Source organism: Lithobates pipiens, unplaced genomic scaffold (assembly GCF_037356315.1).
Source record: "Lithobates pipiens isolate NorthernLeopardFrog02 unplaced genomic scaffold, aLitPip1_a1.2 Scaffold_8, whole genome shotgun sequence".
Taxonomy (NCBI): Eukaryota; Metazoa; Chordata; class Amphibia; order Anura; family Ranidae; genus Lithobates; species Lithobates pipiens.
In genome coordinates, this window is record NW_027507903.1 from 632210524 (window position 1) to 632279023 (window position 68500).

Genomic DNA, 68500 nt, shown 5'->3' on the forward strand with positions numbered 1-68500 from the left:
ATGGATACATTTTAGCACATCTGTGGCTACCTCACCAGTAGTCCTGCTCGCAAATAGTAACGTGGGTTTGGCAATCTCTTGCGACTGTCTCCTTCATCTCTTAGAGAAACCGAGTAGCTCTGGGTTTGTTGTTCAACTTTAAGAACCAGAACTTCGTCCTTATAGGTGGCCCTCCCAAGCTTCCACTCTCTGTGTATGTCCTTAAACCGGACACAGACCTCATTTTCTGGCATCCGCTGAGGTTTTGGGACATGAAGATAGTCCCAGACCAAGTCATTCTTCCACTGCTCCCGGGAGTTCTCCACTATCTCCATGACATGATCCGGAACATATGGGTAGTTCAGGACCCACTCTTGCACAACTCTCCTTTGTACATCTTTCTGAAAATGGGGAAAGTCTTGCCAGTTCTTTGGTCCTTCCCCGCCCATGCAGAACACACGAGTTGGTGGCTTTTTGATAACCCATTGCGAATAAGTAGCTGCTCTGGTAGGAAGAATGTTAGATGAATTAACTGAAAGTCTAATGGGGGTATTGGGGGATTGTATGACTTTAAAGATCCCTCCGATGCTTCTGTAGATGCTCAAGTTGAGATAGGGCCCTCTAAAATCTATGCCTCCTCATCACTGGATGAAGCCTCTTCGGGGGGATGACCACTCAAAGAGATTTTCAAGGGACCAGTACTTCTCCAATAATTCAGGTGACCCCCAGTCCACAGCCCGGGCCTTGCTCACCCTATCTGGCTCACCCGAGGGATCCCCCTCCCATGACTGCAGCTCCTTCCAGACAGGCACAGCAAAGGATTTACTCTCGGCTGGCTCCTCAGGGGTTTCCTCCAGAGATGGCCCACTAACACTGACAACCTCTGGGTCCCTGGCCAGGCTACAGACTTCCCCAATAGTTCCTACCTGGTCCTCCGGTATCTCCGATTCAGCCGAATCAGACGGGTGCTCCTTCACTGCTGAAGAAGGTGACACATGACCCTCTCTGGCCCTCTGGGTCACCTGAACTTGTAGCAGACAAAGTCCAGTTGTAAGACTGGCAGAGTAGTATTGGACCTCCTGCTGTACCGGTCCCAGATGGGTTAACTGAGTGCCACAAAATCCTAACCGCTAACACCGACCGTTGGCTTTCCGACATCCAGGACACAGAATGCACAATCTCTCCACACCTCCGATCACTCCCAGTGCCAGTCCTCCGGTGAGCTCTAGCCGAATACCCGTGTCAATTAGGACCCAATCCTGCATTTCAGGTAACAGCTGCATGGCGGGTGTGCTCTGAACACCCTCCGCCATCTTCCTCCACCTTGGGTGTGGAGCGTGGCACGCTGAACGCTGGTGATCTTCTCCTCCGGGGCGTGGCTCCACCCCCCACTTGTTGGTTCAGCACGCGAAGAACTGTAGCTGTACATTTTCAAAGTGCCCCCCAGCGACACCTGGTGGCTGGCACTGTTGAACTGCAGGCTAACTTGGTAGCAGTCACAGATTACACAGGAAAATGCCTCCATGTGATGTCCCACTGTGTTCCTCGGTCATCTTCCATGGCTCAAAGAACTCAAAGAAGGTCTGTTGCATCCTGATGCACTCCTCAGAGATGAGGATTTGCAACTTAACTCCATTTCCACGGATTCTTCCATCCCTACTCTGCGCACACGGCACACCCCCGCATGGGGATGACAGGCACAGCATCTCAGCACTCCATGCTGTTTTTCCTGTGCTCCATGACTCCTCCCTGGAAGCATGTCACCCCAGCTTATATGGGAGGCCTGCCCCCTGCCAATGCAAATTAATGATCGTCAGAACCCCCCACATGAGCTGCCTGACACTCAGGTCTCAAGTCCAGCCTCCCTTCCAGAACAATTCTACTGAGAGCAGGAGAGGATCTCTGAGCCAGAGCGTAGGTGGCCACACCCCCCACTATACTGACACTCCCATTCCCAGATCAAAACAACCAGGCCTGGAATAGAAGCACAGGCCTGGCTAAATTTACCTGTCACTAGTCCTGCAACTAGAAATAAATACGAATCTAGCACCTACCTAAAAGTAGAGGGTGCTACATATGTTTATGGTTTATTGTTAATAAAATGGCTGGTGCGGCCAAGTTTTTCCCCCAAAAGGGTGTCCTCTGGTTATATAAGATGGTAAACATATCAGTAGAGTATGTGCAAAGGTATCAGGCCAACTTGCATCTGGCTTACCATAGTCATGGCTCTACCCACTATCCTGAAATGAGGAATACTCCTCTAATTTTTGGATTTGTGATAGAATGAGCCATGTGACTACCTTCTGCGTTAAGAAGGCTTTACTATGGTGTGCACTGAATAGAGTGAGGGCTTTTGGCCTTAGCCCCTTCTCATCATGACCTGTATGGGTATACAGTCCCTCCACCAACATCCAGCTATACAAAGAATTGGGTTCAAACTTTAAAGCTAAAATCCAATGTAGCACTTATCCCCGAAGGAGCTTCTGGTAATTCAATAGGCCTGTACTATGCTCTTCCACCCTCAATGACTTGGCTCAACCCTCTTGACACAGCTGTGTAACAGTGTTATTGCGAAACTCAATAACAAAAAAAAAACAATTCAACAATGACGGGTTACATACACCATACCTTGGTCGTTATGACCTGGGCATCCATTGCTCCACCTATTAGAAGAATGAATAGCCTCACGCCCATTGTAAATTAACCAGAATGCAAGTTTACTGAAATTGGTCCAAATAGTGGTTACAATAACTGCATTAACACAGGAACTTAACACAATAATGCAATGAATGACTGTAAAATGTTAGCAGTACAAAGATTCCTTAAATGACCCCTGCAGGAGCGTCTCCAAGTGGGACTAGTGCTCAAGGTGATAAAGCCTTTACCCTGGTCACCTTCCCACTTCCAGTACGTCCGCACTAAGCACACCAACACAAGGTTATCAAACGCAGTACAGTACAATTACTCAAAGGCTCCCCCCTGAGGTATGATGCAGTCCGTTGGTACTGGAACTGAAACACAAAGTCACCAAATGAGAAGTGTAGTCTCTGTTCTTCTAGCTAGCTATTATACTGCAGCATTTGTAATCCAAGGGTTTAACAAGTACAGAAGTTGTATAACGTGAAGAGTGGTAATAATTCCTGCTCTATACAATCCTGCTCTACAATACAATTACTCAAGGGCTCCCCCTGAGGTATGATACAGTCCGTTGATACTGGGTCTGAACACACAAAATCACCAATGAGAAGTGTAGTCTCTGTTCTTCTTTCTTCTGCTAGCTAGTATACTGCAGTGTTTGTAATCCAAGGGTTTAGCAAGTACTGAAGGGATATAAAGTGAAGAGTGGTAACAATTCCTGCTCTATAATACAATTACTCAAGGACTCCCCCTGAGGTATGATACAGTCCGTTGATAATGGGTCTGAAACACAAAATCACCAAATGAGAAGTGTGGTCTCTGTTCTTCTTTCTTTTGCTAGCTATTATACTGCAGTGTTTATAATCCAAGGGTTTAACAAGTACAGAAGTGGTATAAAGAGAAGAGTGGTAATAATTCCTGCTCTATACAATTCCTGCTCTACAATACAATTACTCAAGGGCTCCCCCGAGGTGTGATGCAGTCCGTTGATACTGGAACTGAAACATAAAGTCATCAAATGAGAAGTGTAGTCTGTGTTCTTCTTTCTTCTGCTAGCTATTATACTGCAGTGTTTGCAATCCAAGGGTTTAGCAAGTACTGAAGTGGTATAAAGTGAAGAGTGGTAACAATTCCTGCTCTGTAACACCCTTGTAAATGTCTGCGGTGTAGATATCACTTAACCGTCAGTCACCTATCAATGAAGTATATGCATTAAGGCAGGGCTCGACAAAACCCGGGTGCCAGGTCGCATTTGCGACTAGAATTAGTGACCTGGTGCCTGGGGTAGCACAGCTGGGGGTATTCTGTCTCTGTGAACCCCCCCCAACCAAATGACAATTTTTCAAATTGTCATTTGAAAAAAAAATTAAAAAAAATAAAATGTCCCTCTAAGAGCTATGGGCAATGACTTGGAGACAGGTGGGGGGGGGCGCTATCTTCCCCTCACTCGTCTCCATGTCAGGCCAGGGACAGGTCCGGATCGCCTTCACGGACCTGGCTCCTAACTTTTTTAGCTGGCTCCTAGATTCCAAGCAAATTTGTCAAGCCCAGCATTAAGGCCTGATTGAACTTAGTCTATATGAATGAGACTTCTCTGTGTGGAACTGCAGGTCTCAGCAACTCTGTAGTATGAGTCTAAGTGTGTTAGGTTGCATTAAATAACTTCTGGGTGTCAGCCCTCTCACCACACCAGGCCTGGGAAACTGGAAGCCTCCACTTCGGTTATCTTAGTCCTGCTGCCAGCCAGCACCGTCACGCCGCTCCGCTCCGCAAGATGACAGGGACCCTCGCTTGGCTTCGTCGGAGGTTCCGGATCCTCAACTCGATCACACAGCTTCTCCAGCAAAACTGTAGTAAAGCACAGTCAATGGTTGCTGTTCCACTCCGCACAATATAGGCCGGGCCCTCTGGAACACTCCTGCACAGATCCTTGCAGGCAGGCCACGTGTCCAGAAGAGAGAGAAAATGGCCACACCGGGCCTTTTCTTACCTACCCAGCATGCAGTTCAGCCACTCAGTGTTCATAGGTAGGTGAGTGGGCATTGTGAGTATGTGAGTACTTTCACAAAGTAAACAATTACGTCACTTCCTGCTTAGCTATTATGTGAAAGTTAAACAAGTATTTTCCATTGCATACCAGTAGAGGGAGCCAAATACCAATCTAGTAGTATTGTCTATTATTTAGCATTACATGGTAAAAATTCCAGCGCTACACCAAAATACCCAAATATTTTCTATATACAAGAGCCATGTGAATTTTGGTCTCCTGCTGCACCCCCCCCCCCCCTTCACTCCCACTCCAAAAAAAGATCCTAGCAAAATTCCATTACAATAAACTATACCATCCATTAAGAGGCTCTTCACAATGTAAACAAAAATTTAAAAGTACAAATACTGTAGCTGCTGACTTTTAAAAAAAATACACATTTACCCCTCCCCGGTCACATCGAAGTCCTCACCCGCTCTTTGCTGGTCTTCCGGTCCAGGTGTCAGCATCTTAAATGTGGGCAGACGACTGCAATTCCTTGTGGCTTTACAGCTGGCTGCCCAGTGTGTGATTGTGAGAGCTGTACATTGTGAATCGTCCCGTGGTCTCTTGGGGCACATCACAGATCCCAGGAAGCAGAGGGGGAGGGGCGAACTTCCGCTCTGATCAAAGAGACGATCAGTGGGAGCGGGTATCTGTCAAAATACCTCTAACCAATCAACCCCGGTTCCACTTATTACAATGGAGCTAATCTATATTTTCCTTAAAGTCCTTCTTAAACCCAGGAGGTTACTACACATTCGCTCACCATTTTTTCAAACCATTATTTTTTTTTTTTATACTTTAACCCAAAATCCATTTCTAGTGGGAAATGTGTAATGCATAGAATGCAGGAGTCTGGAGTATATAATGTACAGAGTGTAGAGGTCAGGACTATGGAATGTACAATGTGTAGGGGTCAGGAGTATGCAATGTGGAGAGTGTAGGAGTCAGGACTATGGAAGGTACAGAGTGTTGGAGGTCAGGACTTTTTAATGTACAGAGTGTTGAGGTCAGGAGTATAAAATGCACAGAATACAGGGGTCAGGGTTATGTAATGTACAGAGTGTTGAGGTCAGGACTATAGAATGTAGAGAGTGTTGGGGTTGTGAGTATGAAATGCACAGAATGCAGGGGTCAGAGTATGTAATATACAGAGTGTAGGAATCAGGACTATGGAATATACAGAATGTTGGGGTTAGGAGTATGTAATGTACAGAGTGTTGGAGTCAGGAGTATGAAATGCACAGAATGCAAGGGTCAGAGTATAGGAGTCAGGACTATGGAATGTACAGAGAGTAGGAGTCAGGACTATGGAATGCACAGAGCATAGGAGTCAGGACTATGGAATGTACAGTGTGTAGGAGTCAGGACTATAGAATGTACAGAGTGTAAGAGTCAGGACTATGGAATTTATGTATGTATGTATGTATATATGTATGTATATATGTGTCATCTTTAGAAGAGGCTTCCTTCTGGGACGACATCCATGCAGACCAATTTGATGCAGTATACGGCGTATGGTCTGAGCACTGACAGGCTGACTCCGTACCGCTTCAACCTCTGCAGCACTGCTGGCAGCACTCATACGTCTATTTCCCAAAGACAACCTCTGGATATGATGCTGAGCACGTGCACTCAACTTCTATGGTCGACAATGCCAAGGCCTGTTCTGAGTGGTCCTGTTAAACCACTGCAAAGTCCATCCGTCTGTCGGAAGTCTGTCAGACCTAGTCTGCCGGAAAGTCAGTTTGTGTGTATGCAAATCAGCTCATTCTGAAAGTCCATCTGGCCTCCGCCGAAAAGTCAGTGGGGAAGACCGTTGGACCTAGTCCGTCGAAAAAGTCCAGTCGTGTGTACGCGGCATTAGAAGGGAAGACAGAGATCCTGTGTTTCTGCTAAGCAGGAACACAGATCTCTGTGTTCTCACAGTTAAAGAACCCCCCCCCCCCCCACCCACAATTAGCAAGCACTCCCTAGGAGCATGTTTAACCCTTTGATCGCCCCTGATGTTAACCCCTTCCCAGCCAGTGTCATTAGTATAGTCACAGTGCATATTTCTTATTTCCCCAAAAAAGTATCAAAAGTGTCACTTAGGGGTTTATTTACTAAAGCTAGAGAGGGCAAAATTAGTCACAATTGCAGCCTCAATGGGCCTGTGCCCATTTGCAGCCTCACTGTCCCCATCTGCAGCCTCACTATGGCCACCTGTATCATCAGTGCCCAACTGCAGCCTCACTGTGCCCATCTGCAGCCTCCCTGTGCCCATCTGCAGCCTCCCTGTGTCATGTCCCGCTGTATTGTCCGTAACTGCAGTCTGTTTGGCGGCCATCCACTGTAACAAAGCCCCGCCTCCTCCGCTTCTGTGATAGACGGAACACTGATTCAGTTTCCCAGCATTGTATCAGTGTTCAGTGTTCCGTCTATCACGGATGAGGAGGAGGCGGGGCTTTGTTACAGTGGACAGCCGCCAAACAGATTACAGTTATGAATGATACAGCAGGACATGACACAACGGGAGACCCTCACTTGAGTATAAGCCAAGGGGGGCTTTTTCAGCATAAAAAATTTGCTGAAAAAGTCGGCTTATACTCTAGTATATACAGTAAGTAAAAAATATTGTTTATTTTTTCAAAATGGTTGGTCTTTTTTTGTTTAACGCAAAAAATCTGAACTGCAAAAGTGATCAAATACCACTAAAATAAAGCTCTATTTGTGGGGGAAAAAAAGGACAGCTTTACACGACCGCACAATTGTCAGGTAAAGTAACGCAGTGCCGTATCGCAAAACAAGTCCTGGTCATGAAGGGGGGGTAAACCTTCCAGAGGACAAGTGGTTAAAGTAATTCTAGTAGTAGTATATTTACCTAAGGCAGATCTCAAACTAGCAATGTGCGTGAGAGCAGCGGCTCTCTCCCTCCTCATAGGCTCAGTGACAGCCACTATCAATCACAACCAGTGAGAAGGAAGCAGGGGGTGAGGCTGTGTATGTGAGCCCGCATGAGTGCCCCCATAGCAAGAAGCTTGCTATAGGGGCACTCGGAAGGAAGGAGGAGCCAGAGGAACCATGAAGAGAATATTGGGTAAGTATAACATGTTTGTTATTTAAAAGAAAAAAAGGTATAATAAGCATTTACAATCATTTTAACAGGAAACTTTATGATTTTGGGTCAGTTTTATTAGTTTTTTTCTAAGTTTTATTTAACTTTTTAAACCAGATGTTTTGCATCTGTTTTTTAACGATTTATATATTTTCAAATAAACGTGCAGGTTTACTAAAAAGTGTAACCATGAAACTATGGGGGTTGATTTACTAAAACTGGAGAGTGCAAAATCTGATGCAGCTCTGCATAGAAACCAATCAGCTTCCAGGTTTTATTGCCAAAGCTTAATTGAACCAGCTGAAGTTAGAAGCTGATTGGCTACCATGCACAGCTGCACCTGATTCTGAGTGCTCCATTTTTAGTGAATCTACCCCAATATTCACAAATTAATATGGGATTTGTAAAGAGAAAGTAGAGCAGAGTATGTTTCCTTTCAGACCCTCTCTCTCTGATTGAAATGCCTTACAGAGGAGCCAGGAGCACCAGCGGAGGGGGGGGGGACCCCAGAAGAGAAGGATTTGGGCCGCTCTGTGCAATGGTTTTGTAGCACTCTGCACACCGATAAACGTTGGCACAATGGCAGCAGTGGGCAAATGGGTGTATCTGTATGTCCCCTTTAATTGGCAAGGGTTTTCAGGTGCATGCCCACTGTGTACAGTGTGACTGTGCCCACGGGACCGGCAGACTCCATGTCTGGCAATCATGTCACAGAGCCGCAGAACGGGGAAGTGACTAGTAATCAGTGCATTTTAATAGCACTGATCACTGTATACATGACAATGGTTCCAAAAATGTGTCAAAGCTGTCCAATGTGTCCGCCATAATGTCGCAGTCACAATAAAAAAAAATCGCAGATCACTACCATTACTAATAAAAAAATAAAAATAAAAATGCCATAAAACTATCCCTTATTTTGTAGACGATATAAGTGTTGCGCAAACCGATCAATATACGCTTATTGCGATTTTTTTACCAAAAATATGTAGAAGAATAAATATCGGCCTAAACTGAGGGGAAAAAAATGTTTTTTCATACATTTTTTGGGGATATTTATTATAGCAAAAAGTAAAAAATAATCCTTTTTTTTTTCAAAATTGACGCTATTTTTTTGTTTATAGCACAAAAAATAAAAAACGCAGGGGTAATAAAATACCACGAAAAGAAAGCTTGTCAATTTTTTTTGGGTGCAATATCGCACGACCGCGCAATTGTCAGTTAAAAGGACGCAGTGCCGAATCGCAAAAAGTGCACTGGTCAGGTAGGGGGTAAAATCTGGTTAGGAAGGGAGCTGGAGCGGTTAATAAAAAAAAAAATAATAATAATTTAAGATCACCTTAACTTTAACAGGAAAGTTTATGATTTTCGGTCAATTTTATTAGTTTTTTTTACTAAGTTTTATTTTTTTATTTAGCCTTTTAAACCAGATGTTTTTCCATCTTTTTTTTTTTTTTTTTACCAATTTATATATTTCATTGTTTTCAAACAAACATGCAGATTTGCTAAAGAGTGTAACTATGACACAAAATTCACAGAACGCTGTGAGATTTGTAAAGAGAAAGTAGACTAGAGTATGTTTCCTTTCAGACCCTCTCTCTCTGATTGAAGTATTGAAATGCCCTATAGCAGTGATGGCGAACCTTGGCACTCCAGATGTTTTGAAACTACATTTCCCATGATGCTCAACCACACTGAAGAGTGCATGAGCATCATGGGAAATGTAGTTCCAAAACATCTGGGGTGCCAAGGTTCGCCATCACTGCCCTATAGTGTCATCTTCAGAGAGGGTAAGTTGCTGCGAGTTTGGTCTCACTGCTCCAAAACATTAGCTTGCACATGTAAATTTAACCTTGAGCTACTGTGCTCAGTTAAAAAAAAGTAAAGTCCTTATTTTTTCCTGAAAATATTTTTTATTTTCTACGTAACGTCTCATAATAAATAAGGAAACTATATATAAAACTATGATATGTTCTCTTTAGTCCTTTGAAACATTTTAACAATAATAAGTTCCGATCATCACACTTTTTGAGCTTAACATAGAAGAAAAAGGATAGGAAAAGACTAATTGGTATGCTCACCTATATGGTTACAGCATCGGTCTGTTGCTGCAGTTGTCCCCAGCCAGCTCTTAATCCGTGAACTGAGCAATCACATGACAACTGATTGCTCAGTTCTCTGTCTTCACTGAGCAGAGAGTGGTGACTGTGAGTCCCCGCTCTCTGCTCTGCTTTGGAGGAGGCGGGAGCGACTGGCTTAGGTTCTCAGCGGCATGCTAAGAGGCTGGGCCAGCTGCCAGTCAGGCATCTAGGTGGATCCCAAACTTAAAGTCAAAATCCTTCCAGAGCCTGGACCTGCTCTCTGACATCAGCTGGTAGTGGGCTTTAGCCTGCTGTTGGCTGAATCTGGGCCACAGGAGTGCAGAAATAAGTGTCCTCCTGTGACCCAGAAGAGAAGTATGGCCAAAAAAGCTTTGACAATACTTCCCTTTTAAATGTGCATGAAAATCTGTTCTAGGCATTGACTATTAATACATTCTAAGGTTAGATTTGAACTTCCTGTCTGCTTGTTTGAGGTCATGCCTCTATGTTCCTGATCTCAACTTGATATTAAAAATGCTGCTCTCCTAAACCTTGTTCACACCCCCCCATACATTTAACATTTTTGGTCATGCCCCCCGAGGTCCTTCTTCCAGTCCTTCATGCAGGAACTTAATTTGTACAGCCTCAAGAAAAGATGGAAAATGATGGACATGGCTGATTCCTTTGAAATACATTAAGGTTGTGAATAAGTTTACCCTGTTATCCAATTGTATTACAAAAAAACAAAAAACAAAAAAACAAACATTAGCAGTGTCCCAGATGCAGACGCACAGACCCTTGCGCATGTATTTTAAGGTACTGATAAAATTCATCGGGCAATGAGTAAAATTCAGGTTTGGGGCGTTCATTGTCAAAGTAGTGATGGGGAATCCAGATTCCATCCAGGTCCTCGGAATAGGGCCAGAATCCGTAGAGAGTCACTTTTTCACAAATCTCAGCTGCCACGCTCACCATCACCAAGCCAGAAGACAGTCGCCGAAACCTAAGTCCCGCAAGTCTCCAGTAGGCATTAAGTTTCCGTAAGTAGTCTGGGTTGAAAAAGACAACTTTGCTCTTCAGGTCAAGGTCTTCCATGGTGTAGAGCGTCCGAAATGAGACCTCTGTGAACCCAGAAAATGAGAAAGCTGGTAGGAGGATGAAAGAAGAGGGGTACTCCTTCACCATGTTGATAAATGATATCCTACTCTCCCTAAGACTGTTGAACCTAATAAAGGAGACATAAACATAAATTCAATAAAAAAGGAATATCCATTTTTACCTCACCCACTTCATGATTTCATATGTTTGGTTTAGATGTTCTTCAAATGGAAAAACACTGTAACGTAGAATTATGTTTTAATACAAATCATAAAATAAAAGAGAACAAAAAAATAGTTTTTTATTGGTGGTGGAAAAGTGTATAAGCTGGGGTCCTGGGTTCAAATACCAACAGTGCACTAGCTACCAAGAGTGTAATTTAGGTAGCCCAAAGTAGGAACATTGAAAATGTCTCAGTCACTGCCCACCATGCAAAGCTGTATGTCATAAGAATGATAGCAGCCTCAGCAGTCTCTATCCAACTCATGCCCCCCAAAGCCTCCCAGGGGGCTTAATCATGGAGATCCCCCATGTTGAAGGACCCGGGCGGACGAAACATGTTGGGGTACATGACATACGGCTTTGCATGGTGTACAGTGACTGAGACATTTCCAACGCTGTTACATTATGTATGAAGTCAGGACAGACTCCCATCTAGCCTGCAGCCACAGCGGGATCCATTGAAAAGGGCTGTTAAAGCCTGAGCGCAGACCCAAAGTTTATTCCAAGTATACATTAGGTAGCATAAACATTTGTATGTACAATGGCTGCACCGAAAGTAATGCAAAAGTGAGCATAACTTTAATAGCTTCAGTAACAAATATTATTACCCCCTTCCTGCCCAGGCCAATTTCCACCTTTCAGCTCTGTTGCACTTTGAATGACAATTGCCCGGTCATGCAACGCTGTACCAAAACTAAATTTTTATCATTTTTTTCACACAAATAGTTAGTTAAATGTTAGTATTTAATCCCCACTGGCTTTTTAATTTTTAGGACATTTTTTTTTAAAAAAACTGGACATTTTGAAAAAGCACGCTTTCCTTTGTTTCTGTTATAAAATAATATTTCTTCATAAATTTAGGCCAAAATTTATTCTGCTCCAGTTCACCAATTATGGGATATAAGGGTACTGTATACTGTACATCTGAAAATCTATCAGTCTGGGTGTACTGATGGCCTCTCATTTCTTGAGGCTTAAAAACACCAGGACAGTACAGATGACCCCTTTTTTTGGAAAGTAGACAGTCCAAGGTATTTAGTAATAGGCATGGGAAGTTTTTTTGAAGTTGTGTTTTTAGTCATCATTTTTTTTTTTTTTTTAATTAAGACATTTAATTAAAAAAACATTTTTTGCCACAATTTTTTAAAATGTTTTACATACTGTCACCAGTGGTGTAGTACAAGTACAGTGTCATTATATAACTGGTGTGGCCCTGATCAGGGAAACGGACTGGGGACAGTATGTAAAAAAATGAAATAATAATAATATATTTTTTTAATTTTTTAATATTTTTTTATTGCATTTTTACTTTTTTTTTTTTACATACAGTGACCAGCACAATACAGTGTTACCTTGGTTATGATTTCTTACTGGGAATTTTACAGTTATAAGCAACCATTTTTTCTGAATGAAAACTATTTTTGAAAAAGAAAGAAGAGAAAACTATTTATTTAGTGTTTACTATTGTGATTAGCTGTGATTGGTCACAGCTAATCATATGGCGCAGATGGGCGGTAATTGGCTCTGTCTGTACCATGTGATCATTGTGACCAATCACAGAGCCCATCAAAATAATACACAATAAAATGTATGAATTAAAGCCATTCATTGTGTCATGTGATCTGCTGTGATTGGCGATAGCAATAACATGGTACCGGCAGCGGACCGGTACAGTGATATGTCATTGGCCATGTCTAGTGGATACAGAGGTTGATAGTTCATGCTGGAGTGCATGCAATCGCGATCCTGGGCGGACATCATATGACATCCTACCAGGATAATTGGGGCTCCCACTCAGCCATTATATTATGATAGGACACACGGGAAGGGGTTAATAACTTACATAGGTTGTTAAAATTTCACATTGGTAGAGTAACTCTACCTATATCTTAACTCTTCTTTTTTATAGTAAGTAGATCATGGATTCCCAAGCAGAAGCAATGTGCTATCATTGAGTTCTTGAGAAAGGAGGGGGTGCGGATTGTCCAACATCCACAAAAAGCTACAGAATGTTTATGGAGATGACACGAAGCATATTCACGGATGGATACAAATGTTTAAAGAAGGAAATACTAGCACTGAAGACAAACCACACATTGAGACCATCAATAGTGACCACTGACACAAATTGTCAACAAGTAGATGAATTGATTTGCGTGGACAGACGAGTCACAATCCGTGAGCTTGCTGCACAACTTGACTGTGGTTACAATAACAGAAGATGGTGGAAGACTTATGCCCCGTACACACGATCGGGACTTTCCGACAACAAAACGGTGGAATATTGTTCAATGGTTGTTGGCTCCAACTTGTCTTGCATACACACGGTCAAACAAATGTTGGCCAACAATTACAAACTTAGTGATGTACCAGACGTACAGTAAGCCGAAAAAAAGGAAGTTCAATAGTCATGAGCCCCCCTTTGGGCTCCTTCTGCTTATGTTGTGTTTGGTTAGCATTGATTCTGAGCATACGTGTTTGTACTTTGGACTTTTGTCCCATGGACTTGTGTACACACGATCAGAAAGTCAGACAACACACATTTGTTGGTGGAAAATTTGAGAACATGCTAGCCTACATTAGTTGGTGGAAAGTCCTCCAACTAATGTCCGATGGAGCGTACACAAGGTCGGACTTTCCACCAACAAGCTCACATCCAACATTTGTTTTTGGAAAAGCCGATCGTGTGTATGGGGCATTAGACTATTGGAAAGTGTGTGCAAAGTGAGTACCTGGGTAGTTTACCACCAAGTTTGAAGAAGAGAAGGGTGGAAATCTACTCTGATCCACTGGAAGTGTTTGAAGCCAATGGAGACACTTTTTTTGCCAGCCTGGTGACAGGTGATAAAATGTGGATGTATCTTTATGATTGATAAATAAAGAATCAGTCCATAGAATGGAGTCGTACCTTTTACCTAAGAAGCTTGAGAGTCAGCGATCAGCCCCGAAAGTCGTGGTGACTGTTTTATGTGATGACAAAGGCATCATTCTCCTTGATTTGTGGCCCATCACCAGCCAGTGGTACATTAGGACACTTACAAAGCTTAGAGAAGCCATTAAGAGGAAGAGACCTACCGGTAATTTTAAAACATTCCAAATTGACCACGACAATGTACGATCACACGCATCTCTGTTAACAAAGTGGGCTGGTCATTGGTCCGCCATCCACCGTGCAGCCCATATTTAGTGCCCTCTGGCTTACATTTCTTAGGTCTAATGAAGGACAGTCTTCGGGGACAATGATTTCATGTCTGAGATGAGGTGAAAGTGGCTGCGAAAAAATGGGTACAACAGTTCCCACACCTGACTTTCTTCAAAGAGGATTCAAAAGTTGTGTTCCACGATGGCACAAATGCATCACTTGTGATGGAGACTATATTGACTAGTACCTTTGTATGGAACAGGGGTCTCCAAACTTTCCAAACAAAGGGTCAGTTTACTCTTATTCAGATTTTTGGAGGGCCAGACTGTGGTCAGTAGGAGTAGAAAACGTGCCATGTCATGTCAAAACAATCTCTGTGGTTAGTAGGAAGAGGAATAGTTCCCCATCTTTGGTGTCAGTGGCAGGAATAGTGCCCTATTGTTGTTGGTATCCACCAGAAGAATACCACCCCATTGTTGGTGTCAGTGGGAGTAATAGTGCCCCATCTTTGGTGTCAGTGGGAGAAATAGTGTTCCAATATTTATATTAGTGAGTGGAATGTTGAACCATTATTTATGTCAGTGAGAGGAATAGTACCCTATTGTTGGTGTAAGTGGCAGGAACAGTGCCCCATTATTGACTTCAGTGGGAGGAATAGTGTCCTATTATTGGTGTCAATGGATGGAATGATGCCTTATCTGTTTTGTCAGTGAGACAAATAATACCCTATATCAGTGGGAGGAATAGTTCCCCCTATCAGTGGGAGGAATAGTGCCCCATATCAGTGGGAGGAATAGTGCCCCATATCAGTGGGAGGAATAATGCCCCATATCAGTGGGAGGAATAGTGCCCCATATCAGTGGGAAGAATAGTGCCCCGTGTCAGTGGGAGGAATAATGCCCCATATCAGTGGGAAGAATAGTGCTCCATATCAGTGGGAGGAATAGTGCCCCAAGTGCCGGTTAAAGGTAAGAAAACGGTCACATCTAGCCAGCGGGCCACACTTTGGGGACTACTGGTGTAGAAGAAGAGTTATGCCACATACACATGACCAAACTTTCCGTCAGAAAAGGTCAGATGGAATAATTCCATCGGATATTACGATTGTGTGTGGGCTTCATCTGACTTTTTTTAAAAAAAATCTGTCTGACGAAATCAATTTCTATCAGGAAAACCGTTCGTCTGTATGCTGGTCCGACAGACCAAATACGACGCAAGGGCAGCTACTGGCTATTGAACTTCCTTTTCTAGTCCTGTCATACGTCATCACGTTCAAAACAAACAGACTTTGGTCCGTTTGTGTGTGGGCAAGTCCGTTCGGTCGGAAGTCCATCGTAACTCCATCGAAAGTCCTTCAGAACTCCGTCGGGAAGACCGTCTGACCTTTTCAGTCGTGTGTACGCGGCATTACTCTACCAACATGTGAAAATTTAAAGGTCTATGTAATTTAATGAAATAGTTATGCCCACTCTTGCATTACCTTCGGTACAGCCCCTGTATATAAAAATATGATGGGGTTCCAGGGTTTATGCTTTATGATATTGAGAAAACACATTTTTATTGTGCTTCCTCTGAATCTTATTAAGTTCTGTTTTGGTTCCTGGAGCCAGAAGACTTTGTAGAGCTGTGGATGGTCTAAAGCCTTCCTCCTCCCTAGGCCCATACCTTACCTGGTGGTCTCAGCTGTGTATGGACCTTTATACATGTGAGCTAACTGATGCTCTGGGCTCTTTCTTGCTCTCTCTGCTGTAGGAGCCTGCTGCTGGGTGAAAAATCTGAGTGGTGACAAAACACCAAAAAGGTACAAGTACTGCCTGTTTGTGATAGAAACCCCATTAGGAGGCATCCTGTTGGTTAGGGCCTGACATGAGTTTATTTAGTGGCTTGAAAGAGCACATGCTTGTTTTATGAAATGGACTGGTTGTTTGAAGCCCTCCTGCTTTGAAACTGTGTTCGTTTGCTGTCTTGCATCAAAAATAAATGTTTACTGTAGCGGTTGCCCCCGCAGGAGCCACTGGGATATTGGTTTGCCCGAGTCTCCCACTGATTAAGCCACAGACAGTCACAGGGTATTTTCATGTGGCCAAGTGCACACACACTCTTCCGTTCGTTATTTCCAATGCCCAGTCTAGGGGATTGGTTTTTGTATTTTATTTGGAGAATTTGGATATGATAAGGGAATTAGACATGTGCACTGACAAAAAAATTGTTTGTTTTAGTTTCATTCTCTTTTTATATTTTTTTCGTAAATTTGTAAATTAGAAAATTCGGATTTTCAAATTTCTGAATTTCCAAATTTTTGAATTTCCGAATTTTTGGATTTCCAAATTTTTGGATTTCCGAATTTTTCAGATTTCCGAATTTCGGAATCCAGACAAAGGGTCGGGGGTCATGCAGTCTCATAGGGCAGACAGAGGAGAGTGAAAACACTTCCTACAAGCTTTAACCAAACACTGTTAGAAGTCACAAGACTGCTATAGAATGCTGATGAGAAAAGGTATTTAGCAGTTTGTATTTACTAAAATAATTGCATTTCCATGTTCTGTGTACTGTGGGAGACCAGATATAGTGAATGCAGGGTCCTGGGTTTAGTAATACTTTAAGCAAGCCATACATTATACAACTTTCTTTCCTTCGGCCTTCAGTTTGAATGAGGAATGGTATGCATCTACAGTAAAGGATGCTGGAATCCTTCTAGATGTAACTAGTTTACTTGAACATTGTTTTACACAATGGCATCCCATCGATAGGGGGTGCCACCCCCCCCCCCCCCCCCCCCCCATCCATGGTCCAGCTCCCTGATCTACATGCGGGGCACCAGATGCATGGATTTCAATGTTTTTTTTTTCTTGAAGCACATGATTAGAGCCCGAGGCTCTAATTGGCTTCAAAAAAGGGTGGGCTCGGGGAGCAGTGAGCCCACCCACTTGTGAGACAATAGCAAATTAATATTCTCTTTTGTCTTGCTGATTCTCCTCCCAGCCAATCAGGCAAGCAGTTCCTGAGACCCAATTGGCAGGGAGTCTTATGACCGTGGATTTGTTCAAAGGACGTTGGCTCAAACTTGCCTTGCATACACACGGTCACACAAATGTTGGCCAACAATTCCGAACGTGGGAATGTGCTGACGTGCAAAAGACGTACGATGAGCTGAGAAAAAGGAAGTTCAATAGCCAGTGCGGCTCCTTCTGCTTGATTCAGAGCATGCGTGGACTTTTGTGAGATGGACTTGTGTACACACGATCGGAATTTGAGAACCTACTATCAAACATTCCAACAGAAAATGTTCGATGAAGCATACACATGGTCGGACTTTCAGACAACAAGCTCACATCCAACATTTCCCGTCGGAAAGTCCGACCATGTGTACACGCCATTAGGACTCCCGGCCAATCAGATCTCAATCAGGGCCCACTTCCTGTTCAGCCTGGAGGAGAAGCAATGGCCCTGGACCATGGAGCTGCAGCCTGGATCCATGCCTGCCTGATCTGCCTCTTTCCTTAGGTAAGGAGGCCCCTGATCGCTGGCGCATTCCTGTTTATCTCCCATGGGGGAGGGGGGGTAGCGGCGAATTCCAATCCGTTTCCCGTTAATCAACCATTTATATTTCATTTTATATTTTAATTCATTCTGAATTCCTTATTTAGGATAGACACCACGCTTACTGAGTAAGTAGGATGCTTGGGTTTGCGTAAACAAGATCAGTCTTTGTCCCCACGTCCTCCGACCTGTTCATTGGAGGAAAGTTTAACCTAGAAGATAAAAAATTGGAAGCTTTAAAGTCTGAGGTTGGGATAAATGGTAAGTAACACATTTCACGAGCTGTTTCCTCAGTATCTTTATTCTTACCTAAACACAAAGTCAGCTCGATCAATCTCTGATCCGCAAAAGCTGCTGTCTAAAATTCCACCATTACCTACCACCACGCAATGTTTTAATGGTTTCTTGAAAGGAGACTTCTGCAATGAGATAAAGAGATGAGATGTTATGGTTACATTTACTATACTACTGTGAAAGACCTGGAGCTTTTATGGAAATACAGATTTAGTGCACACATAGGCAGCCAAGTGCATGACAACAAAATCTGACGGATGTTGGCTCAAGCTTGTCTTGCATACACACGGTCACACAAATCTTGATCGGAAATTCCCAATGTCAAGAACGCGGTGACATACAACACGTACGACAAGTCGAGAAAAATGAAGTTCAATAGCCAGTGCGGCTCTTCTGCTTGATTTCGAACATGCGTGGAACTATGTGTGTCGGAATTGTCTAGACACAATCAGAATTTATGAGAACAGATTTTGTTGTCGGAAAATTTGAGATCCAGATCTCAAATTTTGTATTTTGGAAATTTTGCTGGAAAATGTCCGATGGAGCCTACCCACGGTTGGAATTTCTGACAACAAGCTCCCATAGAACATTTTCCATCAGAAAATCCTATCGTGTTTACAGGGCATAACATTGGCTGAGAGCCAACAAGTTAGCTTCCAAATACCTGGTGATAAATGGCTCTATCTTTAGGCTAGATCTGGTCTATAAACCAGAGGCTCTAGATGTACAGTTGGATAAATGACTCTATATTTAGGATATATGTGCTCTAAAAATCAAAGGCTGTGGGTGGACAGTAGGATAAATAGTTCTATATTTAGGATGTATCTGGTCTATAAACCAGAGGTTCTGGATGGACAGTTGAATCATTGGTTCTTTATTTAGGATGCATTGGGTATATAAACCAGAGGCTCTGCATGAGCAGTTGGATGGTTCTATATTGAGGATGTACTGTATCTGGTCTATAACCAGAGGCTCTGGATGGAGAGTTGGATAAATGATTCTATATTTAGGATGTAGCCAGTCTATAAACCAGAGGCTCTGGATGGAGAGTTGGATAAATGATTCTATATTTAGGATGTAGCCAGTCTATAAACCAGAGGCTCTGGAAGGACAGTTGGATAAATAGTTCTACATTTAGGATGTGTCCGATCTATAAACCAGAGGCTCTGGATGGACAGTTGGATAAATAGTTCTACATTTAGGATGTGTTCGATCTATAAACCAGAGGCTCTGGAAGGACAGTTGGATAAATAGTTCTACATTTAGGATGTGTCCGATCTATAAACCAGAGGCTCTGGAAGGACAGTTGGATAAATAGTTCTACATTTAGGATGTGTCCGATCTATAAACCAGAGGCTCTGGATGGACAGTTGGATAAATGGCTCTATATTTAGTATGTATCTGGTCTATAAACCAGAGGCTCTGGATGGACAGTTGGATACATAGCTCTATATTCTAGACGTATCTGATCTATAAACCTGAGGCTCTGGATGGACAGTTGGATAAATGGCTAAATATTTAGGATGTGTCTAGTCTATAAACTGGGTGTAAAATTTAATAAATGGCTCTATATGTAGGATATATCTGGACTATAAACCAGAGGCTCTGGTGGACAGTTGGATAAATGGCTCTATATTTAGGATGTATCTGCTCTATAAACCAGAGGCTTTGGGTGGACAGTTGGATAAATGGTTCTATATTTAGGATGTATCTGGTCTATAAACCAGAGGCTGTGGGTGGACAGTTGGATAAATGGTTCTATATTTAGGATGTATCTGGTCTATAAACCACAGGTTCTGGATGGACAGTTGAATCTTTGGTTCTTTATTTAGGATGCATTGGGTATATAAACCAGAGGCTCTGCATGAGCAGTTGGATGGTTCTATATTGAGGATGTACTGTATCTGGTCTATAACCAGAGGCTCTGGATGGAGAGTTGGATAAATGATTCTATATTTAGGATGTAGCCAGTCTATAAACCAGAGGCTCTGGATGGAGAGTTGGATAAATGATTCTATATTTAGGATGTAGCCAGTCTATAAACCAGAGGCTCTGGATGGAGAGTTGGATAAATGATTCTATATTTAGGATGTAGCCAGTCTATAAACCAGAGGCTCTGGAAGGACAGTTGGATAAATAGTTCTACATTTAGGATGTGTCCGATCTATAAACCAGAGGCTCTGGATGGACAGTTGGATAAATAGTTCTACATTTAGGATGTGTTCAATCTATAAACCAGAGGCTCTGGAAGGACAGTTGGATAAATAGTTCTACATTTAGGATGTGTCCGATCTATAAACCAGAGGCTCTGGATGGACAGTTGGATAAATAGTTCTACATTTAGGATGTGTCCGATCTATAAACCAGAGGCTCTGGATGGACAGTTGGATAAATGGCTCTATATTTAGTATGTATCTGGTCTATAAACCAGAGGCTCTGGATGAACAGTTGGATACATAGCTCTATATTCAAGACGTATCTGATCTATAAACCTGAGGCTCTGGATGGACAGTTGGATAAATGGCTAAATATTTAGGATGTGTCTAGTCTATAAACTGGGTGTAAAATTTAATAAATGGCTCTATATGTAGGATATATCTGGACTATAAACCAGAGGCTCTGGTGGACAGTTGGATAAATGGCTCTATATTTAGGATGTATCTGCTCTATAAACCAGAGGCTCTAGGTGGACAATTGGATAAATGGTTCTATATTTAGGATGTATCTGCTCTATAAACCAGAGGCTGTGGGTGGACAGTTGGATAAATGGTTCTATATTTAGGATGTATCTGGTCTATAAACCACAGGTTCTGGATGGACAGTTGAATCATTGGTTCTTTATTTAGGATGCATTGGGTATTTAAACCAGAGGCTCTGTATGAGCAGTTGGATGGTTCTATATTGAGGATGTACTGTATCTGGTCTATAACCAGAGGCTCTGGATGGAGAGTTGGATAAATGATTCTATATTTAGGATGTAGCCAGTCTATAAACCAGAGGCTCTGGAAAGACAGTTGGATAAATAGTTCTACATTTAGGATGTGTCCGATCTATAAACCAGAGGCTCTGGAAGGACAGTTGGATAAATAGTTCTACATTTAGGATGTGTCCGATCTATAAACCAGAGGCTCTGGATGGACAGTTGGATAAATGGCTCTATATTTAGTATGTATCTGGTCTATAAACCAGAGGCTCTGGGTGGACAGTTGGATACATAGCTCTATATTCAAGACGTATCTGATCTATAAACCTGAGGCTCTGGATGGACAGTTGGATAAATGGCTAAATATTTAGGATGTGTCTAGTCTATAAACTGGGTGTAAAATTTAATAAATGGCTCTATATGTAGGATATATCTGGACTATAAACCAGAGGCTCTGGATGGACAGTTTGATAAATGATTTTATATTTAGGATGTAGCCAGTCTATAAACCAGAGGCTCTGGATGGAGAGTTGGATAAATGATTCTATATTTAGGATGTAGCCAGTCTATAAACCAGAGGCTCTGGAAGGACAGTTGGATAAATAGTTCTACATTTAGGATGTGTCCGATCTATAAACCAGAGGCTCTGGATGGACAGTTGGATAAATAGTTCTACATTTAGGATGTGTTCGATCTATAAACCAGAGGCTCTGGAAGGACAATTGGATAAATAGTTCTACATTTAGGATGTGTCCGATCTATAAATCAGAGGCTCTGCATGGACAGTTGGATAAATAGTTCTACATTTAGGATCTGTCCGATCTATAAACCAGAGTCTCTGGATGGACAGTTGGATAAATGGCTCTATATTTAGTATGTATCTGGTCTATAAACCAGAGGCTCTGGATGGACAGTTGGATACATAGCTCTATATTCAAGACGTATCTGATCTATAAACCTGAGGCTCTGGATGGACAGTTGGATAAATGGCTAAATATTTAGGATGTGTCTAGTCTATAAACTGGGTGTAAAATTTAATAAATGGCTCTATATGTAGGATATATCTGGACTATAAACCAGAGGCTCTGGTGGACAGTTGGATAAATGGCTCTATATTTAGGATGTATCTGCTCTATAAACCAGAGGCTCTAGGTGGACAATTGGATAAATGGTTCTATATTTAGGATGTATCTGCTCTATAAACCAGAGGCTGTGGGTGGACAGTTGGATAAATGGTTCTACATTTAGGATGTATCTGGTCTATAAACCACAGGTTCTGGATGGACAGTTGAATCATTGGTTCTTTATTTAGGATGCATTGGGTATTTAAACCAGAGGCTCTGTATGAGCAGTTGGATGGTTCTATATTGAGGATGTACTGTATCTGGTCTATAACCAGAGGCTCTGGATGGAGAGTTGGATAAATGATTCTATATTTAGGATGTGTCCGATCTATAAACCAGAGGCTCTGGAAGGACAGTTGGATAAATAGTTCTACATTTAGGATGTGTCCGATCTATAAACCAGAGGCTCTGGATGGACAGTTGGATAAATGGCTCTATATTTAGTATGTATCTGGTCTATAAACCAGAGGCTCTGGGTGGACAGTTGGATACATAGCTCTATATTCAAGACGTATCTGATCTATAAACCTGAGGCTCTGGATGGACAGTTGGATAAATGGCTAAATATTTAGGATGTGTCTAGTCTATAAACTGGGTGTAAAATTTAATAAATGGCTCTATATGTAGGATATATCTGGACTATAAACCAGAGGCTCTGGATGGACAGTTGGATAAATGGCTCTATATTTAGGATGTATCTGCTCTATAAACCAGAGGCTCTGGGTGGACAATTGGATAAATGGCTCTATATTTAGGATGTATCTGCTCTATAAACCAGAGGCTCTGGATGGACAGTTGGATAAATGGCTCTATATTTAGGATGTATCTGCTCTATAAACCAACAGCTCTGGATAGACACCACAAAGTCACTAAGGAGTTAAACCTAATCATATAATTAATGAGCGTTTAAATCATTACAATAAAAGTAATTTGTGATAAAAGAAATAGGATATCCAACAAGGTAATACTATACAATCAATAAAGATTAGACAGCCACAGTCCACAGCCAGATATGAATGACAGCAACATTGAGTTTGCTTTATGTCTTTATCTTTGTTAGAATTGGATTAAAACAATGTCCCTTTAGATGATTGTACTGTTCACTTTGCTGCCGACATTATCTGACTCACAGAAATCCACAGGTTGTCCAAAATGTACAAACACATGGACTACCATTGATACAATCACAAGTCATTTATTTCCATGCAGTCAGTTCAGTGGTCGCTGGTGCTCAATATTTGGGGGGGCGGCAACCTTGAGATGGAGATGGATGGGAAGGGTCGGCCTTACCTTAGGAGATATCGAGGACAAGGGGTAGGGCTGCTGCTCCTCGCTTTAGCTGTGGGAAGAGCTGGGGATTCTCCTCCTGGGCGGGGCCGTTGCTCCACCTCCCGGCCGAACAGTAAGTGAGTCCTAAGACTCCCTGGCCAATCGGGTCTCAGGACCCACTTCCTAATTGGCCTGGAGGTGAATCAGGAACAATAATTTGTTATTGTCACAACTGGGTGGGCTTGGGGCTCAGTGCTTTGTGGCCCTAGCTCACCCTTTTTTAAGCCAATTAGAGCTTCAGGCTCTAATCATGTGCTTCCAAAAAAAAAACCCTGTTGGACGTCCTGCATGGAGATTAGGGCCCAGAGGCATGGATTGGGGGGGGGGGGGGGCAGCTTCCCTTTGCGCCTAATGGATGGACTGACACTATCTCAGTTAAAGATTCCTGCCTATGACAGTGTTTTATATTGCCATCCAATATAACTTTTTCCCAAAGGTAAAGGATCATTTTAAAGGGGTAGTAACGTCAGAAGGTTTTTTGCATATGTATTAAGATAAAAAGCCTTCTGTGTGGAGCAGCCCCCCTCAGCCCTTCTAATACTTACCTGAGCCCCATCTCTGTCCAGCGATGTCCACGAGTGACTCTCTCTTCTGATTGGCTGAGACACAGTAGCGGTGCCATTGGCTCCAGCTGCTGTCAATCAAATTCAGTTAGCCACCAAAGCAACTCTCTGACTGTGCAAGAAGTCATTAATTAGTGGCAGCATTACTACCACTACCAGTAAATTACAGCCTCACTCTCCATACTGTGGTTGCTGGGATGCTGCCTGCTCAGCAGTCATTTATAGAATGGCTCTGTGCCGGTATAAAGTGACTCCCTCAGGTTGTGACATCATCACAACCTGGCCAACCAAGCAGCCAAAGAGTCGGAACCCAGAAGAAAGACCATCAAAAGATGGCAGCTCCCTTGACTGACAGGAGCACTGGCAGTGCAGTGCTGGAAGGGATCACTAGCCAGGTAAGTCTGTCATAACATGCTAAGAACATTATGGCTAAAACCTCCTGGGGCCTATTTAAAAAAAAAATTGGGCGATGATTTGATTCCACTTTAACAATCCCCTGTCCAGCAGTGAATTGGTCTGTAAATATGTCATTGATGTCAGGGCTGAGCTCAGCCCTTCCTTCTCTGGGCTGGCCGCTCAGCTCTTGGCTAATTGCCAGCTCCTCTCTTTACACACTTACTCAACTGTTGATGATATCCTGCTTGTCAGTCCTGCCTACTTAAGCCATCCAGTCCAGAGGAGCTCTGCCTTTGCCTTGTTCACATCACAGAAACTATCTGTGTTCCTGTTCAAGACTTGCTTTACTGATATCCCTTCTGACTCCAGATCCTGTTTGCTGTTCCACTACATTGATCCCTGACTTCTGGCTCGGCTGACTATCCGTTCCGGTTACTGAACTTTGGCTATGTTTTGACTATGTTTGTTCTTTTTACTTTTATTATTAAACAAGTGTGATTTAACTGTACTTCTGTTTAGGCCTGGTTTCATGGTTTCTGACAATTGGTTTCTAGGTTGCCAGAGACTTCTAGCGTCCTAGCAACCACCATCTTGCTGTAAATGATAGCATTGAAGCTTTGCTGTCACTTGTAGCAAGAGAACCCGATAGAACACCTTTGGGATGAATTAGAGCGGAGACTTGAGACAGGCCTTCTCATCTAATATAAGTGTCTGACCTCACAAATGCGCTTCTGGAAGAATGGTCAAACATTCCCATAGAAACACTCCTAAATCTTGTGGACGGCCGTCCCTGAACAGTTGAAGCTGTTATAGCTGCAAAGGGTGGGCCAACTCAATATTGAACCCTACGGACTAAGACAACATTAACTTTCATGTGCGTTTAAAGGCAGGCGTCCCAATACTTTTTACAATACTGGTGTCCCAATACTAAATTACAATATAGTATAATTTTATTGCAAAAAAAATTGGATTTTTACATGTAGGGGAGGAATGCCAGAATTGGCGTGGGCTTGAAGTGATTAAACATTTTTTATTTATATTGATACATATCCCCCCATCAAAAAGTACATGTGTGGAAGCTGTAGTAAGCACTTTAATGTTCTCCTTTTTTCCTGATGCCCAATCTTTCTCACACACTTTAAATAGCAGCTGTGAAAACTGTGTGTAAAAACGGACTTTACCTTTAGGAAATTGCACTTCTGCACTCACCTCTGGTAAGAGACTGTGAAGGCTTTCCGTAACATTTCTGAGCTTTTTGTTCTGTGGTTCATACTGAATGACTTGTCCCAGCAGAGTGTTCTCCTGTGTCATAACCAACGAGTAGGAAGCATTGCAACATGTCTGGAAATTTGTCCTATGCAAGATGTGAAAATAGATATTAAATCCTGAGCGTTACAATCATTGAATGTACAAGTTGAGCTGCCTATATTTGAAAGTGAACCCTATGAGAACTGTCACATGTGCTGACATGTGTTTTAAGACAGCAAGCTTTAGGATTGTACTCCTAATTGACTACTAATGCCCATACACACGATTGGACTATCCGGCGGACTTTGCAGTGGCGGTCCACTGGACTTTCTGAACGAGCGGACTTGCACACACACGACCATACACGAACTGACTTTCTGGTGGTCAAGGTCCGGCAGACAATCCGCTCGTCTGTGTGCTAGTCCACTAGTCAGGTACGACGGGACTAGAGAAGCTAGTCAATGTGGCCGCCTCCATCAGTGAGATTTACACCTTGCGAGCCCCGTCGACTGGTATGTATTTTAAGGGTAACCCCTACGCCGAAAAACAGTGTGGGGGTCCCCCCAAAGTCCATACCAGACCCTTATCCGGGCACACAGCCCGGCTGGTCAGGAAAGGGGTGGGGATGAGCGAGCGCCCCCTCCTGAAACGTACCAGGCCGCATGTCCTCAATATGGAGGGTGTGTGCTTTGGGGAACAGTAAGTGCAATCTGCCCAGCTCAGACTGGCAAACACCATTGGAGGTGCTCCGCTGAATCAATAAACGCTTATTGAAGTTCCATTGGCATTGGAAGCAGGAATCCATACTTAAGAAAGATTGCGGTGATGACACTGTCAAAGATTTTGAGCCAGAATCTTACCAGTGGTTTTAGGTGGTACAACTGACTTTTGATGGCACTGAAGGCTCTGCATGCCTTGTCTTTTACTCTATGGAGGAGGTAAGTTCAGGGACATTGTAAGGTTATAGGGGGTCAGTTCAGCTAGAGGATAGATAAGTCCACCGTTTCATACATTCCTCTTAATCTATGACATACTATATATGGTGAACTATCAGGGTCCAAAGAAACCCCTGCAAATTGGCTGAGTCAACCTATTTACTCTTAGTCTGGATTCCCTACTCCCTTATCATTCCACTGCCACAGGCAACAATACCACCTGGTGACAGAAGAGAGAGGTACATCAAATCCAAAGTTAGGGAAAAAGCCAGTGAATCCTCTACCAATCATATGGGATTCACCTATCAATCATAGGGGATCGTTACCACCTAGAAAGCTAAATTTGTTATATGTTAATTTTTTTGTTTTTGTAGCTTGTGGTGAATTATAATTAGAGCCAAGCAAAATGTAGTTGGTGATATGCCGGACAAAGTGGAACAGCGAGCCATGATTAACCACTTCCCGCCCGGCCTATAGCAGAATGACGGCCGGTCGGTGGTTTCGTTATCCTGACTGGGCCTCATATGATATCCTTCAGGATAACATGCCGCCGCGCGCCCGTGGGGGCGTGCATCGTGACGATCGGTGGAGCATATCAGTCTGACACACCGCTACACTGATCCCGGCAAAGAACATCCAGCGGAGGCTCTTTACCATGTGATCAGCCGTGTCCAATCACAGCTGGTCACAATGTCAACAGGAAAAGCCGGTGATCGTTTGTCAGACGCGAATAGAGGAGAGCTGATCAGCAGCTCTCCTGACAGGGGGGGTCTGTGCTGATTGTTTATCAGTGCAGCCCCCCCTCAGATGCCCACACTGGACCACCAGGGACTCCACTAGGACCACCAGGGATGTGGGCAACATGTGGATGGCCAGGTATGTACCCCCAAATGGGCACTGACTGGCACCATCATGTACCAATCAGGGTCATCAGTGTCACCCATCACCCAGCAATGCCACCCATCAGTGTCGTCAGTGCCACCCATCAGTGTCCAGCAGTACCACCTATCAGTGCCAATCCATGCCCATCAGTGCCTACCTATCAGTGCCCATCCATACCACCTATTCATGCCACCCATAAGTACCCATCAGTGCAACCCAAAAGAACCCATCAGTGCCGCCTATGAGTGCCCATCAGTGACACCTATGAGTGCCCATCAGTGACACCTATGAGTGCCCATCAGTGCTACATACCAGTGCCACCTATCAGTGCCCATCAATGCCACCTATCAGTGCCCATCATCAGTGCCCATCAGTGCCACCTCATCAGTACCACCTCATTGGTGCCACCTCATTGGTGCCCATCAGTGCCGCCTTATCAGTGCACGTCAGTGCAGCCATATCAGTGCCTGTCATTGAACAAGAAAACGTACTTATTTACAAAAAAATTAACAGAAACAAAGAAAAACTTGTTTTTTTTTCAAAATTTTCTGGCTTTTTTTATTTGTCGCACAAAAATAAAAAATTGCAGATGTGATCAAATACCACCAAAAGAAAGCTCTATTTGTGGGAACAAAATGATAAAAAAATTGTTTGGGTATAGTGTTGTATGACCGCGCAATTGTCATTCAAATTGCTACAGAGCTGAAAGCTGAAAATTGGCTTGGTCAGGAAGGTGTCTAAGTGCCCCCCAGTATTGGTGTGGTTAATGGATGAATGTTGCGCCTTACCCTTTTTAACGGGTGAGTGATGAAGCATAATGAGAATTGCTAAAGCGCGGACACTGCAATATATGTACCACCCCTTCCGTTCTACAGACTTGCCCTGAAAAAAAGTGAGATCACTAGATTTCTTGTACCGGATCCCCCAAGAAATCTAGTGATCTCCCCTTTTTTCAGGGCAAAGGATTTTTTTCCTTGCAGTAGATGCTACACATTTAGAAATACAAGATGGAATGGCTAAAAATGCACTCATTTTATCTCCAATAAAGAGTACACCATTAAATATGTTATTTTGTGTAGAACGGAAGGGGTGGTATATAAATTGCAGTGTTCTTGTTCACTGCAATATATTGGCAGAATGAAACGACCTATGTGGAAGCGTATACAAGAGCATATACAGAACATCAGAAATGGCTTCCCCAAACACAGCGTATCACGTCATTTTGCATTACATCACAGTAAAGACCCCTCTTGTTTAAATTTTTGGGCTACAGAAAATTATAACCCCCATTGGAGGGGTTACAAAAATTAATCCAGATGGAATTTTGAAATGGGCACTTTATCACCGACGGGTCTGAATATTGATTTTGATTTGAATTGTTTTATTTCAGATTTTTTGTAGGTTTTTTTTTTTTTTTTTTTTTAATCTCCTTTGTGATTGTCTAGGGTAGTAATACAAATTTTTTTACCAGTAGAGGGATTAACAAGTGTCCCAATAATTATTCTGATCATGACCACTAGGGGGAGTTCGATTAGAATTGCAATAATTGTTAGCATGTGGGTAATTTTAATGCTGACCACTAGATGGGGCACGAATAAATGATCTATCTATCATGATGTGGGTAATCCCAATGACGGCCACTGGAGGGAGTGCTCTAATAGAGTTCTTATGTCCAGTTTTTATTTTTTATTTTTTTAATGTTTTTAATCATTTTAATATAAAATCTATTGTGTATTAAGTATAATATTATTAAATCTTAGTGTATAAATAAGCGCTGAATGGAATGATGACCTGCTGACAACTGAAGTTACTATGGCGAACAGTACGCCGGTGTCCTGTCACATAGTGTCCCCCATCGGATAGTGTCCGCTGTGTACTGTGCATGCGCAGTACACAGGATAACCACATTCCGAAAATAGCCGAAGATGAATGGCACCTGCACCATGAGTCCAGGTTCTAGCCCCACCATCCAAGTGGACATAGAGTTAGAATAAAAAGAGCCGAGCGCAGCCCTCTAATATGTGCAGCCCTATGTCCACTTGGACGGTGGGGCTTGGATCTCAACTCACGGCACAGGTGCCGTTCATCTTCGGAGATTTTCTGAATCTCTTTCTGCTCTGTACTGCGCAAGCGCTGGCCGGACTCTATATGTCAGAACACCGGCAATAGTATAAGAACTGTGTTCGGCGAGTCACGTGGCTACCCTTGAAAAAGTCACGCGACATGTGACGCAACGCGTCGGGAGGCGGAGCCAGTGACGACATGGAACGTCAATGTCAGCCCAGCAGTTGCTGTGTGAAGAGCGGTGTCACAACTGACCATTTTTTCAAAGGGCTGAAATCCTTTTCATCAATGCGAGTGGATACAATTCATTCTTTAGAGTTATATCATTTACAACACTGCGCAATGATGCGTTTTCTTTTCATTCTATTCCATGTGATCCATCATCTTAACGGTGAATATGAGTGGAGCAGCAAGCAAGTTTAATAGCTTGAGTTTGGACATTTATCTTTTGCAGGACTGATCTGGCACACCGGCGGGGATCTATATGTATATATTTGTCTAATACTATTCTTATTAAGACCGATATATATATATATATATATATATATACCCGATGACCTTGCCTCTTATGCCTATATAAGTCGCCGTGCGTCATGTCCACGGCATTACAGCGGGAGAGAGCGTTGTGTCAACATTGGAAGAAAAGAAGAAGGAAGAAGAAGAAGACAGCAACGATGAAGGAAAAAGCCACGCTCCTCCGCTAGCAAAATGGCAGCAAAGATCAGAAGATAGCGGATTAACCCAGCGAGAAGAACCGGAAAGCCTGGAGAAGTCTGAAGAAGATCCCCAAAGTCGGAAGAAGATCCCCAGACGGCGACGACAAAGGAGAAAGCCGGTGCTCCTCCGCTAGCAAAAGAGCAGAAGATAGCGGAGGAGCCCGGCGAGAAGAACCGGAAAGCGCGGAGTCGGAAGTTGGAAGAAGACCCCCAGATCTGCCTAATAAACTAATAAACCGGTGTAGTGTGTTTTTTTATTGACACTTTTTCCCTCAGGTGAATGGGTAGTGGTACAATGTACTCCATAATCATACACATAGGGTGGGGGGCCAGGATCTGGGGGTCCCCTTATTCCAATTGGGGTCCCGGATTCCGATAAGTCCCCTGCCCGCAGACCCCGACAACCAATGGTCAGGGCTATCCTCATCAACATGGGGAGAAGGTGCTTTGGGGTAGGGGGGCTCGCTCATTCCCACCCCCTTTTCTGACTGACCTGCCAGGCTGCGTGCTCGGATAAGGGTCAGGTATGGACTTTGGGGGGACCCCCACACCATTTTTCAGCATAGGGAGGTAGAGCCGATGGAGGCGGCGAGATTGATTTCCTTCTCTAGTCCCGTCGTACCTGAAGTCATGTTCAAAATGAACGGACTTTAGTCCGTGTGTGGGCAAGTCCGTTCATTTGTAAAGTCCGGCGGACCAGCATACATACGCATGGATTGTCTGCTCGAAAGCCAAGTCCGGCGGACAATTTTGAGTCATGTCTTCTTTCTTTTTGGGAAGAAAAAGTCCGCTGGAGCCCACACACGATCGAATTGTCCAGCGGACTCTGGTCCACTGGACTAAGTCCACCGGATAGTCCGATCGTGTGTACGGGGCATCACTCAGCCACAGCAGCCAGGGAAAGTGACAGTCAGACCCAGAAGGGACAATTTGCACATAACTTCTGGGTTCTTAGTAGGAAGGGGAGATTGGCAAATGGACCGGTCTCTCTCTCTCTCTCTCCTTTACTGGGTGGCACCAGTAAAGTCCTGAGTCATTGGGGTTCACAATAAAGCTTGCATCATGCTCATCTACCATCCAATGAAGCTAAAGGAGTGCAAATTGTGCCAGACCCAGGAGGAACAATTTGCACATAAAAGTAAAGTAGTAAAGGGAGATCAGCAAATGGACATTCACACGGCTCTATCTCCTTTACCCGACAGCACCCACCATGCCTGTCCTTTGTCAATGGGGTTCACAATAAAGCTTGCATGGTGCTCATCTACCCTCCAATGAAGCTAAAGGAGTGAAAATTGTGCCAGACCCAGAAGGGACAATTTGCACATCACTTACATATTCTTAGGAGGATAGGGAGATCTGCAAATGGACATTCACAGGTCTCTCTCTCTCCTTTACTCGACGGCACCCACCATGCCTATCTAGGGTGAATGGGGTATACAATAAAGCTTGCATGGTGCTCATCTACCATCCAGTGAAGCTAAAGGAGTGAAAATTGTGCTAGACCCAGAAGGGACAATTTGCACATCACTTCCATATTCTTAGTAGGAAAGAGAGATTGGCAAATGGACATTCACAGGTCTCTCTCACTCTCCTCTACCTGGCTGCACCTGCCATTCTGGTTCCAGGTCATTGGGGTTCACAAGTTTTCAACTTGCTCAACTGCCCTCCAATGAAGCTAATGAAGTTCATATCGTACCAGACAAAGAAGGGAAGATTTGCACTTCACTTCAAGGTTCTTAAAAGGAAGGTAAGATCAGCAGATGGACATTCACAGGTCTATCTCACTAGTCTACCTAGTGGCACCTGCCATGCCTATCCCATTGTCATTGGGGTTCACATTGAGGCTGGGTTCACAATAATGCGTATTGGATGTGGGTTTCTCCGCATCCAATTAGCATGACAGGAGAGTGTGACCGGCTCTCAATGAAGCCTGTTCACACAGCTACGGGGCGGTCGCGGAACGGAGTGCAGAAGGGTCCTGTGCGCCTTTGGCTCAGTTTCAGGTCCGAATTCAGGCAAAAATTCAGGCCTGATTTGTCAGACCCCCGTTGCAAGCCATGACTGAAGACAGTGTGAACCCAGGTCTAAGTAATGCAACCGCAGATTTTTTTGGCCATGTCCTTGAATCACTGAACCCAAGCAGATTTGCTCATCACTTCAGGTCACATGACCCGCAAAAGCTTAGCGTTAAGCAGTGAGAACTCCATAGGACACTATAAGCTCCATGACGGGGCCTTACTTTTATGAATGGGCTGCAAAATGCAACACAGAATATAACAGAAATAGTGATAATTAATGAGCCCCTCTAGGTCATTCAGTTACCAGTTACATGTACTCACAGTACAGTTAAAAAAAAGGATCGCGGGTCAATTTGGAGGAGTTGTTGTGGGAGCAGAATTTACGGAGTTTAATCATTAGCAACAATAATGAGATTGATTCAGATCAATCAATATTTACAGATGTCATTACCAAATCTTATTTTATTGGAGCAGAGGCTCACTTCTGATATCAGGTATAATGAACTCAGCTATTTTCTTGTGTAGAAGTAATTACCATGAGGTTTTATTGCCGCAATTCCCCGGCTCTTCCCGGAATAAGATAATTATTTATGATGCATTTGTTTGAACTGAAATCACTATCCATAAGCCAAATAAGTTGAACAAAGTTTGCCTTCCCCACAACCCTGGGCTGTGGTTTCGAGGGTCTGCGGGGCATATCAGAGTCTGGAAGGCCCCCAGATTCCGCCCCCCACAGTGTGAATGAATATGGGGTACATAGTACCTTTACCCGTTCACCAAAAAAGTGTCAACATAATAAAAACACAGAGACAGTTTTTAACAATTTACTAAAAAATAAAAAAACAGTGTCCCCGATGTAGATCCATCATCAATCACGACGCTCACCACACCACCGACCCGCCGTGAAGGTAAACCCCTGAATGGCTGGTTTCCCATTCGACAGTTGTTATAAAGGTAAGGGCATGGCCACCTGCCAGCTTCACCTGGTGGCGCGGCCACCTGCCAGCGGCATCTGGTGGCGCCGCCACCCTTGTAACGTCACCAATCGGTGACTACTTATTGACACCTTTTTTGGTGAATGGGTAGGGGTACCATGTACCCCATACTCATTCACACAGGGGAGGTTTTGAATTTGAGGACCCTTCATTAAAGGGGGCTTCTATATTCCAATAAGCTTTCCGCAGCCCAGGGTTGTGGGGAAGAGACCCTTGTCCCCAAGGTGCTTTGGGGTGTCATAAAGCGCCCCCCCCCCATGTTGAGGGCATGTGGCCTGGTATGGTTTAAGAGGGGGGGGGCGCTTGCTCATCTCCCACTTTCCTGACCTGCCAGGCTGCATGCTCGGAAAAGAGTCTGGTATGGATTTGGGGGGGCTGGGTTTTTTTGGTGTGGGGGTTCCCATTTACATCCATTTGAGATCTGAAAGAGGGGGATCCCATGGGGTTTCTTTTTTTAAATAGCCGGCTGCCGGCAATTGCAACCGCGAGTCAAATGTGATTTGACTCTTTTTTTCTGTAGAAATTTAATTTTTTTCTGCAGTATGTTCTATACATGCTACAGATGCGCCACTTCACAGGTAGACTAAGGGGAACCCCCAAGCACTATGTTTAGAGAAATTTTACATTTTTATTGTTGCACTTTAAGCATCATTAACCGGTTCCCGACCAGCGCACGCCGACAGAATGGCACGGGCAGGCATATTGGCGTACAGGTCCGTCCAATCTCTAATGCCGCCCTGCTGTGCTGGTCGGGACCCCCGTGAGTCCGGTTGCAGGTCCCGCGGACTCGATCGCCACGGGCATACCCGCGATCATCTCACGGGGCGGCTGAACTGAGAGATGCCGTTGTAAACAGCATTTCCCCATTCTGCCTAGCAACTAGTGTGATTGGAGCAGAGATCAGTGTTCACTAAATGAAAGCCCAGCCCCCAACAGTTAGTAACGCCCCTAGGAACACTTAACCCCTACACTGCCACCCACTGGTTAACCCCTTTATTGCCAGTGTCATTAACACAAGAATCACTGCATTTATATAGCAGTGATTGCTGTATAAATGACAATGGTCCCAAAAATGTGTCAAAAATGTCCGAGGTGTCCGCCATAATGTCGCAGTCACAATAGAAATCGCTGATCGCCGCGATTACTAGTAAAAAAAAAATATTAATAAAAATGCCATAAAACTATCCCCTATTTTATAAACGCTATAACTTTTGCGCAAACCAATCAATAATCGCTTATTGCAATTTTTTTTTACCGAAAATATGTAGAAGAATACGTATCGGCCTAAACTGAGGGAAAAAAAAATGTTTTTTTATATATTTTTGGGGATATTTCTTATAACAAAAAGTAAAAAATAATGCCTTTTTATCAAAATTGTCGCTCTATTTTTGTTTATAGCGCAAAAAATAAGAACCCAGTGGTGATCAAATACCACCAAAAGGAAGCTCTATTTGTGGGAAAAAAAGGAAGTCAATTTTGTTTGGGAGCCACATGACACGAATGCGCAATTGTCAGTTAAAGTGACGCTGTGCCGAATCGCAAAAAGTGGTCTGGTCTTTGACCAGCAAAATGGTCCGGGGTTGAAGTGGTTAAAACAACTGCTCCTAAAAAAAATATTTTTTTTTGCATTGATAAATATCCCCCAGGGCAATACTCAGACTCCCCATTTTATGGCTAATTACTTGCATATAAGCCTTCAAAATGGGCACTTTGGAATTCCCATGTTCAACTCCCATAGACTTCAATGGAGTTCAATGTTTGTGGGGGAAACTTTTCTCCTGTTTGAGAGTTCTCCTGCAAACCAAACAGGGGTGTGTTCGGCCCATCTCTAATCACCAGGTGAAAATAAAGGAAGAAAGGTCTGGAAAAAGAAAACTTTTTAAAACTTTAGAAATTTAGGGATTTCTTACACTTGCGATGCCCCATAAAGAGCATTCTGTATTGGTCATTCATCAGAGGGCATTTATCGGGCGATGAAGAGGCATTGTTGCCTCCTCACCACTTGTTTTAACCCCAAAAAACCTGCACCACATGTTTGCGTGTTGCACACCATTGCGGGGCAATAACGGCATGGCCTCATTCAGGTGAATTGGTTGCATGTGATGGGCAATATTGCCCCCCCCCCCCATTGACTAATTTGTTTTTCTTTAGAAATGTAATTTTAGCTGCAGCATGTTCTGTAAATCCCACAGATGCGCCACTTTACAGGCAGACTAAGGGGACCCCCAGGCACTATAGTTAAAGGAATTTTTCATTTTTATTGTTCATTTAAAGTGGGAACCCCACTTTAACCACTTGCCAACCTCCTTACACAGATATACTGGCTGCGCAAACCAACACACCTGTACATCAGTCCGCGCATGAGATAGTGTGGACGACCACCTGCTACACACCGAGGGACCTTGCTTGCGGCTCCAGCGGACTCGATGTCTGCCGGCGACGGTACAGAGAGGCGGAACGGGGATCTGCCTATGTAAACAAGGTGAATCCCCATTCTGACAGAGAACAACTCTGAGATCTGCTGTTCCTAGTGATCTGGAACAGTGATCTCTGAGTTGTCCCAGTAAGCCCATCCCCCACACAGTTAGAACACACTAAAGGAACACAGTTAACCCCTTGATCGCCCCTTAGTCTCAACCCCTTCCCTGATGAGTGTAATTTATATATTGATCAGTGCATTTTTTTAGCACCGATAACTGTATTGGTGTCACTGGTCCCCAAAAAGTGGCAATTAGGATCAAATTTTCCGCCGCAATGTCGCAGTCCAGCTAAAAATTGCAGATCACCGCCATAAACAACAATAAAAAAGTCCCTAAATCTATTCCTTATTTTGTACACGCTATAACCTTTGCGAAAACCAATCAATATACGCTTATTGGGATTTTTTACCAAAAACATGTAGCAGAATACATATTGGCCTAAATTGATGAAGAAATTAGAATTTTTTACATTTTTATTTGGAAGTGTATTATAGCAAAATGTTAAAAAATGTATTTTTTTGTCACTCATTTTTTGTTTATAGCGCAAAAAATAAAAACCGCAGAGGTGATCAAATACCACCAAAAGTAAGCTCTATTTGTGGAAAAAAAGGGACGTCAATTTTCTTTGGGTACAGTGTCACACGTCAGTGTGTCAGTTAAATCCACTCAGTGCCGAATCGCAAAATCAAGGGGGGAATCCCTTCCAGGGCTGAAGTGGTTAAGTGAAATAATACATTTTAAAAATGCCTTTAAATATTGTGCCTAGGGGGTCCTAGTAAAGCAAAAAAATTTTTAAAAAGATTCAAATCACATAATAGATTCACGGTTGCAATTGTGTCCTGTTTATTTAAAAAAATAAAGAAAAAAACGGCGTTTATATGAATGAGTATCGGGTACATAATACCCGATACTCATTCACCAAAAAATTGGCAAAAATTTAAAAAAAACACAAGAGACAAGTTTTTGACAATTCCATAAAAAATAGTGTCCCTCGATAAAGTCCCTCATAAAGCCATCCTCAATCATGCCGATACTCATTCACCAAAAAATTGGCAAAAATTTTAAAAAAACACAAGAGACAAGTTTTTGACAATTCCATAAAAAATAGTGTCCCTCGATAAAGTCCCTCATAAAGCCATCCTCAATCATGCCGCCTGCTGACCCAAAAAATAGAAAAAAATCAAAAGCGCTTAACCTCCTGGGAGGCCTCCCGCCATATGCTTTCTCTGCGCTTTGAAATTTCTTATACAGGTGAGGGGCGGAATCACTAGGCTACGTCACGCGGTGGCACTGTCCCCTTTCTGGCATCACAGACTGGGGCATGCTGGGTCTGTAACGTCACAAGGGGTGGCGCCACCGGGTGACGTATCCGGATGGACCCGCCCCTTACCTATATAAGAAATGTTAAAGCGCAAAGGAGGCATATGGTTCGAGGCCTCCTAGGAAGCGAGAGAGTTTTTTACTTTTTTTATTCTTCGGGACGGCGGGCAGTATGATTGATGATGGATTTACATTGAGGGGCACTATTTTTTATTTTTTAATAAAGAAGTTGTCAGAAACTTGTCTCTTGTGTTTATTACTTGTTGACACTTTTTTGGTGAATGGGTATGGGCACTATGTACCCCATACTCATTCACATAGGGGGTCTGGGATAAGTTAAAGGAGGCTCCCAAATTCTGATAAGCTCACCCGCCCGCAAACCCCCGACAACCACAGCCCAGGGTTGCGCAAAAAAGAAAAAACGCAGAGGCGATCAAATACCACCAAAAGAAAGCTCTATTTATGGGGAAAAAAGGATGTAAATTTTGTTTGGGTGCAAAAAGTGCTCTGGTCAGGAGGAAGGGGGTAAATTCTTCCGAGGCTGAAGTGGTTAACTTTTAGATGTTTCCTATAATAGTAAATCTTCATTTTATTTCTTACTGAAAAATATCTAGAAAAAATATTGGAGTTAGTTAAGAGGGAAGAATGAAGATTGAAATTCCTTTAAGGAGTTTTTTTTTATTTCTCCTTTAATAGGTTTGGCAGTCCCTAGAAGAAGAAGAAGGAACCATTTATCATCATGGTGAAGGAATATGGCTCCTCTATGATTCTACTACCAACTTTCTCATTTTTAATGAACACAGAGGTTTCTTTTTGAGGGCTCCACACCAGTGTTTCTCCACCTTTTCTCAGTCAAGGCACCCTTTAAAATGATGACAATCTCGAGGCACCCCATTCTAAAATGTAAAAAATGAATGTAATAGTTTTACATAATGCGGCAACATCGACACATGTAGGACACCCAACATTAGACATGTGCAGAGTGAAATATTTCGTTTCGAAATTTCGTTTTTGTCCGAAAAATCAATTTATTTAGTTACTCCTAAAATTCGTTTTTATCTATATCGTTTTTTCGTTCAAAAATTGCATTCGTCCGAAAATCCACATGCTTTACGGTCGTATCTATCTTTGAAGGCTTATGGTGTCTGTGGAATGTAAAAGGAGATTCGACGGAGCTGCTAAACTCTATATAGCATATAGGTGGAGCATTTGACTCTGGAAATGTAAGATTGCAGTGTCGTAAAGTTTCGATGCTCCGTCGAATATTATTATAAACGTGTGTGTTTTTCGTTGCTTTGTTGAATCTCCGTCATTCATGTTGAATGAATGTTCTAAGTCTCACAGTGTCAGGTGATATCTTTTCTCTTTGTCGAATCTTTTCTCTCTATGTCGAATATTTTCTCTCTGTCGAATATTTTCTCTCTGTCGAATATTTTCTCTATATAATCTTGGACTAATAGAGGTAAGGTTAGGCACATTCGACCACAGGTTCAATAGACACAGATTGTTATTGTCAGAGTCACGTTGAATCTCCTATTCTATATCGAACTGTTGTAACAACGAAAACGAAAATCAACCCAACATTAGAGATTAAATTGTACACTACTGCCAACTAGTATTCCAGTGTTTCTCTCCATCATTCAGCTAATGTGACCCCAGTGTTGATGGGGAGAGGGGCAGGGGACGGTCAAACAAGGATGCTGTGTAGCAGTGGCAGATAGTGCTCAAAATTTTTGGGGAGGCGCAAACAAACTGAAAAATACTGAAACCCCCCCATCAATTGAAGCCTCACTGTGCCCATCAAATGCAGCCATTGTTCCCATCAAACGCAACCATTTGTGCTCATAATATGCAGCCACTTGTGCCCATCATATGCAGCCATTGTGCCCATCAAATGCAGCCATTGTACCCATCAAACGCAGCCACTTGTGACCACCAAACGCATCCATTGTGCCCATCAAACGCAGCCACTTGTGCCCATCAAATGCAGCCATTGTGCCCATCAAACGCAACCACTTGTGCTCATAATATGCAGCCACTTGTGCTCATAATATGCAGCCACTTGTGCCCATCATATGCAGCCATTGTGCCCATCAAACGCAGCCATTGTACCCATCAAACTCAGCCACTTGTGACCACCAAACGCATCCATTGTGCCCATCAAACGCAGCCACTTGTGCCCATTAAATGCAACCACTTGTACCCATAAAATGCAGCCACTTATGCCCACCAAATGCAACCACTGTGACCACCGATCACCCCCCCCCACACACACACACACTTGCGGGGTTTGCGGCTCTGGCCTGGTCTGACGTCCTGCCTCCTGGCAGGGAGGAAGGTTAGTGTGAAAATAGTGAAAATAGCAAAAATGAATTTGCTATGGTCACACAATTGGGTGGAATCAGGATTCACTCTTTGCACCCCAAGCCCACCTTATTTTAAGCCTATTAGAGCCTCTGGCTCTAATCAGGTACTTCAAAAAATACCACCCCCTCCTACCCCCACCATAGAAATCCATGCATCTGGTGTCCTGAAAGAAGCCGGGCACATGGATGGGGGGGTGGCAGCGCCTGTGCACCAATACTGTGCAGCCTGCCACTGCTGTGCAGGAGCTCAACACTGGTGGCTGTAAAGTTGAAATGGTGCACAATAAAAACCTGTGGCTATGTGTAACTAAAATGCAGGCTTGATCCATCTGCTGGCTTGTATACACTTTTGGGCAATTTTTAAGGCATTTTGCTAAGGCCACCCTGAAGAAACCGCAAGGCACCCCAAGATGCCTGGACATCCTGGTTAAAAAAGGCTGCTCTACGCCATCAATGACTTTGCCCTTGTACACACGGTCGGACATTCCGACAGAAAATGTCCGATCGGACCGTGTTGTCAGATAATCCGAGCGTGTGTGGGCTCCATCGGACTGTTTCCATCGGAATATCCGACCGACAAAGTTTTAGAGCTGGGCTATAAAATTTTCCGACAACATGATCCGATCGTTTGTAGAGAATTCCGATCGCACAAAGTGCCACGCATGCTCAGATCAAATTCCTAGACCAAAGCTATTGGCTACTAGCCTGAAGGTAGTCCTGTCGTAATTAAATAACGTCATCAAATTCTGAACGATCTGATTTTCTGACAACTTTGTCCGACCGTGTGTATGCAACACAAGTTTTGGACAAAATCTGATGGATTTTGTTGTCGGAGTGTCCGACCGTGTGTACAAGGGCTTAGACATAAAAAGCAAAGTTGTCTTCTTCATCCCAGAGTACCTTGACTGCTCACGACTAAAATTTTAGCTACCACACCTAATGCCGCGTACACACGATCGAATTGTCCGGCGTACTTAGTCCGACATACAATTCGACGGATAATACGGCGGACTTTCTACCGAACGGACTTGGACACACACGGACACACAGAAAGTCCGGCGTTTGCTAGCGCGATGACGTACAGCACATACGACGGGACTAGAAAAAGGAAGTTCAATAGCCAGTAGCCAATAGCTTCCTTTTTCGTACTTGCTTCTGAGCATGCATCATTCTTAGTCCGCCGTACTAGCATACTGACGAACGTATTGTTCGCTGAAACCCAAGTTCGACGGGAAGATTGGAGTGCAAAAATACTTTCTTAGTCAGCCGGAATTCACGATGGAAAAGTCCGCTGAAGCCCACACATGATCGAATTGTCCGCTGAAATGCATTTCGGCGGACTAAGTACGCCGGACAATCTGATTGTGTGTACGCGGCATTATAAATGGTAAGCTGCAAGATTTTTGGTTTTGGATTTAGATATGCTTTGAGAACAGATAATGCGGGTATCAGAGATTATTAACTCAATGAAACATATGCTTTTTTTTAACAAACTTATTAGAAGAGCTCTAAACACGTTTCTTTACTTCCAAAAAAATATAAAAAGTTGGTCTCTTTTAGAAGATGAGAGGGTTATAAAAAAAAAAAATTTGATGGTTCTTCAAAAATTTTCCGCAATTTTTTTTTTAAACTCTTTTTATTAAGGATACTCATACTAAACTGCAAGGTCAGTCGGACAAACTAATCACATGAAACTCTCAGACATGACCAAATACTACTCCTCCCGCCCCCTCAACATTTCCAACAAAAATCTAAAAGTGCTGAAACATTTTGAAGACCCCCTCTTATATATATATATAGATATATATATATATATATATATATATATATATATATATATATATATATATATATATATATATATATATATATATATATATATATATATAAATTATATATATACTGTATATGTGTGTGTGTTGTGGCACCCTGGCCGTGAACAGGGCTGCTCACAAATTTAGTTTGCTAGGTGGTAACTAGCCTGGCTAAATGTTAGGGTGAACCACTGACCTTTACCCTAAGGCCTCATGCACACGAGACGCAGATGAAACCTCTGTTAAAAAAAAGCTGAAACGCGCGTTTAGAAACGCGCGTTTTGCCGCGTTTGCATGTCGCGTTTAGACGCGTTTAGACGCGTTTGCGTTTAGACGCGTTTATAAAGATAACATCATGTAGACCCTCCCCAAGCTCTCAAAGCATTTTTTTTAACTATTTCTGCTATTTTGATCAGAGTGAGCAGCAGCAGCATAGAGAGCAGTTGTACACTTGCATTTGCCGTGTCACTTGCCACGGCACCTGCCACAAGTTGTGGATTGTCCACTTGCCACGTCACTTGCCACAAGTTGGGGATTGTCCACTTGCCACATCACCTGCCACGTCACCTGCCACAAATTGTGGATTGTCCACTTGCCACGTCACTTGCCACATCACCTGCCACGTCACTTGCCACAAGTTGTGGATTGTCCACTTGCCACGTCACTTGCCACAAGCTGTGGATTGTCCACTTGCCACATCACTTGCCACGTCACCTGCCACGTCACTTGCCACGTCACCTGCCACGTCACCTGCCACACGTTTTGGATTGTCCACTTGCCACGTCACTTGCCACGTCAGCTGCCACGTCACTTGCCACGAGATGTGGATTGTCCACTTTCCACGTCACCAGCCACATCACCTGCCACAAGTTGTGGATTGTCCACTTGCCGCGTCACTTGCCACTTCACCTGCCACGTCACTTGCCACGTCACCTGCCACAAGTTGTGGATTGTTCACTTGCCACGTCACCTGCCACAAGTTGTGGATTGTCCACTTGCCACGTCACTTGCCACAAGCTGTGGATTGTCCACTTGCCACATCACTTGCCACGTCACCTGCCACGTCACTTGCCACGTCAGCTGCCACGTCACTTGCCACAAGATGTGGATTGTCCACTTGTCACATCACCTGCCACATCACTTGCCACATCACCTGCCACAAGTTGTGGATTGTCCACTTGCCACGTCACTTGCCACATCACCTGCCACGTCACTTGCCACAAGATGTGGATTGTCCACTTTCCACATCACCTGCCATGCCATCTGACACAAGTTGTGGATTGTCCACTTACCACGTCACCAGCCACATCACCTGCCACAAGTTGTGGATTGTCCACTTGCCACACCACTTTCCACGTCACCTGCCACGTCACCTGCCACAAGATGTGGATTGTCCACTTGCCACGTCACCAGCCACATCACCTGCCACAAGTTGTGGATTGTCCACTTGCCACGTCCCTTGCCACGTCCCCTGCCACGTCACCTGCCACAAGTGGATTGTCCACTTGCCACGTCACCTGCCACAAGTTGTGGATTGTCCACTTGCCACGTCACCTGACACAAGTTGTGGATTGTCCACTCGCCACGTCACTTGCCACATCCCCTGCCACAAGTGGATTGTCCACTTTCCACGTCACTTGCCACTTCACCTGCCACGTCACTTGCCACAAGTTGTGGATTGTCCACTTGCCACATCACTTGCCACCTGCCATGTCACTTGCCACAAGTTGTGGATTGTCCACTTGCCACGTCACTTGCCACAAGTTGTGGATTGTCCACTTGCAATTGCAATTGTTTAAAATATTTTTCTAATGGTTTTTCATCATTTGCAATCATTTTTGAGATTTTTAATGTAAAAAAAAAGGTCACCTTTAAAAACGCATATAAACGCAAACGCGGCTAAACGCGATAGCGGCATTTTGCCGCGTTTTACCGCGTTTTGCCGCGTTTTGCGTCTGAAACGCAGAAATTTTTGTTTCTGAACGCATTTTTTTGCTTCTGGAAAAACGAGATTAAACGCAACTGCATATAAACGGAAAAAAACGAGACTGTGTGCATGGACACATAGGAAAACATTGAATGAGTTCAGGTGCAGTTGAAAAAACTGTCCAACTGCATCTGAACGCGCGTTTAACTGCGTCTCGTGTGCATGAGGCCTAAACCTGAATCTGGTGCACCTCTCTCTTCTCTCACTAGTTGGTATTGCTGCCTGTGGCATTAGAATGACATGGGCATTGTGAATTCGGGTTAGGAGTGGATAGGTTGTCCCGGAAAATTGGTAGAAGTCTCTTTGGCCCCATGGCCTGCTGGGAGAGCCTATTTATTCGGGAGTCAAATGATCGGGGTTCTGTGCCACCTGGACGGCTGTTTGGGTGGACGTGTGTTGTACTGATCCTGGTTACTAGGCCAGAAGCCTAAGGCCTATCCGGGAGCACTTGGCTGCTAGGCTGTCTGAGGCCTATTCAGGACTGTGAGAAGCAGCGCGGGGTTGGGGCTTCAGGTCGGGAGCCTAACCAAGTTGCAGAGGTTCAGCCGGATTGGGAACCAAATGTTGCCAGAGGTGAAGGAGAAGAAGTTACCATAAGGATCGACCAATCCTGTTACCAGAGGCAAGTGAGGATCAAAGTCAGAGGTAAAGGGGAAACAGTTGCCACCAATCCTGTTATCAGAGGCCAGTGTATGAAGTCTGAAGAAGTACCAGAGCAGCCTTTTTCACTAGCTGAGGACAGTAAAGAAGTGGAAAAGCTTCAGCAGAGTAAGGGTAACGTGGGTGAAGCTTGAGGAGTATACAGCGGGTTATTTATTTTATTGGTTATTACTGTATACACACCTTGGAATGTACTGTTGGTTTATTGTCTACCTTATCATGTATAATAACACCATCGTATCATGAATTCTATTGTGCTATGTGATTATCATACTGGTTAATTTTTTATAATATATATTTTATTACTATTAATATATCTACTGTACTACCTCTTGATGTGCTCCCAATAAATTAGTCATTTAACATAATATATTGATTGAATAAATTTACCCCAAGTATTTTGTTTCATATAAAGTCCCGCTGCCCATTTTTGCCCCCTTTCCCTTCTCTTTACCAAGTATCGGGGATGGAGTCTTGTGTACTGGGTGGTCACGGCTCATATAAAGTCCCAATTACATTTATTTCTTCTAGCTGTGGAAGAACTCTGGGGATCCAGCGGTGGCTAGTATCTTGGAAGTCTAGTAAGTGACCAGGAGCTCAGTGTGAAGATCTACAGTAGGATACTGTAAGACGTGTGAGAAGATCTACAATGGGATACTGTGACTTACGTGTGCAGATCTATTTTGACTGTTGAAAGTTCAGTTGCTATAGGAGACAGTTCTACAAAATACAGTGGACTGCATCCAGCTTAAAGGACCTCTAAAGTAGAAACGATGTAGCTGGATAGCCGCACTCCGAATTATTCAACTTTATTTCAAAAATGTAATTAAAATCATAGCATCTAAGCTGGTAAACAGACTAACTGCACAGCGACTGACATGTTTCACACCGAACACGGTGCTTAGTCTGTCTGTGTGAAACATGTCAGCGGCTGTGCAGTTAGTCTGTTTACCAGCCTAGATGCTATGATTTTAATTACATTTTTTAAATAAAGTTGAATAATTCGGAGTGCGGCTATCCAGCTACATCTTTTCTACTTCAGTTGCTGTTGCAAACAGAGCCAGCACCCTGTGGGATTGTGGAGACAGATGTTTTGGGAGAAGTCATTACCTTGGAGCGGTAATTCTTTGTATTAAAGGACCTCTACCCGAATAGCTGTCTGCCTATTATTATTTTTGGCCTGTGGAGTATACCAATTACTTTTGCATCTGTCTAAGCCCCTGTACACACGGTCGGAGATTCTGCCAACCAAATCCGTCAGATTTTGTCCGTCGGATTTAGTCCGACGGATTGTGTCCGAAACTGTTGCATACATACGGTCGGACTAAGTTGTCAAAAAATCCAATCTTTCAAAACGTGATGACGTAATTTCGTTACAATGGCACTACATTCAGGCTAGTAGCTAATAGCTTTGATGTAGGAATTTGATCTGAGCATGCGTGGCACTTGCTCCGATCAAAATTCGCTACACATGATCGGAGTATGTCCGATCGAACCAGTTGGTCGGGAAATATTTCCAACATGTTGGAAAATTGGGTCCGACGGATATTCCGACGGAATCAGTCCGATGCATACCACACACAGTCGGATTATCCGACGACGCGGTCCGATAGGACACATTCCGACGGATTCTCTGACCGTGTGTACAAGGGCTAAGGGTGTCCTGGCCCCCTAACAGTCTCCACCAGTTCTTGTTAAGAGACAATAATATCTCTTATGTTGCGTTCAAAAAGTGACTGGTGCCCATGTTTTCAACTTGCATTACACTCACCATGCCCAGTGACCTGCACCCTGAGGAGGAATGTCATCTGCCCCTGACTCTGGGGGTCACCTTCAGGACTACTTATACAGTATACATACAGTTGTGGCAGAAATGTTGGCATTTATATAAAAAAATATGACTAATGACAAAAAAATGTCTTTTATTCAAGAAAAGTGATCACATGAAGCCATTTATTATCACATAGCTTTTTAAATCATAATGATAACACAAATCACCCAAATGGCCCTGATCAAAAGTTTACATACCCTGGAACGTTTGGCCTTGGTACAGACACAGAAGGTGGCGCACACACAGTTTAAAATGGCAATTAAAGGTTCATTTTCTACATTTGTGGCTTTTTAAATCACATTTAGTGTCTGTGTATAAATAGTCAATGAGTTTTGTTAGCTCTCACTTGGATGCTCTAAGCAGGGTAGACACTGAGCCATTAAGCGGTAGAAAAGAACAGTCAAAAGACCTGTGTAACAAAGTAATGGGACTTTATAAAGATGGTAAAGGATTTCAAAAGATACCCACATCCTTGAATATGCCAGTCAGTACTGTTTTATCCCTTATTAAGAAGTGGAAAATTTGGGGCTCTTTTAATACCAAGCCACGGTCGGGTAGACCAAGAAAGATTGCAGCCACAACTGGCAGAAGAATTTCTCAGGATACAAAGAAAAACCCCACAGGTAACCTCTGGAGAAATACAGGCTGCTCTTCAAAAAGATGGGAACATTGACTCCTGATTAATTGGTTTTAGTAAGGTTTCCTTTGAAGACCCTGAAAATTGCAGTGAAAATTTCAGTATTTTAGGGCTTCCCTGGGCTAAAAAAAAAAAAAAAGGCGAAAAGGTGATAAAGGTTATTATAACGATTTTCATTAAACCAACAAACTGACACAGATGATGGGCCCTCCTAAAGGCTGAACCCCTGAATTATACAATGGATGTTTATGAAAATACCCTTTTTGAAAAAATATCTAGAAACCATTTCTGGGCAATTCACGTAGTAAAAACATTTTAGTAAAACAATTTTGTTGTTAGCAAATTGAAACTGCTTTACACATACTTACTGCAGCAGCTTGTGGTTTGATGGCTTCTCAATCCAACATCTTTGCAGTGCCCTGACCGATTTAAAAAATACGTCTTTTTTTAATCTGCAGAAAGAAATAAAAAAAAAAAAAATGAGTGTGGCAATGCTAAGCTATCTACTGTATGTAGTATGTGGTGATGTCAACTACATACTGTATTTACTAGTCTATAGAGTCCAGCATCGTCTTGCTTGTAGGGAATGTTCTCCCTAAGCTGCTCCTCTCCGGTCCTGTCATCTTGAATTACGTTCCAGAGCATTGTCATAGCGTAGACAGGTAACTTTGCCAGGTCTACTGGATCTGGCAGAGCCCCACAGCATGTGTGCACATGTGCCGGACCTTTTGCGCCACGCGCTCACCACAGACCCCTGCCAATAACCCGACAGACATCCCACGCCATTTCTGCAAATGAATGCGGGGAGGGGGCAGGGTGGTGCAACAGCAATAAACACTCAGAGTCCAGTTGCAGGAAAAGAAGTTGTATTAAACAAGCCCAAAAGGGGAAGGCTCCTGATCGGGAACGCTTCTGGTCCGTGCCCAAATGGGGAGGTCTCTAGGAAAGATGGCTTGTCTCTATGCTTTCCATACTCATCTGGAACCTTTCCCTGCTGCTAATCACTATCCCTGTCAGATGGGTGACCTGACTCTACACTACTCGCAAAATGTGCGCCAAGCCTGGGAACCAGGGCCTTAAATCGGCTCTGCCTGACCCAAGATGGCTGCCAGACTCACATGGGGCAGCAGCATCCAATCGGATAGCTTCCCCATTAATCTAGGAAACCATAGAGGAACCATGTTCCATATTCATCTTGACTTCACCTCAAACTGCAACGGCGCTGTGGTCGAGCCTCACCTACAGTGGAGAAAATAGACCGCACCTGCCTACATGCGGAAGATCCCGCGATCTGCCTCCTGGAATGAGTGATGTAGACCTGCCAGGTGGCAGTTCCCAGGACCAGACGCATGCCCAGAAAAGCTGCAACAGATCCCAGATGGACCCCGAGAGATTCCTGCGTGTGCAATGGGTCCAGAGGCGTCATTTCCGTCTAGGAGAGAACAGTGGACCTATACTATAGGAAAACACATTGACATAAACAAAATTTGTTTTTCAATTCTAATATGCAAACAGTGGAGAGAAGGCGGGGGAGAGCAGCAATAGATAGGTCTGCTTTAAGTGTTTCTCACCCAGGCCTATTGTACAATGACAGCTTGGTGGGACCGCTCTTGTTCTGGGAGGGAGTCATATGATGTCCTCCAATTCAGGGTGCGCATCGCTGTAATCAGTGGTGAGCGGTGTCTTTTGGACACAGACTATCACTGATCCGAGTAAAGAACCAATAATGTTGGCTCTTTACCATGTGATCAGCTATGTCCAATAACAGCTGATAACATGTAAACAAATGCCACTTCTTGGCATTTCCTTTCCTCAGCGCTGTCACTGTCTAAGAAAAGGAAAGCCGTTGACTGGCTTTCCTGTGAAAGGGGACATTTAGACTGATAATCGGGGCACTGATCATCAGTGCAGCCTCATCAGTGCCCATCAGTGCCACCTATCTGTCACAACAAGTACTTACCGAGGCCGGGATGCCGAGAGCGGTCAGCCCTTGCAACTACGTGCACCCCGTCCCCCGGAGGTGATACAGGGAGCGGGTGGCACGCAGAAGCACTGGCCACCAGCAGGTGTAGGTTCCTGAAGAAGCTGAGGAGCTGAGTAGTGGGTTACTGGGGATCAGGGACTGGCTGATGATCATGTGCGTGGTACCTTGTTTCCCCGAAAATAAGACCTAGCGTTATTGTTGGTGATGGCTGCAATATAAGCCCTACCCCCAAAAAGGCCCTACCCTGTTTCCCCGAAAATAAGCTCTACCTTGAAAATAAGACCTACAAGGACTTTAACTAGGGCTTATTTGGGGGGTAGGGCTTATATTGCAGCCATCACTTATTTTCGGGGAAACAGGGTAGTAAACATTAAAGGGAGTAACAGGGGATCAGGTGATAGAAAAGCAAGTCCGTGAAGCAGGCCAAAGGTCAGATCCGTGAAATCAGGCAAGAGAGTCCATAAGGCAGGCCAAGGGTCAAATCAGGGTAATCAATCAGAGAGTTCGTGAGGCAGATCAGGAGAGGTTCGTTAAGCAAGCCAAGGGTCAAACGAGGATGAGAGCAGTGTGGTCAGGGACGTTCCGGGTCAAAAACAGGCAATCATTCAAACGGCAGGTAACAGACACAAACGGGAAGCTGACAACAAACCAGCAACCCGTTTGGATGCAAGAGCTGCCTAAAATAGCCACACCATAGCGTGTGCACCACGGCGCACACACACACGTGTGTGTATCGCGCACACTCGTGCGCCATCACGCACACTCGTGGGCCACTGCGCGCACACTTGTACCATTGGGCACACGTGCGCGCCGCACCATTGGGCCCGCTAATCCGCCGCACATTCGCGCAATAGCATGGCAATCATGGGCGGCCAAAGTCCTTTTCTGACACTATCACTGCCCATCTGTGCCTCCTTGTCAGTGCAGCCTCATCAGTGTCTGTTCATCAGTGTCCATCGGTGACGCTTATCAGTGCCCATCAGTGCAGCAGCTGCACTGATGGGCACTGATAAGCGTCACCGATGGACACTGATGAACAGACACTGATGAGGCTGCACTGACAAGAAGGCACCGATGGGCACTGATAGGCTCTGATACACAGTGTATCAGAGCCTATCAGTGCCCATCAGTGCCTTCTTGTCAGTACAGCCTCATCAGTGTCTCTTTATCAGTGCCCCTCAGTGCAGTTTATCCATGCTTATCAGTGCTGCCTCATCAGTGGCCATTAATGCACATCAGTGCAGCCTCATCGATGTAGTCTCCTCAGTGCCCATCAATGCCCATCAGTGCAGCCTCATCGATGTAGTCTCCTCAGTGCCCATCAATGCCCATTAGTGCAGCCTCATCAGTGCCCATAAATGCAGCCTATCCGTGCCCTGGCAGAAAAAAAGCTGCTTAGGCGGCCGGCTTTTCCAATAAAAGTTATCCCAGTTGCAGATTTGCCGCAAGATCACTTTTATAGGCGGTGGGAGAGGTAAACCGCTTTCTGGTCGTTTCCGGGTTTACCAGGGTCGGGCAACCAGTTGGATGGCTGGGCAGGTAGTCAAGTGAGAACAAGATGGCTCCCTCTCGGCTCTATGCCCTTGTAGGATGAGAGCAACAATCGATAACAGGGTTAAGCATTTCTGGACCGCCGCACGCCGATATACGTCCTAACTTTGAAGAGGAATATCGCAAGCTACCATAACCCCGATATCCTTGGCGGTCTGGTTTCCAATAATGGTGGTCTCTGCGATGGATTCGCCGCAAGATCACTATTATCGGCGGAGGCGATCGGATCCTCTTCCTTGCTGAGTATGGAGATGAGTGAGGGGAAGATCTCCCCCACCCGTCTCCATTCCAAAAACATCACCTCTGCCCATATCTCTTAAAGGGCCATTAAAAAAATAATAATAATTTAACCACTTCAGCCCTGGACCATTTTGCTGGCTTAAGACCAGACCACTTTTTGCGATTCGGCACTGCGTCACTTTAACTGACAATTGCGCATTCGTGCGACGTGGCTCCCAAACAAAATTGACGTCCTTTTTTTCCCACAAATAGAGCTTTATTTTGGTGGTATTTGATCACCCCTGTGGTTTTTATTTTTTGCGCTATAAACAAAAATAGAGCGACAATTTCGAAAAAAAACCGCATTATTTTTTACTTTTTGTTATAATAAATATCCCCCAAAAATATATAAAAAAACATTTTTTTCCCTCAGTTTAGGCCGATACGTATTCTTCTACATATTTCTGGTAAAAAAAAATCGCAATAAGCGATTATTGATTGGTTTGCGCAAAAGTTATAGCGTTTACAAAATAGGGGATAGTTTTATGGCATTTTTATTAATTTTTTTTTTTTTACTAGTAATGGCGGCGATTTTTATTGTGACTGCGACATTATAGCGGACACATTGGACATTTTTGACACATTTTTGGGACCATTGTCATTTATACAGCAATCAATGCTATACAAATGCACTGATTCCTGTGTAAATGACACTGGCAGTGAAGGGGTTAACCAGTGGGTGGCAATGTAGGGGTTAAGTGTTCCTAGGGGCGTGTTACTAATTGTGGGGGGCTGGGCTTTGTGTTAGTGAACACTGATCTCTGCTCCAATCACATGGAGCAGAGATCAGCATCACTTGTTGCTAGGCAGAATGGGGAGATGCTGTTTACAACGGCATCTCCCCGTTCAGCAGCCCCGTGAGACGATCGCGGGTATGCCCGCGGCGATCGAGTCCGCGGGACCCACGCTCGGACTCACGGATGTCCCGACCAACACGCGAGCGCGGCACCGGCGGCACGCACGCGATAGCAGGGCGACATTTAAGAATGGACGTACCTGTACGCCAGTATGCCTGCCCGTGCCATTCTGCTGACGTACATTGGTGTGCACCGGTCAGGAGGTGGTTAAAGTAAATTTTTTATTATTATTGCATTTTAGTGTAAATATAGTATATAAGAGGTCCTGTCATGCTTTTTTTTTATTACAAGGGATGTTTACATTCCTTGTAATAGGAATAAAAGTGATCACAATTATATATATATTTTTTTTAAAGTGTCAAACTAAAAAAAAAAAAAATTAACAATAAAAAAAGCGTCCCTGTCTCCATGTGCTCGCACGCAGAAGCGAACGCACACGCAAGCCCCGCCCAAATATGAACACGGTATTCGAGCCACACATGTGAGGTATCTCCCCGATTGTTAGAGTGAGAGTGATAATTCTAGCCCTAGATCTCCTCTGTAACTCAAAACATGTAACCAGTAAAAAAAATAATTGGGATAACTTTAATGTTTTTTTTTTTTTTTTAAAGCATGAAACTGTTTTTTTTCCTCAAAAAAAAAAAACGTTTGAAAAATTGTTGCGCAAATACCGTGCGAGATAAAAAGTTGCAAGGACCACCATTTTATTCTCTAGGGTCTTTTCCAAAAATATATATATATATATGTGTAATGTTTGGGAGTTCTATGCAATTTTCTAGCAAAATAAAAAAAATGATGAATTTTACATGTAGGAGAGAAATGTCGGAATTGGCCTGGGCAGGAAGTGGTTAAAGTGCATTTTTCTTAAAATAAATTGCATTTGAAAGGCCACTGCGCAAAGGTGAGAGAAGAGGGGAGAAGAGAGAGGAGAGGAGAGGAGAGGAGAAGGGAGAGGAGAGGAGAAGGGAGAGAAGGTGAGAGGAGAGGGGGGAGGAGAGGCGAAGAGAAAGGAGAGGAGAAGGGAGAGGAGAGGGGAGAGGTAAGGAGAGGGGAGAGACGAGGAGAGGAGAAAGGAGAGGAGAGAGTGGAGAGGAGAGGAGAAGGGAGAGGAGAGAGAGGAGAGGAGAAGGGAGAGGAGAGGAGGAGAGAGGAGGAGAGAGGAGGAGTGCGGAGGATAGTAGAGGGAGGAGAAGGGAGAGAAGAGGAGAGAAGAGGAGAGGAGAGGAGGAGAAGAGAGAGGAGAAGGCAGAGGAGAGGAGAAGAGAAGGGAGAGGGGAGGAGAGAGAGGAGGAGAGGAGAAGGGAGAGGAGGGGAGGAGATGAGGAGAGAAGAAGCGAGAGAATATGAGAGGAGAGGGGAGAGGAGAGGAGAGGAGGAGAGGAGAAGAGAGAAGAGAGGAGAAGGGAGAGGGGAGAGGCGAGGAGAGGAGAAGAGAGAGGCAAGAGTGGAGAGGAGAGGAGAGGAGAAGGGAGAGGAGAGAGAGAAGAGGAAAAGGGAGAGGAGAGGAGGAGAGAGTGGAGAGGAGAGGAGAAGGGAGGGGAGAGGATAGGAGAGGAGAGAGGAGAGGAGGAGAGTAGAGGAGAAGAGAGAGGAGAGGAGAAGAAAAGAGAGAGGAGAGGAGAAGAGATAGCAGAGGGGAGGAGGAGAAGAGAGAGGAGAAGGGAGAGGAGAGGAGAGGAGAGGAGAAGGGAGAGAAGGTGAGAGGAGAGGGGAGAGGAGAGGGGAGAGGAGAGGAGGAGAGGAGAAGAGAGAGGAGAGGAGAAGGGAGAGGAGAGGAGAAGGGAGAGAAGGTGAGAGGAAAGGGGGGAGGAGAGGAGAAGAGAGAGGAGAGGCGAAGAGAGAGGAGAGGAGAAGGGAGAGGAGAGGGGAGAGGTAAGGAGAGGGGAGAGACGAAGAGAGGAGAAGGGAGAGGAGAGAGTGGAGAGGAGAGGAGAAGGGAGAGGAGAGAGAGGAGAGGAGAAGGGAGAGGAGAGGAGGAGAGAGGAGGAGAGAGGAGGAGTGCGGAGGATAGTAGAGGAGAAGAAAGAGGAGAGGAGAGAAGGGAGAGGAGAGGAAAAGAGATAGAAGAGGAGAAGAGATAGGAGAGGAGAGAAGGGAGAGGAGAAGGGAGAGGAGAGGAGAGGAGAGGAGAGGAGAGAGAGAGAGAGAGGGAGGAGAGGAGAAGAGAGAGAGGAGAAGAGGGGGAGGGGAGAGGAGGGAGAGAGGAGGGGAAGAGAGAGGAGAGGAGGGAGAGGAGAGGAGAGGGAGGGGGAGAGGAGAAGGGAGAGGAGAGGAGAGGAGAGGAGAGGGAGGAGGAGAGGAGAGGGGAGGGAGAGAGAGGATGGAGGAGAGTAGAGGAGAGAGAGAGAGAGAGGAGAAGAGATAGGAGAGGAGAGGAGGATAAGGGAGATGAGAAGGGAGAGGATAGAAAGAAAGGAGAGGATAGGAGAGAAGGGAGAGGAGAAGGGAGAGGAGAGGAGAGGAGAGGAGGGAGAAGGAGAGGAGAGGAGGAGGAGAGAGGAGGAGAGTAGAGGAGAATAGAGAGGAGAGGAGAAGAGAGGAGAGAAGGGAGTTGAGAGGAGGGGAGAAGAGAGAGGTGAGGAGAGGAGAAGGGAGAGGAGAGGAGGAGAGGAGAGGGGAGAGGAGAGAGCCTACCTTCCTGTAGACACTGAGCCCAGTTGTACCACCGCAGAACCACTTCCCAGCCTGCCCGGCTACCACCAGCCCAATTGGCTGCTTGCTTTCACCAGCCCTCCTGACTGGCACACACATGGACATTCTTCAGGACATGGTAAGATGAAGACCTGACACACCGCGGCCTTCAAGAGAGCACTGTTACAGCTGACAGTCTCTCCCCTTGTCTGTCCCTGTACCGTGCTGATCTACTCGCTGTCTCTGCACCGTGCTGATCTACTCGCTGTCCCTGTACCGTGCTGATCTACTCGCTGTCCCTGCACCGTGCTGATCTACTCGTGTCCCTGTACCGTGCTGATCTACTCGCTGTCCCTGCACCGTGCTGATCTACTCGCTGTCCCTGTACCGTGCTGATCTACTCGCTGTCTCTGCACCGTGCTGATCTACTCGCTGTCCCTGTACCGTGCTGATCTACTCGCTGTCTCTGCACCGTGCTGATCTACTCGCTGTCTCTGCACCGTGCTGATCTACTCGCTGTCCCTGTACCGTGCTGATCTACTCGCTGTCCCTGTACCGTGCTGATCTACTTGCTGTCCCTGTACCGTGCTGATCTACTTGCTGTCTCTGCACCGTGCTGATCTACTCGCTGTCTCTGCACCGTGCTGATCTACTTGCTGTCCCTGTACCGTGCTGATCTACTCGCTGTCCCTGCACCGTGCTGATCTACTCGCTGTCCCTGTACCGTGCTGATCTACTCACTGTCTCTGCACCGTGCTGATCTACTCGCTGTCCCTGTACCGTGCTGATCTACTCGCTGTCTCTGCACCGTGCTGATCTACTCGCTGTCCCTGTACCGTGCTGATCTACTCGCTGTCCCTGTACCGTGCTGATCTACTCGCTGTCCCTGTACCGTGCTGATCTACTCGCTGTCCCTGTACCATGCTGATCTACTCGCTGTCTCTGCACCGTGCTGATCTACTCGCTGTCTCTGCACCGTGCTGATCTACTCGCTGTCCCTGCACCGTGCTGATCTACTCGCTGTCTCTGCACCGTGCTGATCTACTCGCTGTCCCTGCACTGCACCATGGAGGGGGCACACATTGACATCCCCAAAAAAGTGGTCGGGTGGCTCTATTGAAAAGCCCTGTGCCATCTGTGCCAACCAATTGTCTACCGGGAACTGTCACCCTCTTCCTGCCCAGGACAATTTTCAGCTTTTTGCGCTGTAGCACTTTGAATGACAATTGCCTGGCAATGCATCGCTGTACCCAAACTACATTATTATCATGTTTTTCTCACAAATAAAGCTTTCTTTTGGTGGATTTAATCACCACAAAAAAAATTGAAAAAACTAAAACTTTTTTCATAGTTTGTTATAAAATTTTGCAAAGAGATAATTTTTCTCCTTCACTGATGTGTGCTGATGAGGCTGCACTGGTGGGCTGGGCACTGATGAGGACTGAAGAGGCGACACTGATGAGCACAGATGAGGTGGCACTGATGTGCACTGATAGGCTGCACTGATGTGTGCTGATGAGGTGACACTGGTGGGCACTGATGAGGCTGAACTGATAGGCAGCACTGATGGACACTGATGAAGCTGCACTGATGAGGTAGCACTGATGGGCACTGATGAGGTGGCACTGATGGGCACTGATAGACTGCACTGATGTGCGCTGATGAGGTGGCACTGGTGGGCACTGATGAGGCTGAACTGATAGGCAGCACTAATGGTCACTGATAAGCGGAACTAAAGGGCACTGATAGCCAGTGCCGATGGGCACTGTCAGCATGAGCAAAGGAATGCTAATAACTGGCTTGTGTTTACATCGCGATCACATGAGGTGGCACCGATGTGCACTGTTTCACTGCACTGATGTGTGCTGATGAGGTAGCACTGGTGGGCACTGATGAGGTGGCACTGGTGGGCACTGATGAAGCTGCACTGATGGGCACTGATGAGGTAGCACTGATGGGCACTGAGGAGGTGGCACTGATGGGCACTGATAGGCTGCACTGATGTGCGCTGATGAGGCAGCACTGATGGTCACTGATAAACGGAACTTAAAGGGTACTGATAGGCAGCACCAATGGGCACTGTCAACACAAGCAAAGGAATGCTAATAACCAGCTTGTGTTTACATCGTGATCAGCTGTATTCGCAGAGCGTACCACCCACATGCTGTAGCGGGCGTGATCACGGGAGGATGCCCTCCCAGAACTGGCTGACTAAGTTTTAGCCATCATTCGGCTATAACGCGGTCGGGAAGTGGTTAAAATAGGTACCAAGCTCAAGGCTGCAGTAGCATCCGTGAGCTTGTTGTAACCACTTGTCTACCTTGGCAGACAAGTGGTTAAAAGTCAACTCCACCTTTGGGGCAGGCTACATACTTACCCTGAACCCTGATCTAGCAATGATTTCTGTACGGCCCTGCCCAACACCACACAGCCTTTGCACAGAAATGTCCAGCTGGATCTGCACTCAGAATTAAAGCAGAACTCCGGCCTTCCCTTCAGTCTTGCACAGATGTACAGACTCCATTTACATGTAAAACCCAAAACTATTTATTAAAACTCACTCACAAAGATTACACCACTCTCTCTACAGACTTGTTGCTGATCCAGTATGCTCTCTCCACCCTCTGTGCTGAACTGATAGACCTTGGCGTTACGTCATCAAATTCACCAGGGGCTAAAATTGACAGGTCCCGACTCTCTGCTTTACACGTTACGTAATTGACTTCTTCAGGGATGGGAACTGACAGCTTTCAGTGCTCCACCCTAAATGTTACATCATTGACTTCTTCGTGGGGGACTTGACAGGTTTCGGTGCCCCGCCCTACACATTACATTAGCAACATCCTCAGGGGCTGAAACTGAAAGGTCTCTACAGTCTGCCCTACACATAACTTAATTGATTTCTTCAGGCTGGAATTGACAGGTCTCTGTCCTCCACCCTATTGATTATGTCATCGACATCTTGGGGGGGGGGGGACTGATGTGTCTTGTCCCCCAATTATGATCACACAGCAATATAGAATGTAAACATCCACTGATAATGCCCTCACACCTTCATCATTTATACAGTTACATCATAGAATAATACAAATAAAATAATTCTAGAACTCACATTTTCAATGTAGAATGTAATATAACACTTTTTAGACGGGAACAATTAGCAGCTGGTTGTGTAGCTTCTCTTTTCCTCGACCTGTAAAAAACAATTGGATATTAGAAGATCTCTCCTCTCCCTTCTCCCTTCTCCTCTCTCTCCCTTCTCCTCTCTCTCCCTTCTCCTCTCTCTTCTCCTCTCCTCTCTCTTCTGCTCACCTCTCCTCTCTCTTCTCTTCTTCTCTCCTATCCCTTCTCCTCTCCTCTCTCTTCTCTTCTTCTCTCCTCTCTTTTCTCCTCTCCTCTCTTCTCCTCTCCTCTCTCTTCTCCTCTCCTCACCCTTATGCTCTTCTCTCTCTTCTCTCCTCTCTCTTCTCCTCTCTCTTCTCTTTTCCTCATCTCTCCTCTTTCTTCTCGTCTCTTCTCTCTTCTCCTCGCTCTTATGTTTTCCTCTCCTCTTTCTTCTCCTCTCCTCTCTCTTCTCCTCTCCTCTCTCTTCTTTTTGTTGTTGTTGTTTTAATTGTGGGTTTTTTCCTAAAATCTATAAACTCGTCTAAGATAAGTGTTCTGGTATAAACTTTGTCAGGGACCCCAAGATTTTTTTTAATTTTTTTTTGTAATTTTTGCTATAGGGTGTATTACAATAAAAGTTGAAGTTTAGAAAGAAAAGAAATTCAGGTAATTCGCATTTCCCAGATGGCTATTTAAAAAAACTAAAAAAAAAAACAGCACAGGGACCCCCCCCCCCCCAAAAAAAAAAAAAGCTTTCCAACATACATACAAAACCACCAGACCCTTAAGGGTTGGGAGATATCATTTACTACCATTTTTTTTTTCTACAGCTGCACCGCTTTAAAGGGAGGCTTAAGGCATCCCCGCACACAGATGTACGTCGGCAGAATGGCACAGGCAGATAAATGGGCGTACCTGTACATCCCTTTAAATTTGTCGCCTGTCAGAGCACATGTGTGTGCACACTTAACCCCTTGATCACCCCCTAATGTTTTACCCCTTCCCTGCCAGTGTCATTTACACAGTAATTCCTGTATAAATGTCAATGGTCCCAAAATAGTGTAAAAAGTGTCCCATGTGTCCGCCATAATGTCGCAGTCACAAAGAAAAGATCGCCGCTGTTACTAATAAAAAAAAAATAATAATAAAAATGCCATAAAACTATCCCCTATTTTGTAGATGCTATAACTTTTGTGCAAACCAATCAATATACACTTATTACCAAAAATATATAGAAGAATACATATTGACCTAAACTGAGGAAAAAAAATGTTTTATAAATATATTATATATATATATATATATATATATATATATATATATATATATATATATATATATATATATATATAAATGTTTTAAAAAATATTGCTTTTTATTCAAAATTGTTGCTCTTTTTTTTGTTTATAGAGCAAAAAAAAAAAAAAAAAAAAAAACGCAACCATGATCAAATACCACCAAAAGAAAGCTCTATTTGTGGGAAAAAAAGGGCATCAATTTTGTTTGCGTACAACGTCAGCTAAAGCAACGCAGTGCCAGATTGCAAAAAATGCTCTGGTCAGGGAGGGGGTAAAATCTTCCGGGGCTGAAGTGGTTAAAGGAACTGGGCAATTTTTAATTTTTTTTTTGTTTTGCATAGATACAGGGCAGTGCCCAGCCCCATATGCCCTTTGTTTGACAACGTCTTGCCTAGTAGCCTTGAAAATGGTCGGAATAGACTTCAAAGATTGAGTTCCCAATGATCTCAATAGGGTTCGGTTTGCACTTGCCCCTAACTCTCCTCCACTTCCACATACATCAAGTATTGCCTTTCTGATTTCTCTTTCCGTCTCTTTGTCATCCTTTCATTCTTTTTCCATTATCATCAAAGCTTAGGCCCACGTCCCACGAGATGTCCTGTCATGGAAAGATCCCTAACAGACCATTTCCCCTTTGCTGTGAAGTCGCCCCCCTCTCTAACAGGACCAGTGAGACGTTTGCCCAGCTAAAAAATTGCCCAGCCCAGCTGAGATTTGATGTTCCATTAAGTCTTTCCTCGGGTATTGCCCATGTGACACGGCCCTTATGCCATCTCCATCATCTTTTTTCCTTTCCCTGAGCTTCGTACATACACCCCCAACCCAACCCTTCAATATTCTATACTATCAGAGACTTACCGGTCATGTCCAGGTTCTGGTTGGCTCTGCTGACTCTGGTAGAAGACGTAACATATCACCAAAGTATTGAGGATCAGAATGACCTTCCAAGGGTAACGTCTCACCATTATGAAAAACACAACGACAGTAGTGGAGCAGATCGGGATACCTCTGGGTAATTTCACTCTCTGCCGGTGGAAGTGACCTCACCCCTACAGGAGTGCCCACCATAAATAAAACTTTATGTGAACTTCATGAAAGAATTCCATATCTTCTCCACCATGCTAGAAGGTTTCTGGGCTCATTGCCCAACTCCTTTTCTCTTTCAGTGCATCCACCGACCGCCAGTAATACAGAGAAGAGAGTTCAAATTTTAAATCCCAAATCCAGGCTAAACAAGTATTGTCTACATACAAAGGGCGTGTGTGTTCTTCCTTCAGTCTCGGTGTGCTCCGTGTATTTCATCCAAATTTGTGCAGTAATTCAAAGTGAGAGAAATCCTGAACTTTGCCTCCATGGAGGAGGTTCAAGCAATAAAGACCGGATGAGGCACACACTGTCTCTTTAACGTAGAGAACATTGATTCAGCACTTATTCCTCCTCCACTCTCTGACAAAGTACACCCTGTCATTCTATGTACACATCCAACACTGTCCACTACCTCCACTTTCTGTCACCTTAAATACAGATTACTGATCTAGCGCTGCTTCCTCCTTCACTATATGACACCTTATATACAAATTACTGATCCAGCACCAATTCTGTCTAAACTATCTGTCGCCTTATACACAGATCACTGATCCAGCACTGCTTCCTCCTCCACTACCTGACAAGCAGTGGTGTCACTAACGTGGATGTCACCTGGTGTGGTAAAACATGGTGTCAACCCCCCCCCCATCATGCCTCTGCCTCTGGGTGCCATGCTTGTGCTGTCAGTGTCTTGCTATGCCTCATGGGACTTGTAGTTCTGCAACAGCTGGAGGTCCGCTAATTGCATATCCCTGGCCTGGGGGATAGCAGGTTAGGCACTTCCCAATGTTTCAGTTCCCTAGGAGCAGTAATGGATAATGGCCGACAGGCCCTCTTACCAGTCCCAGCGAAACTAGAGCAGTGATCCTTCTGGCTGGAGGTTTGCTCACTCTTGTTTGCCCAGACCGACTCTGGTCATTAGTGTAACACATCTATACCCTGGCAGTGGCTCAGTCTTTCTCTCTCTGGTGGTGCTGGGCAGCAGTGTGGCCCTCTCTTTAGTGGTGCTGGGCAGCAACGTGGCCCTCTCTCTGGTGGTGCTTGGCAGTGTAACTTTCTCTCTGGTGGTGCTGGACAGCAGCATGGCTCTCTGGTGGTGCTGGGCAGCAGCCTGGTTCCCTCTCTAGTGGAGCTAGGTAGTGTGGCTCCCTCTCTGGTGGTACTGGGCAACGTGGCTCTCTCTCCGTGGTGGTGCTGGGTAGCGTGGCTCTCTTTGGTGGTGTGGGTACAGCATGGCTCTCTCTTTGGTGATGTGGGTACACAATGACTCTCTCTCTGGTGTTGCTGGGCAGACAGCAGCATGGCTCTCTCTGGTGGTGTTGTACAGCGTGGCTCTCTCTCTGGTGGTGCAAGTACAGCATGGCTCTCTTGTGGTGTGGGTAAAGCATCGCTCACTCTCTGATGGTGCGGGTACAGTGTGTTTCTCTCTCTTTTGGTTCCGGATACAGCGTGGCTCTCTTTTTGGTGGTGTGGATACAGCTTGGCCTTCTCTCTGGTGGTGCTGGGCAGCGTGGCTCTCTTTGGTGGTGTGGGTGCAGTATGGCACTCTCTCTGGTGTTGCAGAGCAGCAGCATGGCTCTCTCTCTTGTGGTGTGGGTACAGCGTTTCTCTCTCTGGTGGTGCAGGTACAGCATATTTTTCTCTCTGTTGGTGTGGGTACAGCATGGCTCTCTCTCTGGTGGTGTGGATGCAGAGTGGATCTTTCTCTGGTGGTGCGGGTACAGTGTGTGTCTCTCTGGTGGTGTGGGTACAGTGTGGCTCTCTCTCTGGTGGTGCGGGTATAGTGCAGCTCTCTCTCTGGTGGTGCTGAGCAGTGAGGCTCTTCCTCTGGTGGTGCAGATACAGCATGGCTCTCTCTCTTGTGGTGTGGATACAGCATGGCTCTCTCTCTGATGGTGCATGTACAGCATGGCTCCCTCTCTGATGGTGCACGTACAGCGTGGCTCCCTATCTGATGGTGCACATACAGCGTGGCTCTCTCTCTGTTGATGTGGGTACAGCATGGCTCTCCCTCTGGTGGTAAAGTGAAAAGTGTGGCTCTCCTTCTGGTGGTGCCGGTACAGTCTGGCTTTCTCTCTTGTGATGTGGGTACAGCATAGCTCTCTCTTAGATGGTGAGGGTACAGCATGGCTCTCTCTCTGTTGGTGCGGGTACAGTGTGGCTCTCTCTCTGGTTGTCCAGGTACAGCATGGCTCTCTCTGGTGGTGCTGGTAGAGCGTGGTTCTCTCTCTGGTGGTGCGGATACAGCATAGCTCTCTCTCTCTCTGGTGCAGGTACAGTGTGGCTCTCTCTCTGGTGGTTCTGGGCAGTGTGGCTCTCCCTCTTGTGGTGTGGGTACAGCGTGGCTCTCCTTCTGATGGTGCGGGTACAGCGTGGCTCTCTCTCTGATGGTGCGGGTACAGCATAGCTCTCTCTCTGATGGTGCGGGTACAGCGTGGCTCTCTCTCTGGCTTCCCCTAGCACAGTCCTCTATTTTCCCTGTCTCCTGTAGTGCTCACTTCCTCAGCTTTATCACGGGTTCCAGGCTCTCTCTCTCTCCCCAGCAGAGTTCAGGGGGCCAGGGTTGTGGGGATGAGGCCCTTGTCCCCATCAACATGGCAGGGCTCCCCATGCCCCAAAGCACCCACCCCCACGTAGAGGGCATGTGGTCTTGTATGGTTCAGGAGGGGGTGCTCGCTCATCCCCCCCTTTCCTGACCCGATGGGCCGCATGCTTGGATAAGGGTCTGATATGGATTTTGGAGGACCCCATGCCGTTTAAAAAAAAAAAAAATTAAGGGGAACCCCATGCCAAAGTCCATACCAGACCGAAGGGCCTGGTATCCATTGGGGGGGACCCCAAGCTGTTTTGTTTTCATCATCTTTAATTATCTGCATTTTTTTCTTACATTCAGATGTCAGCAGGGAACCAGCTAACAGCTGATGAGTCATCCGTTGTTAAGGATGTGGCAGCTGGCTTCCTAGCCCGCTCCTTAGCAACTAGCTATTTGTCAAGCATACCACATGTGATACCACTAGCAAAACCCTGGTGGTAAATATCACTTTTTTTTTTTACTCGCTGGTCCGTTTGTGAATTGAACTTTAAACAATATTTATCAGCACATTTTTCATTTTGCGGAAAATAACCAATAACCACAACAGAAGACCGGGCCACTGCTGGTAAAAGAGCTGGAAGAAGGAGTGGAGGCCTGGCAAGAAGAACCGAAGAGGGGGACAAGACCCCGAAGTCGGAAGAAGAGGCGGCGACAGAAGACCAGGCCACAGCTAGTAAAAGAGCTATAAGAAGAAAGTGGAGGTCCAGCAAGAAGAACCGAAGAGGGGAACAAGACCCACGAAGTCGGAAGAAGACCCCCGGACGGCGGCGGCGACGAAGAAGAAAGCTGGGTTCCTCCACTAGTAAAAGAGCTAGCAGAAGATAGCGGAGGAGTCTGGTGAGAAGACCCTCCAAGACGGAAGAAGACCCCCAGAACTGTGTAATAAATTATTTTAAAACCTTGTGTTGTGTTTTATTTACATTGACTTCCTTCGCTAGTCCCGGGTACCTGGAGCCGCGTTCAAAATGAATGGACTTTCCTCCGTGTGTAGGCAAGTCCATTCATTTCAAAAGTACGGTGGACTCCCGCCATAGTCCGGCTATGTGTGGGCAGGTCTGCTCGTTCGGAAAGTCCGGCGGACTTTCCAGCGGTTTGTCCGTCAGACTAAGTCCGCCGGATAGTCTGATCATGTGTACACGGCATTCGTTTTTTTTTCCACCTAATGAATGTCATTTGAAAGTCCTTTAGAATTTTGTTAGCTTTCAACATTTGGAACAAGTGGACCTTCTAGAACAAAAACCTCATACACTGTTACAAATTTTCCACTCAGCTCCATCGAATGTTGACATTGATTTGAGACAGAACGTCCATAAGGGGCGCAGGGGCGCCAACCCCCCCGAATCTATGCTCCCGGCCCCTAATCTACATGCAGGGTGCTGGACGCATGGATTTCAATGGGTTTTTTTTTAAGCACATTATTAGAGCGGGAGGCTCTAATTGGCTTAAAAAAAGAGTGGGCTTGGGGCTCTGCTCCCTGAGCCCATCCAGTTGTGTGACAATAGTGAATTCATATTTGCTATTTTCTTCCTGATTCTCCTCCTGGCCAATCAGGAAGCAGGCCCTGAGACCCGATTGGCTAGGAATTCTTAGGACTCCGGGCCAATCCGGTCTCAGGTCCCACCTCCTGTTCATCTGAGAGAAGCCCCGGCTCTTCCCTCGGCAAACTCATCTCACATCTCATCTCATCTCACCCCAGATTTCATCTGCCTCCTTATGGTAAGGCCTCAGATAGCTGCTTTCCCATCCGTCTCCCATGATGGGGGGGGGATCTAGCGCCGTTGCGAGTTAGAGGTTTGCTTGATCCCCCCCCCCTGAAAATATTGAGCACCAGCCGCCACTGATTTTACCCCACTTACAATTAGAATTGAACAAATATTGTGCAAATGAAAATTTTTCGAATGATATTCTACTAATGTATGGCCAGCTTAAGATGTAAAATGGAGAATCAAAAGCTGTTGACTTTTGACCCATATCCTGGATTAAAGCAGTTGTATAGTTTTTTTTTTTTACTTTTACCTCTACAGGTAAGGCTATAATAAGGCTTACCTGTAGGTAAAAAAAAAAATATCTCCTAAACCTGCATATGCACAGGGGATTCTCGGCTGAAAGCCCGGCAGACACCGAACCCCGCCTTAAGAAATCTCCCACACGCATGCGGGAGAGTGACGAGGGTGCCGCGATACCCGGAAGAACATGTCAGCTCCCTCGGCGTGGATCGGGCAAGATGTCAGGGCCTTGTTCTAAGGTAAGTATTTCATAATGAGCTAGTATGCGGTGCATTATTATCCCTTGCAGGTCTGAAAAAAAAAAAACATCAGCGGGTTTACTCCTGCTTTAACCTTTAATGTTCTAAGTTATTTTTGATGCAGTACATGAGAGAGAATGTTAATTTTCTCTTTCAGAATTATTGCTACAATCACACATGGCTTTTATTATCTACTCTAAGTGCCAAGGCTGATGTTATCAACAAGTTTTCCAGTTCTTGGAGATAAGGCTTTCTTCTCAAGAAAATTATTTATAACCTCCCAGCAGCGGACGTATAAACAGCAGGGGTAGGGGCGTGGCCTGCAGCGGAACAGAATGGACGTCTGACTCCAGAGGTCCTGCTTCCCCGCAGACACAATGGCTATAAGCGGCTAACAGGACCCCGTTTAACCCCCATATACCTGGCGTTTTGAGAGGGGCACACCCGGAGAGCATGATGGGCAAACGAAAAGGCTCGTCGAAGCCACAACGGCTAACGGACTTCTTCCTACAGCCACGCCATAACGGTAGGCAAGATGGCGCTGACCATCCATCCTCACTGACTGCCAAACACAGGCTGCAACTGCCCACTAACACCTCATCCCCTAAAAATCTGGACTCTTATGGTGACCAGGCCTCCCCATCCGCATCCTCTCCCTCGGGGAGCCCAGCTAAAGCAAAGTTAAAGCTGGATGGCTCTGGATGCAGCCCCGCGCTGAGCCCGGCGGCAGATTCTGAAGATGACACGAGGGAGCTCCATGATTCTATAAACAGCAGGGGTATCGATTCAGAAGACAACCATAAACAGGAGCATGGTCAAGGTTCGTATCACATGGGAAGATGGTGACTCTAAGGGATAAGCAGGGTGGGGAGTCAAAAAGCAAGCCAGAGGTCAGGTAACTGAGGGATTGAGATCAGGTGTAGTCAGAAGGCAAACCGAGTAGTCAGAAGGCAAGTATATCACAGGAAAAAGCAGGGTTTGGTCACAGGTCACAGCAGCTGATGACCACTCAACAATGATCTAGATTTTGCAGTGCTTTAAATATGCCACTGGGTGCCAAAGTCAATTCAAACATGCATGCTCACACTCATGAGAGCGCTAATGGCCCTGATTCAGTGCATAGTTCTGGAGACCATTATGTGCGTGTGCGAAGTTCTTTGAGCATGGGCATGAACTAGTTTTTCCTGACACATAGACATATGGGACACCCTTTTGTGTATCATATACAGTACACCGTGATAAACCTGCAATAATGCACAGAAATATACTACGTTAAACACGCAGTAACGCTTTGAGATATACTGCGTTAAACACACACACTAACCTAACGCACTGCAATATACTGTGTTAAACGTGCACTAACACACTGAAATATACTGCGTTAAACGTGCAGTAATGCACTGAAATATATATATATATATATATATATATATATATATATATATATATATATATATATGTATATATATATATGTTTTTTTTATTTTAGTTTTTTAACCAGATTTTATTTAATTGAAGTTTATCCGCACAACAAAAAAGCAACAACATACAAACAAACACAAAGTGCATGTACAAACAGTACTGGCGTCCACCAGCGGAGGGATCCTGGCAGAGTGGAGAAAGTATTACCTTCTGCAATCAGGTGTCCCATGATTTTGATAGCAGCCATAGTATAAATACCCGGCAAGTGCACACACACCTTGCCCTGGTATTGTCCTTGTGCCCTGACCTGCAGCCTGTTTATTTGTTAGCCTGATCTTGATCCTGAACCTGAACCCTGATTCCTGTATCCTGGACCTGTTTGTATCTGCTCCTGTATCCCTGGATCCTTGCCCTGCAGCCCAATCCCTCCACCTTGTTCCCTATCTGTTTACTGCTGGCCCCCCAACTACTGATCTCCTGTTTATGACCCTGGCCTGGCTTGACTACGATTCTGGTACTCCCTTTTGCTACATATGCTGGTTAGTTTATTATCACTGTTTGGTTGTTTGGTTTGTTCACTCAGTTTGTATTGGTGGTGTGTTCACATTTTATATGCATTTTCTTTAATAAACTTACTTTCACCTATTTACTGTATGTCTGGTTCATTCTGTCACAGTTACACAGTTCTGGTCACATCTAGTTTATGACACAGCATCTACATCATATCGTGGTCGATTATCTAGGGGCGAAAACAGAGATGGAGAATTTTTCATTTGACGATCCACTGGGTTACTCGTCATGAGAATAGACCACAGGCCAGAACTTGCCCAGTATGCAATCGAGCTGCTGGGCTGCCTTGCATCCAGTGTGCTTTTCGAATGTGCATTCAGTGCTGCTGAAGGTTTTGTTACTGATAATAGAACACATCTGTCCACAGACTCTGTGGACCGTCTGGCATTTATCAAAATGAATCATCCCTGGATTACCAGCAGCTATGAAGTTCTGATGCTGATGTCTCTAATTAAGTGTTTTTGGGGTGTGGGATCTCTTCAAAACTTTTAGGCTGCCTAGTGTTGTGGGTGTTTTTATCTGGAAGAATTTTTTTTGGTGTAGGTTTCTTGGGCACAATTAACACTCAAAGACCAATTTTCTGCACCTGTTTGACAGGTGCATATCATTTAAAATGTTTCTTTCATTAAGAGTACCTCTATAGGGCTATGGTATGAAGGCACCACCGACAACCAAGGACCAATTTTTACGCACTTGTTACTTCTATTTAACCACTTCAGGCCCGGAAGATTTGGCTGTCCAATGACCAGGCCATTTTTGTGCGATTCGGCACTATGTCGCTATGTCAAACAAAATTGACATCCGTTTTTTCCCACAAATAGAGCTTTCTTTTGGGGGTATTTGGTTATCTCTGTGTTTTTTATTTTTTGCGCTATAAACAAAAAATGAGTGACAATTTTTAAAAAAACACAATATTTTGTACTTTTTTTTCTATAATAAATATGCCCAATTTTATTTAAAAAAAGCTATTTTTTTTTTCCTCAGTTTAAGCCAATATGTATTCTTCTACATATTTTTGGTAAAAAAAATCTTAATAAGCGTATGTTGCGCAAAACTTATAGCGTCTACAAAATAGGGGCTAGATTTATGGTATTTTTATTATTATTATTTTTTTAATAGTAATGGCGGTGATCTGTGACATTATGGTGGACAAATCGGACACTTTTGACACATTTTTGAAACCATTCAAAATTATACAGCAATCAGTGCTATAAAAATGCACTGATTACTGTGTAAATGTCACTGGCAGGGAAGGGGTTAACACTAAGGGGGGATCAAGGGGTTAACTGTGTTCCCTGACTGTGTGTTCTAACTGTGGGGGAATGGGACTGACTACAGGAGAAGACAGATCGTGGTTCTTAGCTATTAGGAACTCACGATCTGCCTCTTCTCTCCACACAGAACAGGGATGTGTGTGTGTTTACACACACACATCCCTGTTATGCCTCTTGTGCCTCCCATTGCACGTGGCCATCGGTCATCGTGACCGCCAGCCACAAGCTGCTATCCCGCTTAAAGGAGCCAACATACAGCTACGACGGTTCACAGGATCATGCCGACCTGCCGCAGTATGACGGTGGCTGGTCGGCAAGTGGTTAAAGTTTGCGGAAGACACACCAAATTATATCCAAAAAATCTCGAATTTTGTGCCCAGTGCACTACTTTGTGGCCTTATCATACAGACTGGCTCCCCAAGCCGTTGTTTACAAAATAAAGAAAGCTTACAGGGAAAATGTCATTTTTCTGGCTTTATAAAAGCAATTATTGCTGAAGCAGCTTCTATACACCGTACAGATGTGCCACTTTACAGGTAGATTAAGGGGACCACCCAAGTACTATATTAAAAGTAATTGTTCATGTTTATGCTTTCACTTCAAGTATAAATCACTGCACATTTAAAAATCATATTTTTTACACATGTATTTTTCATTGATACATGTCCCCCAGGGCAGTACCCAGACCCCCATATGCCAAATTACTTGCATATAAGGCTTCAAAATGTGCACTTTTGATTTTTACAGTTCGGGTCCCATAGGACTCAATGGTTCCGAACTTTTGTGATGTTCTAAAGTTCTGGTGCGAACTGAACAGAAGGTCATTTGGCCCAGCCCTTCCAAAAAAAAGTATGTGAACCCTTTTGGAATGATATGGATTTCTGCACAAATTGGTCATAAAATGTGATCTGATCTTCATCTAAAGCCCCATACACACGGTCGGACTTGTACAAACTTTTCCGTGGACTTTTGTACAAAGTGTGTTGTCCACAAGTTTGTATTGCATACACACGGTCGGACTTTTTGACAACAAACACGAACGTGGTGACGTCACAACGTACGGACGCCACTTCAAAAGAGGACGTTCAATGACTCCAGCGCCACCTTTGGTCAACTTCTGTATTGTAGTCTGATCGTTTGCAATGGTTCTGAGCATGCGTGTTTGTACCTTGTACAAAAGTCCGATGCTTTTGCATACACA

The 68500-nt window shown here is 44.6% G+C and overlaps 1 protein-coding gene across 1 annotated transcript; it reads right to left on the reverse strand.

Moving 5' to 3' along the window:
• Positions 1-9629: 9629 nt before the first annotated feature.
• Positions 9630-59535, reverse strand: LOC143961524 (alpha-2,8-sialyltransferase 8F-like). The gene is made up of 7 exons (XM_077470819.1): positions 58968-59535; positions 56819-56899; positions 46773-46856; positions 25661-25805; positions 18132-18241; positions 17948-18034; positions 9630-11045 (listed from the first exon to the last, which is right to left on the reverse strand). The coding sequence occupies exons 1-7, from the start codon at positions 59072-59074 to the stop codon at positions 10586-10588; spliced, it is 1074 nt and encodes a 357-aa protein (XP_077326945.1). The 5' UTR covers positions 59075-59535; the 3' UTR covers positions 9630-10585.
• Positions 59536-68500: the final 8965 nt, after the last annotated feature.

What these genes read in the sequence shown, in the direction of transcription:
- LOC143961524 (XM_077470819.1), bottom strand. Translation starts at nt 59,074, where the DNA reads ATGGTGAGACGTTACCCTTGGAAGGTCATTCTGATCCTCAATACTTTG. An exon ending in TTACATTCTACATTGAAAAT is followed by an intron (nt 46,857 to 56,818) that starts GTGAGTTCTAGA and finishes TTCTTTCTGCAG; the next exon opens with ATTAAAAAAAGACGTATTTT. An exon ending in TTCACAGTCTCTTACCAGAG is followed by an intron (nt 18,242 to 25,660) that starts GTGAGTGCAGAA and finishes ATCTCATTGCAG; the next exon opens with AAGTCTCCTTTCAAGAAACC.